This window comes from Arachis ipaensis, chromosome B4 (assembly GCF_059453495.1).
Source record: "Arachis ipaensis isolate K30076 ecotype BB chromosome B4, ASM5945349v1, whole genome shotgun sequence".
NCBI lineage: Eukaryota > Viridiplantae > Streptophyta > Magnoliopsida > Fabales > Fabaceae > Arachis > Arachis ipaensis.
Window position 1 is genome coordinate 18,103,575 of NC_142439.1, and position 72,089 is coordinate 18,175,663.

General features: G+C 34.4%; 3 protein-coding genes, 1 non-coding gene and 1 pseudogene across 9 annotated transcripts; 1 reads left to right on the forward strand and 4 right to left on the reverse strand.

The window, feature by feature from the left end:
* Positions 1-1,452: 1,452 nt before the first annotated feature.
* LOC107636175 (uncharacterized) lies at positions 1,453-2,999 on the reverse strand (annotated as a pseudogene).
* Positions 3,000-5,367: 2,368 nt separating this feature from the next.
* On the reverse strand, positions 5,368-14,736 carry LOC107639035 (uncharacterized). 6 transcript variants are annotated; one of them, XM_016342448.3, is made up of 6 exons: positions 14,313-14,736; positions 10,284-10,367; positions 10,067-10,168; positions 6,234-6,304; positions 6,064-6,126; positions 5,368-5,953 (listed from the first exon to the last, which is right to left on the reverse strand). In XM_016342448.3, exons 2-6 carry the CDS (start codon positions 10,345-10,347, stop codon positions 5,675-5,677), a joined length of 579 nt encoding a protein of 192 aa, XP_016197934.1. In that variant the 5' UTR covers positions 10,348-10,367; positions 14,313-14,736; the 3' UTR covers positions 5,368-5,674. The 6 variants fall into 6 exon arrangements, with proteins under 6 accessions (XP_016197934.1, XP_020976561.1, XP_016197933.1 ...); XM_021120902.2 differs by having other exon boundaries at positions 10,284-10,354; positions 14,313-14,714; XM_016342447.3 differs by lacking the exon at positions 14,313-14,736 and adding an exon at positions 11,329-11,934.
* A 5,139-nt stretch (positions 14,737-19,875) lies between these two features.
* LOC107639036 (uncharacterized) lies at positions 19,876-24,603 on the reverse strand. The gene is made up of 3 exons (XM_016342449.3): positions 24,067-24,603; positions 23,792-23,897; positions 19,876-20,184 (listed from the first exon to the last, which is right to left on the reverse strand). The coding sequence occupies exons 1-3, from the start codon at positions 24,247-24,249 to the stop codon at positions 20,102-20,104; spliced, it is 372 nt and encodes a 123-aa protein (XP_016197935.1). The 5' UTR covers positions 24,250-24,603; the 3' UTR covers positions 19,876-20,101.
* Positions 24,604-44,033: 19,430 nt separating this feature from the next.
* LOC107636177 (protein FAR1-RELATED SEQUENCE 5-like) lies at positions 44,034-47,334 on the reverse strand. The gene is made up of 5 exons (XM_016339701.2): positions 47,227-47,334; positions 46,500-46,583; positions 45,683-46,428; positions 45,196-45,596; positions 44,034-44,962 (listed from the first exon to the last, which is right to left on the reverse strand). Exons 1-5 carry the CDS (start codon positions 47,332-47,334, stop codon positions 44,034-44,036), a joined length of 2,268 nt encoding a protein of 755 aa, XP_016195187.2.
* Positions 47,335-48,462: 1,128 nt separating this feature from the next.
* LOC148566817 (small nucleolar RNA snoR8a) lies at positions 48,463-48,556 on the forward strand. The gene has a single exon (XR_015882753.1). It is a non-coding gene; the product is annotated as a small nucleolar RNA snoR8a (small nucleolar RNA).
* Positions 48,557-72,089: the final 23,533 nt, after the last annotated feature.

A 72,089-nucleotide genomic window follows, 5' to 3' on the forward strand; every position in this document is an offset into this window, starting at 1 on the left:
ATCACAAAACATAAATAAGTCTCTTTATGCTTGATGTTGAACACTCCAGTTATTGAGCACTCTAAATATTATATTTGTCTTACTTTAATTTTTTCCCAAATAATTTTACTATGTTAACCACTCATATCATTCTAATTTCATATACTTAACTCATTTATTCTGTTTTTATTACCATACATTTATATCTATGTGATCCACTTCACCCAATTATTATTGTTTGTTATAGTCACACTTTTTCATTCCTTTTTTGCCTTAAAACCATTGATCCCAATATTTTGCACCAAATACTTCATTGCATAAACTTTATTTAATTTCTTAGATTCCATTGCTCCCAATTCATACTTTTCTTTCCATTTAGCTACTTTACTATATCCTTGTTATCAATAAAGATCACAATATCCTCTTTTTTGGCCAATAATTCATCCAATAGAAATTGAACCACTAATTCCATATTTATAATAATAGTTTAACTCTCAGATTTTTTAACAAGATTCTCCTCCATAAAACACTTTATTATACCATGAAAATCTTCAATGTATCCACCAACAACAACATTATTATAGGTAGGAACTTATATTTTAGAGTAAAGTATTCTTTTTGTCCTCAACGTTTGGGGTAAATTCTATTTGTGTCCCTAACGTTTATATCGTCCTATTTGTATCCCTAACGTTTGTAAAAGTGATTCAATGTTATCCTGCCGTCAATTACACATCATGAGGGCTTTAGTTTGAGTTTTAAAAATCTCTTCTTCAAATTATAATACAAATGTCTGTGATAGAATCGATGATCTACTCCGAAAAATAGCTGATCAAAAGTTGAAAATAATTCCTACAACATTTACATAATTCACTTTTCTAGGGACATAATTGAATCTAAACACAAATAGTGGGTATAATATTAAAATCGAACACATCCAAGTGAGATCTAATTGAGAATGAATACATTTAAGTGAGAATAATTGAAAAATATAATCTGATTTGTTAGTATAATTGGTAGTAGGATAACATTGAATCACTTTTATAAACGTTAAAGATACAAATAGGACGATTTAAACGTTAGGGATACAAATAGAATTTACCCCAAAAGTTGGGGATAAAAACGATACTTTACTCTAAATTTAATTAATAGTATTAAATTAGGATGTAGTGTATTTTTATTTGATTAGTGGTTGTTCATGTTGTTTAAAATGGTCATTGTTTACCTAGCACTCATGAAAAATTAATGCCATACCTAACATGAATGAAAAAAAAAATAAAATCTTTGTTTATGTAGCATGCATGGCACACATGCATGTCAATTGTCAAGTAGATCATTAGATGGACAAGCTCAAAAACAGGGGAGCAAGTCAATGGCAAAATCCTTCAATTTAAGTCTATCACCAAAAGGAAAAAGAAAAGAAAACTATCATCTTATCATTTCCACCCTGCTATTTACAAACCCATATGCCATCAACCAAGAAAGTAATCTGTCAGAGCATTATTACTGATTATTCAGAATCCATGACCAGTAGGCAGCTTCCCTCAACTTCACGTTCTTTCCGCTGTTTATAATAATCTAAACCCAGAACTACCATCATTATGATTATCAATATAATAATCCTAAACCCGAAAATACATACTAACAATAATAAAAAAAAACATACTTAGAACGAAATATTCTTTGATCACCGGAAAAAGAGGGAAGAAAAACCATATATACAGTTGCAAAAATGAGCCAAGATCATCAAGAAGGGCCGACACTCTTACTGTCTTCACTCTCTGACAGTTGTTGTAGTTGCTGCTGCTCCTGTTGTTGTAATACTTGTAGTTCTAGTTGTTGTTAGTTGTAATAGTTGTAGTTCTAGTTGTTGTTGTTGCAATACTTGTAGTTGCTGTTGTTGTTGTAATACTTGTAGTTCTAGTTGCTGTTGTTGTTGTAGGGTTAAAGGTAGTGCTTGGTGCTCTGATGGGAGCAGCAACTGGCCCTCAAGAGGGTAGTGATGTTGAGTTGCAAGGATGTAATTTCCCCCTACTCCATGCTGTGGTGGTTGTTGCAATTGTGGATGATAACTTCCACCACTATCAAATGTCCCCAAACCCATACAAGGTGCCATCTCACCTCCTTGACCGCCTGAAGGTGCACCCATGTGGCCAAACACTCCACTTCCACTGACATTACCGCCGTAGGGTGCCGCAGTCGCAACAGGTTCAATCCCAGCAGCAGCATTGTGTCTTAGATACTCCTGTTGCTGTTCTCGGAATGCCACAGCAGCAGCAAGTTGTTGGGCCTCCAACAACTCTTGCAGCCATGGGTCCGGCTGCGGGACAGCACCACCACCACCCAATGACCTATTATGCTGCATAGCTGACTTAAAAAAAGGTTCATCATCTGGGCCGTTCGATAGGCCCAAATGGGCTGAAGACCGTTCGATAGGCCCAAATGGGCTGAAGAGTGTACAACATTTGGATCGTAGGATGGGTCTAAATGGGCTGAATACTGTACAACATTGGAGCCGCAGGGAGGGCCTAAATGGACGGGAGGTGAAGTCAGAGGCTTTTCCTGAGGGTTGAATGGACCTTGAATGGCTGGCGGGTTGATGTAGGCACTAAGTTCTCTCTTGGCGTTTTCGAGGACGGCACGTCTCTGGCGGAGGAGCTGCTGGAGGATGGAGACTTGGAAGGTGCAGCCATAGACCGGGTTGCGGAGGCGTGCCTTCGCCTGGAACGCAAGGGACTTCACCGCATCCTCGCGCTGGGATGGATGTAGCTCGTTGAGGATCTTGCCGACGTTGCTGGCGCCGAAGACGCGGTGGACGCATTCGAAGCGCTCTGGGTCGTTCGCTGGGAAGTACGGTGCGAAAATGCACTCCGGTGTGCACTTCCGACGAAGGAACTTGCATGCCGCGCATGATGTAGGCGTCGATGACATTCTTCTTTCTTTTTTATCCTTTTCTGCGTACTATTCAATTCGATTCTGTTACTATGATTATTTTGTTTCTTGAAATAAAGAATATGATTTGAAATTCAAATGACCTAAATTGATGAACAAAGTTATCGATCAAATCTCATAATTACACGAGTTTGTTGAGAATATCGTCAGGTTAAAACTTAAAAATGATAGTTTTTTACCATTAAAAGCTTAGCACCTCGAGGTGGTCGGAGGAGGCGCCGACGGCAAGGTGCAGGCAATGGGAAGGTTGGCGGGTGCGGCAGCAAACACGGAGACTCTGAGACTGAAAGCGTTACTGGGAGAGGGTGGTTGGAATTGCAACAATAAGAATTCAATCCCCCTGCACAGTGCACACCCTAGTCTTTTTCATAAGAATTCACTCAAGATTCAAGAATGATCTTCTCTTTTAAAGGTTTGAAATAAATAAAAATAAATATTCATTTCAGAATTTTAAATTTTATATTTGTTTTCTTGTAAATAAATCAAATAAGAAGTAATTTGATTTTTAAATGATTTTTACAATAATTATATTTAATATTTGAAATATTAAAATATTTTTATTTATAAATAAATATTCAATAAAAATTGTTTTTTAGAGTAATAGATTTGTAAAAAAATTCACTGATTTAAAAGTAATTTCAAATCAAAAATTAAATTCACATCTATTAATATATTATAATTATTTTATATTATAGGATTGAATTTTAAATAAAAATAAAGTTTTTAACGAAATAAAATTCTTTTTTTTATTCTAAAAAACTTTTTAAACATGCTAAAACTATATATATTTTCTTCGAAGTGACATTCGAAATAGAAAAAATAAAAAATTTGCTTCGTACTAAATTTATTCCATTATATAAAAATCAAATTTTTTTATTTAATTATAAAACTAATGTGGCATATTTTTAACAGTATTTTTTATTTATTTTTTTAATTTATTAAATATAATTTATTATGATAGATTAATTATATCAATTAATTGATTTAATTAGATATTTAAGTCACAAAATTTAATATTATGTATAATTGTATATCATTTAATTAAATATAATAAATACAAATTAATTTAGTTAAAGATTTATTATTTTATAATCTTATATATATATATAAATAAAAATAATTTTTTATTACTTTAAAATTATAAAAATAATTTTTTATTACTTTAAATATTTTAACTTTTTTTTTTACGTATAATTTTATTTTGTATTAACTTTATTTTTTTAATAATAAAATATATTGACGTTATTTTTATTATATAATTGTTTATTTTTTTTATGTATTTTAATGAGTAAAGTATTCTTTTTGTCCCCAACGTTTGGGGTAAATCCTATTTGTATGCCTAACGTTTATATCGTCCTATTTGTATCCCTAATGTTTGTAAAAGTGATTCAATGTTATCCTGCCGTCAATTACACATCATGAGGGCTTTAGTTTGAGTTTTAAAAATCTCTTCTTCAAGTTATAATACAAATGTCTGTGATAGAATCGATGATCCACTCCGAAAAATAGCTGATCAAAAGTTGAAAATAATTCCTACAACATTTACATAATTCACTTTTCTAGGGACATAATTGAATCTAAACACAAATAGTGGGTATAATATTAAAATCGAACACATCCAAGTGAGATCTAATTGAGAATGAATACATTCAAGTGAGAATAATTGAAAAATATAATCTGATTTGTTAGTATAATTGGTAGTAGGATAACATTGAATCACTTTTATAAACGTTAAAGATACAAATAGGACGATTTAAACGTTAGGGACACAAATAGAATTTACCCCAAAAGTTGGGGTATATTTTACATACCCACTAAGATTACTCTCCTATTAACTTTTTTCATCCGTGCTAATTTTAATTCGAGAATGGATCCTCTCAAATTTTTTTTTCAATTATTTGATAAAGTATGATATCTCATCTTACACTTTTTTTTTAATAAAATAAAAAAAAACATATAAAAAAAATTTTAAAAGATAAAAATTACACTTTACCAAATAATTAAAAAAATTTTAAAAATCCATTCATCCTTAATCCATCATCTTTCTTCTCTCTTACTACACCCCCATTAATTTACAAATGTGTTCACATACTGTCAAGTGTCAACTACTATTAGAAATTATTTAAAAAAAATTGTTTAAACATATACAATGAATGTTGTAGTCAACAAACTCCTATAATATTACCATTGCGAATAAATGGAAGAAATAAGTAAAAATAATCCAATTAAAAACAAAAATAAAAAAATTTAACTCAAAAAATTTAAAATATCCGAATTAAAGTTTTATATCTATACAAAAACCAAATTTTTTCTTTATTAAATTATAAAAAAAATATTTTAAAAAATACATCATTCATTAATAATATTAAAGCTTTCATGGTAACTTTAAATTTCGATGGAAATCATGGAAAATGGCTCTAAAAGTTAAAAACACTGAAATTTAGCAAGAGCATATAGAACTCATAAAAACAAATTAATAAGTATTGCTACACCGAAATCCTCTGCCATTAAGGGCATAAATACATGCATAGCTCATTGAGGAGTTACCACTAAATTAACTCATATGGAGGCTGCTATTGTTTGATCTCAAACATAAGCCAAAATCAAACAATATATTCCTACCCTAGATGTAAAAGATGCATTTTGATTCTTGCTGATATCATCTTAGTAAGTACATACAACAATTTACGCCAACTCATGCATCTAGTTCTCATAACCCGTTACCAGTTATCACACACCATCGAGTTCATGAGAGCTCAACTATCCTTGCTCGTTTTTTGGAATTATGATTTCCCTTCCGTTTTTCATCATCAAGAGATGAAAGCTTTCTACCATCATTTCCAGCATCACCACTTCTAATTCCATCATCCTCGTTATCATCTTCAGCACTGCTTTCATCTGAATCTGTGTCTGTGTCTTTGCCATCAGCGGCCAATGAAATCGCAGGCTGACAACTGGAAATTGCTGATTCAGCAGCAGCCACAGCCTCAGGTGTATTAAGATCCGCAACACCAAGCATCAAATCCTTAAAAAGAAAAAGATTGAGCAAAAAAACCAATGCAATAATCAACTATTTGCAGGTCAGTAGCACGAATCATACATAGAAGATATGACATGGATTGAACAATGAATTACCATTTCAATAACTTTGGATTCATTTCCAGTGAGCTCTTCAATATTGTAATTCTCAGGATGATCCTATAAATTTTCAAAACAAAGCAACAAGAAAATAGATAGGAGAACGAAGGGAGAAAATGGTTGTGAAACAAAAAAAATATGGCTTCAATCAGAACTCAAATTTGAACCTTCGCATCAAGTTCCAGCCGCTTATTTGCTTCTGACATCACTCCTAAGAAATCTTTAACCTTCCCTAAAACTGCATCAATACAAAATTAAAAAAAAAAAAAAGGTCATGGTAGGTTAAAAATATTGCAGCTCAATTTTGTGATTCCATCTTAGGGCTATGCTCTACTCAAAGTACTAGTTCAGTGATTACAACTATAATATTCACTTGTACTAAGTATTAACTAGGTAGATTCATTTGAACACCAAATTCAGCAGTGAAATATTGTCAAAAAGAAAATTATTATCATGTATATCAACAATAAAAGCATTCAGTTATCTTCTACTGATAACATCAACAACTACTTAATTAAGAACAAGGGACTAACCCCATACTAAAAATGTAGAACAGTAAAACAACAAAACATGTGAACAAGCAGAGAAAATCTAATCAAGCAAATCACACAGACCAATGAAACAGATTTTGCCATCAAATATTTACGTTCTTATTTCATTGCCATCACTACAAATATAAGATCACAAACTTTGATTTCCCAGCCTAAACTAGTTCACTTCTAAGTTATAACAATAGCTTGGAATATGCAGACAATCCTTTTGGCATTGCACTTGAAAGTGCCAACTAAGAACTCAAATCAAACTAAAATTAAGAATAAGACCACATCAAAGTCAGACACTGATACGAAACGAAGGATAAACAAAAAGATACACACTGAAATTGAATAAAAAAATAAATTGAAATTAAAATAGAAAACAAAAGAATAGGTTGAAATTGAATACAAAGGGAATTACGCTACTTTTTATCCAATTTTTTGATGCAACAACAAAAGGATTCTCTCAACTTAACTTGTCAACACCATAATTTGGGAATTGAATCGAAGGGAATCACTCCATCTTCTATCCAATTTTCCGATGCAACAAGAGAGTAACTCACTTGACCTCACTTGTCCATGTCATGGTTTCAAAACCAAAAAAGTGGTTTTTCACACCTCTAATTTCTCAGTGACGACTACAATAGTTTAGGAAATATTAACAACCTCATATTAGGTTAAAATAAAGAAAACCCTATGCCCACTGACATAAAACCCAATCTACTAACTAAATAAATAAAATTAAAGTACATGAAATTAAATTAAACATTCTAATATTTAAAAAATATAAACTAATAACTACTAAATAATACTTAAACTATTCATGACACAAACTTTTGAAGCACGTAGCAGACACTTATGGGCAACTCTGGCACTTGCAGAGAATAACTATATCCCTATTGAGATCCAAATCCAACTGCAATGCTCATTAACTTATTCACAATTATAAAGTATCATGATTCATCTCACTAGCAGGCAATGTAATTGGGGGTTATGAATGCCATATGCATCAACATGATTGTAAAACTTATAAAAGCAAATCATATCATATTGAGTCCAATTAAGCAATTTGAATGAATAATAAAATATGCTGAGACACTAGAAGCAAACAAGAGTAATGTGTTGAAATATGAAGAGAGATATCATTGTTAGATAGTGGTTAGTAATTTGGACGGTGCATTTATGGAGAGTAGTTGAGAAGGTACTCTAGATTTATCACTCTCCTCTATATATGTTGGCCTTTTCCCTTGTAACGATACATAACAATTCACACAATCAGTAATAATCTCTCTCTTTTCTCTAATTACTCTAATATTTCCAGCTGAGTAACCATGAATCTTAATATAACATCAAAGACATGGTATCCTCCTTGAAAACTGTTGCAGCACTGCTGCCGTCCACCATTGTCAAATCTGGCCAAAGACCACACCCTTGGCTTCTCCTTGTCCAGCAATGCCCAACCTCTCCAACCTTGTCAACAGTGTTGCTCTTTGACAAGCCACGTGTTGCCACATTCAACATATCTCTGACAAACAAGTCAACGACTTCACTTCCACTAGTGCCTGAGGGCACATCAACCACTGTATTCTGCTGCCAACTCCTGCAGCTACTGACACCTCAATGCTCACCTCTTTGTGCTATCTTTGCATATGTGTTTATCTCCTTGATCAAGCCGCTAGTCCACTACAGTATCAAACTTGATTTATCCCTAATGGGTGCCATGACTATTTGAGTATTGATCTCCTGCTTCTAATAGTGCAAGTCTGACCCCTTTGTTGTCTGTGTAACCTCCTCCAGCATCTCCCTATTCTTACTTTTGGTATCTAGTCCTCTTGGCACAATGGTTGCGTTTGTTTATAGGCACGGAACATTGAAGATACAGAGATACAAACTATGTTTGATAGATAAAACATAGACAGAGACAATGTGTGTAGGAACACTAAATTAGTGTATTTTGCGTCCTTTCTGTCAAGGACACAAAAACACTAACAAGAGACAATTTATTTTTCATTTTTTCTTTCAATATTTCTACCAAATTTTCAAAATTATGTTTTTCATCATATTTTTCTTCCTAAATTTTTGTATGGAAAAAATAAGAGTACATTAGACTTTTATATTTTGTTCTAGTTTATCACCAAACAAAATACAAGAACATTAATCTTTGTGACTCTGTCCATTGTGTCTTATTCTCAATGTTCTGTCTTATCTTGTTCTGTTCTCAGAACCAAACGCAGCCAAAGTGATGAATATTGGGTTGTGTTTTCCTTCCAACCTCCCATTGTGAACCATACCCACGGTAATATTTGTCATTCACAGTCTTTGCCAGTTATATGCTATTTATGGCCTCTTTGAAAGACAATGACTGCTCAACCAAGTCGCTTTCCTAGGTTCTTTACCTCCTTACCGGCCCAAGCAGTTCCGGATAGTCCCAGCAAGTCCCCAACAGTCCCAGCTACCCCCTGCACAACTCCAGAAGTCGCAACAGACCCCTGCACATCTTCAGCAGTTCTTGCTGGCCCTGACATGTTTCCAGCAGATACAGATGGCCTTTCTTTAGTCTTCATATTATATTTCCACGAGTATTATTGTAAAAAGCTTAGAGCTTAGTAACTTTAGCTTGAGGGGGAGTCTTAGACAAGAAGTTTATCCTTAAATATCTCATAATATCAAATAATATCTTCTATAGGTTATTTATGTTCTAAGCTTGATAAATATTATCTATATGCTCAAGCTTGTGGGGAAGTGATGAAAGGAAAAGGAGAGGGCAAGAGTCAAAACAGAGAGGATGCGAGGATAAGAGTTTGTTAGTTCACAGCTGTCAAATAAACATGATGATAGAGCAAAGTAATAAATTTCAGAGCAATTGACACAATTAGTAATAATCTTTCTCTCATTTGTCTAGTTACTCTAATATTTCCAGCTGAATAACCAGGAATAACATAATCAAATTCAAAATCTAGAAAAGATAAAGCATTCACAATCTCAGAACAATATCATCTGATTCCATACTGCACAATGTTTCAAAAGAAAATTTCTTTAGGGTAGAATATGGACTAATCTCAACTACTAATCAAAAGGTCGCATAGATCTACCAATCATTCACTTTTACTCAATTATATGATTTACTAACAATGAAAGATAACTATTATCAAATTATTAAACAATTAAAACTACCAATAATCAAATATTTCATTGAGATCTTTAATTATTTCTACCTTCAATAATAATAATAGTAGATAATAATCATGGCTAACAATCTAAACACCCCCACTAAGAAAACTACTAATTAAATTCAAAACCCAACATGAATAATTAAATACTTAAATAAATAAATACGACAAGAATAATAACAGCCAAGTGTTATTAAACAAAAATGAACTTAATTATTAGCATAGGTCCTACTTCCACCATAAATAAATGAATAAAATTAAAAAATATAAGAACTTGGGATGAATTTGAAACAGTACGTTGGCTTTTGGGAATAGAAGTAAGAGGAGTGCCATTAGGGGGAAGTATCTTAGTTTGAGTGCATTGTTCTCTTTTGCCGTTACAAACAAGAAGTGTGGATTCTGCATAAAAGTGAAAAAAATTTAAAAAAAATCAAACTTCAACAATACGATATCTAAAGCAAAATATATATAAAATAAATAAAAATGAAAAAAGAAAAGGGAGAAAAAAATAGACCTAAGGATGAGAGGGGTGTGGCCTTGTGCTCCAAGTGAAGAAGCTCCTTGCTCCTTTCTGCCATGGAGACTCTGGCAGTTATGACTTGTGAGCAAAACAAAGGTTCATGGTGAGACAAACACAAAGAGAATAAGGAAAAGAGTAAAACCAACATGGTCCCCACCCCATCCCCCATTTTGCATAACTTCCCAGTCCCCACACCATACCCTTGACGAGTGACGGGTACCAATTCCTCGCCCAATACCCGGATCAGAGTGGATATCTATGGATTTTCAAAGAAAATTTAAAAAAAAGGGACTTAAATATTCTTCAACCATATTACAAGCATAATCTTCATTGTCGTCAAGACTTAAATCGAAATAAACATTGTCTTTATCCATAATTCAAACAAAGTTTAAATAGTAATAAGCAGAGTTTCAGAAGACAAATTGTCATACCTGAGAAATAGACAAATTCATGTCAAAAAGTACACAATCTACCCTTAACTAGTCTAATACAACATAATGCATATGCTAAAAAATAACAATCAAACTAAACCTAGCTGCCAACAGTTTATAAAAAGGTTAAGTATACTTTTTGTCCTGAAGTTTGTCAAAACTTTCAAAAATAATACTAAATTTTATTTTGTTTCAATTTTGTCTAAAAGTTTTCAATTTGCATCAAATTACCCCAACAGCTAAATTTTCAAGAAATTTATGACCAATTTAGCAATAATGTTTGACAATTAGGGGCCAGTTGCTTGTGTGAAAAGGTTACTTAAGAAATTGTTGCTGAATTAATCCTAAATTTCTTAAAAGATTAGCTTCCTGGTACATTTCATGCAAATCAAAAACTAGTAGGAGAAAATTGAAATAAAATAAAAGTTAAGGATATTTTCAACCTTTTGACATACTTCAAGACAAAAATATACTTGACCCTTAAAAAAACATCTAACCTAAACCAAAATCACTGCTAAACTTGTATCAAAAAGACCCAACCTAAACCTAAAATCACATTATATCATCAAAAAAAAGAAAAAAGAGCAGAGGTAATGACAACGGCCTACCTGCTGGCTGCAGATGGACCGTAAATTGGCCACGGAAAGGGAGGGGCAACGCAGTGGGACCGTGACGGACTGACGGCGACAGAGGGAGGCACGGCTAGTCGGCAAGACGCAGAGGCTCAGAGGAAGAGGCGAGGCCACAAACCGAGTGGTGAGAGGCGATGTCGAGGGACAGTGGAGACGAGGCAGTGGCGGCGAGGCAGAGACGCAGAGTGAGTGTGAGTGGATGAGAGAGTAAGGTTGCGAGAACTGAACCGGTCAAGTGACGGGTTCAAAGGTTTGTCCAACAGTGGCAAAAAGACGCTGGCGGCAGCGACGCGGGCAAGCGGGAAGAGACGCTTGCAGCAGCCAAAGGGGGAGAGACGGGAGCCGCGACGCAAGAGGTGAACGGCGTAGGAGATGTGGAGAACAGAGAAACAATGCCGGCGGGGGTGCCTCTGCTGGAGTTGGAAGAGAGAAAAGGGGAAGGAAGGGGAGAAGAGGAAGGCGGCGGCAGCGGGGGTTAATGATTTAGGGTGATTTTTAACCTTTAAACATGTAAGCTTGAAAAGACAAGTTGTTCTCTCACGATTCAAAATTGGTGAATTTTAAGGTACCTCTTATTCTGGTATCTAAATTGTTGAAGTTACTTTTATAAATAAAAAATAAAATGTATAAAATAAAGATAAAATATTTAAAATTTATTAAATATTATGTTTGTTTGGGTCTCATTATTTTGATAAAAAAATATTATTTTAATAAAAAAAGTTTTTTTTTATTTTTTAGTATACTTGACAAATTTCTAGTAATAAAAAAAAATTAGAAAAATAAAAAAAATATCTTTTTTGAGAAATTGTAATTTACATTTTTTTTAAAAAAGATCTTTTTTTCTTAAAAAATTGTTATACCCAAACATAATTGATAGATAAAAAAAATCTTTTTGCATCATTTTGGGGATGGGACCTTGGAGGCTTTTCTCATTTATATAATGATTTTTTTTCTCGTAGATTTCCCTTCTTTTCTAATGCGTTTCGGATATAAAAATCATTTATTGCTCTATGGATACCTAGGTTAAATTGAATCCATGAACTCAATCCGGCTATTCCTTTTTTTATTCTTCCAAATCAAATCCCCTAAGTCATGAATGGTTAATTGTCTTATGACTCATAAATTTACTCATAAATCTGATAGAAATTTTTTTTTAACAACTTTTCAAGAGAAAAATGATACCTTTTCTCATTCGCGCTACCAGCGGAGCCCGGGCACACTCCGTTCCTTTGATCAAAGAATAATATTCTTTGAATATTTTTGTGAAATTGAAAAAATAAATAAAAAAAATGTTTTCAAAATTCTTCTAATTTTTATGTCTAGGAAACTGGCTTATTTAGTACTTTCTATTTTTTATTACTTTTCTATTTGAAATGAGATACCCAAACATAAAATTATTTTTACTTTTTCATAAGATCTTTTAAAAAAGATAACCCGAAAGAAGCTCACCTAAACAAGCCCATTATCTATTTACTTTTGTTAGTAAGTTAGACATAATGTTATAGACAACATAACATTTACCTTTAAAATTATTTAATCGGTCAATTCAATTAAAATAGGTTCAGAAAATCGGACCGGTCATCAAATCGCTTTAGTTACTGGTTCACTGGTTTATTGGTCTAACCAGTCCAACCGGTGGTTCAACCGAATAAATCGTTTTAGAATAGAATAATAAATAAATTATAAAGTGCTTTATACAGGTAAGCTTATTAGAAATATGCAAAACTCTAAAAACATGAGAAAGTACCAGTTGAAAGCTTCTAATTACAATTGTTACCAAATATATATGTCCTTTATGTAAGGTTAAATTTGAATGGAAAAGCATCTTATGTGCAATACATCATAGAGGTCACATTCAATAATTTTATTGACTTGAAGCTCATTAAAAAAACAAATAAAAATTAAAACTCCTTGATTCTTTGGCAACCAAATGATTGAAAAGATAAGTGAACATAGACCAAATGTGCAGGGGTTGAGCACTTTCAGAAATTAGCAATACTCAACATCTAAAACAGAGAGAACAATTGTACAAAAATAGATATTAACAGTTTATAATTTGTGGGAATTAACTTAATATTCTATAGTTTCTTTCTTCTCCTTTTAGTTTCTTTTTTTCAATGGAAACAAGATTTAACAACAAAAATTCAATAATAAAAATTCCATCATTCATTTTAATCAATTCAAAACAAGATACAACTTAGCTAAATTTAACTAAAAAATTTAATAAATAAATTCAGTTCAATACAACAGAGAAGACTTAATCATTCAGATAAAAGCTCATGCTTTAGTATCATTTTAACATAAATTAACAAAGAATTATCAAAGTTTAAGCATAATTTTTTTCAATACAGCATAAAAAAACAATCAAACAGAGTACAGCCCAGCAGTAGCAGCAGAGTTAATCATTCAACAATAGCATTAACCATGTTCTTAACCTAAAGCAGGAGCCAAACACAATGAAAATTAACAGCATGTTCTTAACCACAACACAAGACCATATCTGCCTACAGCATTCAGCCATTCAACACAACACAATTCTGCCTACAATCAGATAACCCCAATCATAAACATCATTACCAAATTAAATAAAAAATCAACCAAAAATCACCTTGCAGATCAAAAACTCAATCTCTTGAACTCAATAATTACATCAGTTATCCAACTAAATAATTTCATCACAGTTATCATAAACTGATTTCAAAGCCTAGAAGCAGTAAGCAAAACCAATCAACAAAGCACTGACTGAGTATTCTGTTCTGATTCTGTGACTGGGAAGCAACAAATTCAAGTTACAGCAACAAATTCAACAAATTCAACAAATCCAAGTAAAGTCCCGATTTACAGCAACATTTAGATTAGCAACAAGGCAAATTTGATTAGCAATTCAGCAACATGCAAAAATACAGGGAGAAGGGAAATCTGAAAAGAGAGAACAGGGAAGCGATGGTGCAGGGACTCACCAACGATCGACGGCGAGTCGGAGACCACCCCACGGAAGGCGACGAAGCAAGAGACAACCCCACGAGTTGCTTCTGCCGCCGGCGACGAGACAGACGAACCACGAGATGCCAGTGACTGAGACGAGACTCGAGTGAGGCTGGGAGGCAGAATCGAGCAGAGACAACCACGGACGACGAGCAGCAACCAACACGCACAGCTCGAGCACTCACTGGCGGAGGGAGGCGCGAGCAGCCGAGCACAGAGGAGAACGGCGAGATGCGAGCACCCGACGTGGAGGATCCGGCGAGAGGCCCGAGAGCACGAAGACGGAAGTACTTGAGTGCGATGGACGGCGGCAGCAGTCTCTCACTCCGACAGACGGCGACAACTATTGGTGGAGACTAGGGTTTGCTTTCTTGGGTGGAGGCTAGGGTTTGATGAAGGAAGGAGTTGGAGAAGGGGGGAATGGGGGATAACGCGCAACTTTTTCCCTTTCAAGGAAGGAAACGAGGTCGTTTTCTGTGAACCGGCCTGGTTCCGGTCAACCGACCTGCCAGTAACCGGCCGGTTCAGCGGTTTCTTAAGCAATTTTTTATTTTACGGTTTTGCACGTTGGATCGGATCGTTTTCTTTGTCAGTTTCCGGTTGAATCGGTTCGATCGACCGGTCCAATCTGATTTTTAAAACATTTAATATTTTTGACGAATATGAGAGGAAGTAACTTCTGTGCTTTCAAAGTACATACAAAGGTCTTTTATTTAGTCACAAAAAAAAAGTCTTTTATTTAAATAAAATAAAAAATTATAATCTTCAACCATTCACAAAAATAAAATAGTTGCTTCAACGTGAAAGATATACAATTTTGCAACACCCTAATGTTTTTGTAATTAAATTTTTCGTGTGAGATGGTTGAAAATAGAGCATAGTTGTTAGAATTCAAGTGGTGATAAAATATTTAAATCCATCAAATTATTGGGTCATTAAATTATTGGTTCAATTGGTGATTGAACCAGTTAACCCAATCCAATATAAATAAAAAATATAAAATAATCAAAAATTTAAAATTAAAATTTAAAATACATATCTTTATCATTAACATTTTAAGAATAATTAAATTATTTTAAATTAATATAAAACAGAAAAATAAATATTTTATTATTTTTACTCTATCATAAATATTTTTATTTTATTTTTATATTAAAATAATTATTATTTTTAAATTTTAATAATTTATTAATTAGTTTATATCTATTATATACTACAAATATTTATTAAAAAAATAATATTAATAGATATTATATAATTATAAAAAAATAAATAAATTTATAATTAAAATTAAAATAAATTAAATAAAAATAAATTATTTGATAAAAAATATCTATATATATTATAATTTGTATATATATTATCAAAAAGCATGATAGCATAATGATTGTAGATGGTGCTTCTTTCTTTGAGAGGAGGGAGGAAATTCATTACTTTGTAACAAGGGCACTCAAGTTCCAGATTTAGCTTAAACTAATAATAAATGAGAACTTTTACTTTAATGTTCCGTGTAAATATCCCGCGTAAGGAAATATTATTTGAAGATTGTTCATCCTAACTTACTCAAAAAAATAAAATACTTTATTCTATAAACTTTATTTAATTTCTTAGATTCTATTGCTCCCAAGACGTATTTTTCTTTTTATTTAGCCCCTTTACTATACTTTTATTAATAAAGATCACAATATCCTCTTTTTTGCCTGATTATTCTTCCAATAGAAATTGAATCACTAATTCCATATTTGTAATAATAGCTTTACTTTCAGATTTTTCAAAAAGATTTTTTTTCATAAAACATTTTATTATACTATAGAAATCTTCAATATATTTACCAACAATAACATTATTATAGGTAGGAACCTATATTTTACATACTCACTAAGACTACTCCCCTATTAACTTTCTCCATCCTTACTAATTTTAATTCAAAAATAAATTTCCTCAATTTTTTTCAATTGTTTAGTAAAGTATAATCTCTCATCTTACACTCTTTAAATAAGATAAAAAAAATGTAAAAACAAATATTAAAAAATGAAAAATATACTTTATCAAATAATTAAAAAAATTAAAAAGTTCCATTCCTCCTTAATCCATCATCTTTTTTCTCTTTTACTACACCCCCATTAATTTACAAATGCCTTCACATACTGTCAACTACTATTAGAATGAGTTAATATTATTTCATTGTTAATTTTATCAAAAATTACTAAAAAAAATGTTTAAACATACGCAATGAATGTTGTAGTCAACAAACTACTATAATATTACCATTGTGAATAAATTGAAGAAATCAGTAAAAAAATCAAATTAAAAATAAAAATAAAAAAATTAACTCATAAAAAATTTAAAATATCCGAATTAAAGTTTTATATTTATAAAATAAACCAAATTTTTTCTCTACTAAATTATAGAAAAAATATTTTAAAAAATACATCATTCATTAATATTTTTGAGGAATATGAGAGGAAGTACATAGAAAGGATCTTTTATTTAAATAAAATAAAAAATTATAATCTTCAACAACTCACAGAAATAAAATAGTTACTTCAATGTGAAAGATATACAATTTTGCAACACAGCGGTGATCGAATCAGTTAAGTTATTTGGTCATTAGATTATTGTTTTAACGGGTGAATCACTGATTAAATTAATTATATAATATTAATAGATATTTTATAATTTTGTTTTTTACTGAAGATAAAGAGATTTAAACCCGCAACTTTTAGACGAGTATGAAGAGTGTCATTTGAAGTTTTGAACTATAATTCATTAGCAATAGATATTATATAATTATAAAAAAATAAGTAAATTTATAACTAAAATTAACTCATAAAAATAAAAATAAAAAAATTAACTCATAAAAAATTTAAAATATCCGAATTAAAGTTTTATATTTATAAAAAACCAAATTTTTTCTCTACTAAATTATAGAAAAAATATTTTAAAAAATACATCATTCATTAATATTTTTGAGGAATATGAGAGAAAATACATAGAAAGGATCTTTTATTTAAATAAAATAAAAAATTATAATCTTCAACAACTCACAAAAATAAAATAGTTGCTTCAACGTGGAAGATATACAATTTTGCAACACAGATCAGTTAAGTTATTTGGTCATTAGATTATTGTTTTAACGGGCGAATCACTGATTAAATTAATTATATAATATTAATAGATATTTTATAATTTTATTTTTTACTAAAGATAAAGAGATTTAAACCGGTAACTTTTAGACGAGTATGAAGAGTGTCATTTGAAGTTTTGAACTATAATTTATTAGCAATAGATATTATATAATTATAAAAAATAAATAAATTTATAACTAAAATTAAAATAAATTAAATAAAAATAAACTATTTGATGAAAGATATCTATATGTATTATAATTTGTATATATATTATTAAGAAGCATGATAGCATAGTGATGGTAGATGGTGCTTCTTTCTTTGAGAGGAGGGGTGAAATTCATTACTTTGTAACAAGGGCACTCAAGTTTCAGAATTACCTTAAACTAATAATAAATGAGAACATTTAATGTTCTGTGTAAATACACCGTGTAAGTTGAAGATTGTTCAACCCAACTTACTAAAAAAATAAAATACATATTGCATGAACCTATTATAAAATGAGTGTTTTTTTTTTTTCTTGCAAAAGATAATTACTCATTTTGCCAAAGCCACATGAAATGTGTTTCATTTAAACACATTCAGTTTTCAACACCCTCGTACAAAATACTCTTTAATCACAGACGCATTAATGTTGTGAAATTGTATTTGTTGTGTTTTTAAGCAACTATTTTCACTTTTGCATATGGTTGAAAATAATAATTATTTTATTTTATTTAGAAAAAATACTATAAATTTATATACCTAAATATAACGGTTAACGGTTAGGTGCCTTCAAGATTCCATTAATCTTTCATTTCGGGAGTCTTTTGGTTATCCAAAAATGTTGCAGCGGATTGAAAAGTTGGAATCTCCATCATAAGTTTAGAGAAGCAAATTCTTTTGCAGATAAAGTGGTTTTACATGAACATGATTTAAAATATAATTGTCAATTTGTCATATATTTCCTCTTGCCTCCTTATATTTTTCTTAAGTTCTTTGCAGATTGAGTTAGAACCATGTTTCACAGAATAGTGATCGTGTAATCTGTTTTTTCTTAGACATTTTTGCCCTTTGTTTTTAAAAATAAATATATTTTATTTTCTACGAGTCTACATTAATTTTACCGTTACATATAGTCTAAAATATCATTTTGATTCTCAAAATAATCAAGGTTTTACAAAATAATCATTAAAAGACAGAATAACATTTTGATTTTCCAAAAATAATCTCAATTTGACAAAATACACCAAATATAAATAAATTTAAAGGACTTTAAAAAAAGAAAATAATTTTATCATCTAATTTTGATGATTTTACGCTTAGTTGATATTTTTGACGATTTTTACATGAATGACAAAAAATTGAAAACACATTCTAGAAATCAATTTTTTTTCTAAAATTTTTGTATGTACCTCGTAAATAATTTTCTAATTATTCCAACAAAAAATTAAATCAAATATATAAGTCGTGACACATAAAAGAAAGTAATACTTTCTCAAATAAGAATTATCTTTAAAAATACCAAAATATTTTTTTTATCAGGGACCATTTTATCAAAAATTGAAATTTTTGTTTGTCAAAATTATAGTTTACTGACCGTATGTATTATGAAAAAATGAAAGAGAAACCACAACCATTGGACTTTACTATCAATACCTATCTTTGTTAAAAATTTAATTTGACACTAACATATATAAGCTATTAGTGCTTTGTTTATTTATTTATTTGGTTTATCAGTATTTACTGTGGACAACTGTGAACCAGTAACTAATTTCGTTACCATTTGGATCTCCAATTAAAATTACACACTTAGTTTGGTTGGACAATTGGCTGCAAAATTCTCTCAATTTGCAAAATTGAAAGACCAACACATAACCACTTGATTAAGAAGTTTAATGAGATAATTAGATAAAGCAACTACTAAACCACCCCACCACATTTATTATGTGTTTTATTCATCACCTTCTGTCCTCACATTGTCCATGTAAATTATCAACAAACAAAATCATTTAAAAAGGATTAAGAAAAAAATTATAAAAGATGTGAGTGCAAGAGGGAGTGAGGACTCAGATGAGTAAGGCAAAATGAGCATCAAATCCGGTAACAGAAAAACCGCCAGCAGCAGTTAAGCTGGGCAGTCGTAACACCTGGATCTGCCGCTACATGGTTTCTTCATTGTACCTCTGCTTCCTACATGGCGGACATAGACACTGATTCAAATGTGCTTGTTTTGAATTGGTGTCTATGTCCGCGAAGATTACAGCACTCTAGCAATAAAATTAAGGAGAAACTCTTGCATAGTCCTAAATACACATTTTTTGTTGTCTTCAAAACATAAAAAGTTTTCATAAGTGTTAAAGACGAAAACGAAAATAAAGATTTTTGAGAATAGAAACCAAGAACTTATATAAGGAAGCACATTAAAAAGTAAAAGTAAACAGACTAAGAATTTTAGATTGATATCCAAATCTGAGAAGCAGTTCACATGGCATCATCATGAAATATACAAGCACACGAATGTCCTGCAAAGAGTTTGCGGGTCAGCGAGACTTAATACACATGAGCAGGGCTTTAATTTAGCCGCGCCATAATCACAAAGACAAATTTCCCATTGTTTTCTCTAAACTCCTTTTTTATCACCATCACAATGCAGCTTAGCCGGACTTAAAGAGCAAAACTGCTTTCTGGTCTAAGTAGAAGTAAAGGAAGTGGTTTGTTTCATGAGTCACATATGAACCTGTCACAAGGAGAAGAAAAAAATGGTGCATGAATAATGAACTTACACTAGAAACCAATAATGTCTGACAAAACGAACAAGCAATTTTATCTACAGTTGAATTAATTGTCTTAAATTCATGTGAAAAAAAAAAGGATAAGTGTTTCTATAAGCATATTATGATTTCGCTCCATTTGGTAACTATTTCGCCATAAAATATCATGACTTTGAGAAAGTAGCGACAAAGAAAATATCTCCCCACCATATCACGGTGCTTTTGTGATATGGCAATCTCCAAACAGACATAAGAAATTGTAACATACAAAACAGATCAAAGTGCATCTATAACCCCGGAATTTGTATTTTGTCATCAAGAATAAGACGTGGTGTTAAAAGCTAACAGAATAAAATAAGATCAGGAATGGTGCCATTAAGGAAATTCTAAATCAATCATGTCACTTTGACGGGAAAGGAACCAATCTGGATTATTCTTGAATCCTGTGAAGTTGAAGTGCTTCAACATGAAAATAACGCTAATCCCTCCATTTTCCACTACTATTTCCTACCTCAATAAAAAACATCTAAAAAAAAGGTTGTTTTTCTATTGCAACATCATGTACAAAAGAAAAAACAAGCTTAATAAAAAAAACAGATCATTAACTCCTGGAGTTTCATTTCATTTTCACTCCCCCATGATTCAAATTCTACTTAAAAAGAAAAAAAAGTATAGAGACTTAATTACCATAGTTTTGCAACCACTTGCTTTCTAAACCCTGAAACTAGATCTTAAACCAAGCTTTGGCATTGCAAATCCTTTTGATTTTTCCTTGCAAAAGCCAATTCCCGGTGCTTTTTAAGGCCTATCTAGGATGTTCAAAAGTAATAAGCAACCAAATCAATACAAGCTAAAGCTAATGAGATTCCTTCATTTTCATGCGTAAAGTATGTTGAGTTAAGATTCATGAACAAATACATATGACTGTCATTTCGTCTTTGCAGAATTCAAAATACCGAGTGTCCTTAAGGCTGTTCACATGAAAAACTGTGTTCCACCATACTAGAGTGAGTAAAAGAAACAAACAAACACAATTTTCTGTTCCAACCTTGTATTTCAGCCATCCAGACATCAGTATACTATCTGGTTAAAGAGAAACAGGCAGAAAGCGTCTCAAGATAAATTAATCCTAAGGAATACGAGAATATCTACGACATTGACACTGCAAGTTGTATGTATGCCAACTTAATGAGGTAATATTAACACCAAAGGAATATCTGGAGAAACTCATGATTTAATGAGGGAATATGCTGATAAACACCAAAGGAAGGATACTTTCGAGGTGGAATATTAACCCCAAAAATTGAAATCCTGGACTCAGAAACCCAGAGAATCTCAGTCAGATGACCTTATCAAATCAGCAAGAAGATTGGAAAAGTTGCTTAGAAGCTGCACCTAACTAGTATTAGCAGCACTCAATAGTCAATATCAGCCTAGGCGATTCCTAAATCATTCTAATCACAGCATGAACTAAAGCTAAGCATGCAGCAGCATGAGCTGTGATATAGGCTTGATAAAAGTTGTAACAATGAACAGAACTGTTTGCTGAACTCAAAAGTCAGGAAATCTTATGCATAATCTAAACCACTTATTCTCAGATATAATGAAACTTGCAATGCGTCGATTAAATTCAGTTCTTAACCATAAAGATGATTTTAACTGATACAAGAGGAGAAATGCTGGCACATATTGAGGCAGCTTATATGCAACTGTGTGTACACTACTTTAATAAAAGAGTAAGGGATTCAGAATCGAATTCCTCTCTTATAAACCAAGAGCACTTATATCTAAGTATATTATAATTCGTCTAAAAGATCAGTACTCAAGCTTGTCCAGCTGTGCAATCTTTGAGAACTTTGAATACTAAAGTATTCAAATATTTGTCTCTGTCAGAATCCATTTGCAAGGTATGGTACTCGAGTCCAACATCAGAAGTATGGTGCTCTCTCAAAGTTCTTATCAGTCTCAAAGTTCTTACAAGTCTAATTAACTTCTATCAAACTATGTGCAGTAAAAGAATGTGCGCAAGCAAAGCCAAGCTACTTTGCCAAGTTTAAGGCTCAAGGAAAATAAGAGATATAGCTCCATAAGTCCACTAACCAAAACAGATAGGAGAACCCATCGTATATACAATTGAAAATTTAACCAGCCAGATTATCAAATTGAGCAGCTAATCATTCTAATATAAACATAAAATTTATAGGAGAGAAATGAAAAACACACCATTTTTTGTAATTATTAGTGAAAATATATCAACTAAAAATGGAAACAATTGAATCAAACCACATCTAAAAGTAAATACCTATACATACCACACCATTATGTTATTTCCCTACAACAGTACAACGTTCAATAATTGAAGGCCTTTTATAACAGTACAAGCAGTGGCTTTCCAAATGGACCATTGACAATTTGATATATATCCACACAAAAATCAAAGAAAGACAACTATTGTGGGGACAAGGAAATAAGAAAAAGACCCCCTACATGTATCATAGAATCACAAAACCACGGCTGGACCTTTGATTTGCAACATAACCATCTTCTCTAATTCAATCCCCATCTCCAACTAAATAAAACTTAAGAGTATGGTCATTAACTCATTAATAATCTACACAATAATTTGCATATCCACGTCCTTTGTGAATACATTTCATTTATTAAGCAGATTCCATCTAACATATCCATTTATGAAATTCACGTAAGAGTTTCCAAGGTATTGGTATCAATTTCGGGGGATCTAAAATACAGAACTCCAGCATTGAATAACTACTTATGCAGCATTTGTCCCAGTATATAAATATAGAGGTTCAAAGAAGTTGATATTGCATACTACCATTTTCTCCTCCAAACGACAAAGATGAAAAAATATCATCTTCACTGCGGTATACTGAGTACAATCAAAGAATTGGGCTTGCAAAACAGAATACTGCTGAAATGCCTGTCACCACATTACATAAGTTCTGGCGGGTCATCAACACCTATTAAACTAGGAGGGATCACTTGTATTCAAACTGCACATAACTCGGAACCATTTTTCCCAAGTAGGACCACAAGGTACTCTCACACTTATAAGTTTGGCAATTTGAACTGCTCATAACTCCTCAATGACTACTAGGGAACAAGGGTTATACAGTCTTCTAGCAAGAGTTGTCTCTCTATGATTTGAACTCACCTCTTCCTCCTAGGTGGTCCAGGTTAATTGCCACTTGCCACCTTAACCAACTCTGTTGAGAAGTTTATCACATATGTAAGATAATGTACACATGACAAGCTAATGTGCAACTACTACATGAAGAAAGGATCTTCTCCTACTATCCAACTCAGGCATTTTCCCCCTGGAGGAGAGAAAGATACTGAAACCAAAATGCACCCCAAACAAAAACTACGTTTCCAACATATAACTAGTACGTTGCTACCATTAACTAAAGCAGAAGCATTAGCAGCAGCAATTCAATTTACAATAACCTTAAGCTTGGATCTAAACATTTCCTCTAGAAGAGAAAGTAGCAAAAACAAGGGTGCACAACAACAAATCTAAGCAAAACCCCAACTTGTGAACAAAAGCCATACCGAAATTGCGACCAACTATGCAATGCCAAGTGGGTCCATGCCTCTTATCGAACTCCTTCTTTATCTGCTCTGCAACATCTTTCTCCACATTGTACTTCTCAAACGCCTGAAGAAGAAGAAGATCCATCATCATCATCCATTCACAAAAAGTTCAAGACTTTACCACACAGCATGATAAAAATAACAAAACCCAGAAACAGAATCCAAAACAACACACAAAAAAACAAAAACCCCAAATAAAAAATTTGAAGAGAGAGAAAAAAAGAGGAACTAACGTTGACGGCGATATCAACAGCCTCCTTTTGCATGTCGGGCAACATATCTGCACTCTTGATGATGACCTTTTTGGGTGGCGGCGCCGGCGCCGGAAGCGCTGGGGGCGAGGGCTTCCGGTCGTCGGGAATAGGTCTCTGCATAAGAGCTCCAGTAATGTTCTTCTTGGCGTCTTCACTGCTCATTTTTTTTTCTTTTTTTTTTTCCCAATAAAACAACAAAAATTCTTCCCCCTCTCTCTTAAGGCTTTGGATTGGGAATGTTTTGTTGTGATAGATTTTAGGTGGGAAGTGAGGGAAGATTGAAAGCGATAAGCCCGCTGCCCGCGTGTGTTGTGTTGTGTAGAGAAGAGAAAGAGAAGCTTCAAGAGAGAGAGAGAAAGAGTTTAAACTAAACTAATAAGCAAAAAGGAAAAAGGAAAAGGTGAGAAATGGAGGAAGAATAATAAAAAGGGGGAATTGCAAGACCATATATGTTGAGGAATTATGCCAAATCTGGGTACAGCTCTATGCTACTTGCCACAACCCATAATGCACTCGAATATAATCCAAGGTAATTTTAAAATAAATAGACAAAATTATACATGAATGAGTTTTTTTTTTTTTTTTGTGACTACATGAATGAGTTTGCGGTGAACAAAAGTATACATTAAAGTTCATAAATAAAAAGATACACTAAAAAATTAATGTTGATGGATAAAAATACATTTTAGGACTTACAAATATATTAATAACATGATATTTTTATTTATCAAAAACGATTTTTCAAATATATTTTAATATTTATTATTTTTTTATGTGTATTTTTGTCCATCCTAAATTTTTCATATATATATTTTTGTCTATTTGCTCCCAATTTTATATATATATATATGCTAAATTTGATTGTTTTAATGATTAATTATTTTATTGAAAAACATACAAAATAATATGTATAAATATATAAATATTATGATTAATTTAGTGACTAATTTTGAATTAACTATTAAGGATCAGTTTAGATTGATTTTTGAAAAATCTACTTATTTTTTCATTTTTTTTAAAAAAATATTTTGTAACATACAAAAATTATTTTACATTTAGATAGACTTTTAAAAAAATTAAGTATTAAAAACGTCTTTTATTTTTGTTTTTTTTTTAAAGCAAGTATTGCTAGTTTTTAGGAAACGCAAATAATTTATTTTTTTTTAATAAAGGTATTTTTTAAAAGACTTATCTAAATAAGTTTTAAATTGAATAAAAGGATTTTATTAAAGAAAGCACTTTTTTCACAAAAAAAAAATCCAAACTAGCACTAAATCCCGAAAGATTTGTACAATGACAAAAAGAACTCTAAAAAATGTTAATGATAATATAGTCTTTAAAAGATTTTAAAAATTAACAAAAATTACCAGATATCAATTGCTCCTATTTTCATTAACAAAAAATGCAGAAGTGATTAACTAAGAAAATGACGTGACAAAAAAAAAAAAAAAACCCTAGCAGAGAAAGAGTACGTACTCCGTACTCAAAGAGAATGAGAGAAGGAGAAAGCGGGGGCGAGCGGTTGAGGGTGAAACACGGCGAGGAAGATGGCCATGCCATCGGAAGAGATAAGGGGGAGAGCGTGGGTGGGTGTGTATCCGGTGTTAAGGAGGGTTCTTCTCGAGAGGGGTTAGAAAAGCCATCCAAGGTCTCTTTTAGAGATAAAGTCATTGGTGCAGAAAAGTCTAAAGCCTTTGCATTAGTAGGGTCTTTATCTGGGGATGGTATCGCGACGGTGACAGGTAAGCAGGGTGATTCTCGTCCACCAAGTGTCAGTTTTACCAAGGAGGCAAAGAGCTGTCTAGCTGAACCTTATAAGGAAGCCATCGTGATCAAGGTGTTGGATAAGTATTATGGCTACACGGCTCTCATGCATAAGTTTCGGATAGTATGGCGCATCAAAGGAGGGTTTGATTTGTTGGATGTGGGATTTGGATATTTTTTGGTTAAATTTGATATTGCTGGGGATCGTGAGAAAGTCATTCTTAGTGGCCCGTGGTTGATAGACAGTCACTATGTTGCAGTAAAGCCATGGGATGTGGATTTTAGGCCATGCGAAAAATTCTTTGGATCAACGCTGGTATGGATTCGAGTCTCGGGACTTCCAATTTGGTGCTACCAGGAACAAGCAATGCTGCGAATTGCTTCTGCAATTGGAATTCCGGTGAAAGTAGATTTGGCTACTAAGCTCGCAGAAAGAGGAAAATATGCCCGAGCTTGTATTCAAATTAATCTTGAGTTGCCTGTAATCAAACATATTATAGTGGAGGGTGTGACTTATGAAGTGGAGTACGAGAGTTTACAGTTGATTTGTGCTACTTGTGCACGGTATGGGCATGATAAATCGTTGTGCATGGAGAAGGAGTCCTTGGAAGGAAACATAAATTCCTTTGGTGATGGAAAAAATAATGAAGCCCCAACACTAGTGCCACACAACAATCATGAGATTCAAAAAGAGGCTGAATCAGAAGCTCGTGATTTGGGTGAGAAATTAGGAGTTGTTAAAGGAAAGGATGTGGTTACGGAATCATTGGCTCCTCACGTGCCTGATGGTCTTGTTAATGAGGCATGCATGGATGATGGAGAGGGCTGGCAACAAGTGCTGCGTAAGAAAAAATTTACAATGGGCCAGTCATCAGGTTTGAAGGACCAAGATGGAAAGCAGCACAAGTTTGGTTCGAGAAAGGTTCCAAGGCCCAATTTGCATGGTGATGGAGGCAAATCAACTGGCATTAGGATGGGGAAGCAAGAAAAACATGAAATTGCGCCATCTCCATCGCGCAGAACTCCTGCACGTCGTGGAATTTCTCTACGGAAGCGTCCTCGGCCTTCCTCCTTGCAGAACTCGCCAGTTGATAAAAATGGTGGCACAACGGAGGAAACCTTAGTAGATGGAAGCATGGCAAGTGCAGTGTCAGGGGGTCCAAAGGTGGCAATTATTGAGGATCAGAGTGTGCCAGTACCGCAGGACAAACCACCTATTGAGGTTGGTGATTCTGTTTAGAGTTTATGTTCTTATTTATTCTGTCCCTATTATTTATGGATAGTTTAAATATGATTGTTTGGAATATTAGGGGTGCTTCTAATAAGTTAGCCCGGGTGCATTGTAAGGAACTTGTTAGGAAATTTAGACCTGTTTTCTTTATTGTGGTTGAAACTCACTCCCCTTTTCAGCATTTAAAATTATTTTGGAAAAGGTTGGGGTATCACTCTGTTGGTATAGTAGAGGCACAGGGGCATAAGGGAGGTATTTGGTTTCTATCCTCTATGAAGGGTGTTTGTTGTAAGTTCATTGATGCTTTTGATCAGGGTGTTACTGTTGAGGTTCACTTTGATAATTTAATTTGGAGGTGTAGTGGTATTTATGGCAGTCCTCAATTTAATAAAAGGGTTCTCCTTTGGGATTATCTTGTTGCACAATCCATGGTTTTTCAAGGACCTTGGATTGTTCTTGGTGATTTTAATGAAGTCAAATTTTCTCATGAATCTAAGGGCTGTCAATTTCTCATCAAAGAGCAGACATGTTTGCTACTTCATTAGGGGATAGTGGTTTGTTTGATCTGAAGACTATCGGGAGGCAGTTTTCTTGGTACAGGAGGGTGAAAAATTATGTTGACATGGCAAAAAAGTTTGATCGAGTCTGTATAAATAGTAGTTGGTTATCTATCTTTCCAGAGGCTTATGCAGAAGTTTTAAATAGGCTTCAGTCTGATCATTGCCCTATTCTGGTGCGTTGTAAAGGTCGTCCTCAGCCTAAAGGGAATCGACCTTTCCGATTTGTTGCTGCTTAGGCTACTCATCCTGGGTATAAAGATATTGTGAACCAGTCATGGTGGTCTGGTAATAGAGGAATTCATAGCAAGCTTTCAGAAGTACAGAAGAATTCACTAGAGTTTAACTCGAAGGTATTTGGTAACATTTTTGTTAAGAAATGTGAATTAGAGCATCAGATTAATTATTTACAAAAGCGTTTGGAAGTGGTGGATAGTATTTATTTGCGTCAGAAAGAGCAACAGTTGCTTGATGATTATAATAATACTCTAGTGCAAGAAGAGCTCCTATGGTTCCAAAAGTCCAGAGAGCAGTGGGTAAGGTTCGGGGATAGGAATACAAGATTCTTTCATATTCAAACTCTTGCGCGAAGGAAGCATAATAAGATTCATGGTCTTTTTCTCAAGGATGGAGTGTGGGAAACTGATCCAGAAGTTCTGAGTCAAGAAGCAGAGTCTTTCTTTAAAAGCTTATTCTGTCATTTGGATGATGTTGATTTGGGTTGCCTTGGTGATGTGCCTCTTCCTTCTCTGAATGAGGAAGCTTGCAATAATCTTACGGCACCAGTTACTATGGAGGAAGTCAAAACAGCTGTTTTTCACATGAACTCTTTTAAAGCTCCAGGTCCGGATGGGTTTCAAGCTTTCATCTTCAAAGAATATTGGGAGATCATTGGTCTTGATATTTGGAAGATGGTTAAGCAGGCATTCTCCGGTGTTACTCTTGATCCGAGAATGTTGGAGACTTTACTGGTTCTCATTCCAAAGGTTGAATCACCGGTATCTATGAAAGATTTCAGGCCGATTAGTCTCTGCAATGTAGTTTACAAGATCATTACGAAGGTCCTTGTTAATAGGCTTCGTCCTCATCTTGCGGAGATTGTTGGCCCGCTTCAAGGAGGATTTATTCCAGGACGAGGAACTCCTGACAACATCATTATTACTCAAGAAGTCCTCCACTTTATGAAGAAGACTAAATCAAAGAAAGGCACACTGGCCTTTAAGATTGATCTGGAGAAAGCTTATGACAGAGTTGACTGGAGGTTTTTAGCTCATACCCTTAAGAGCTTTGGTTTTCCTATTCCTACACTTAATTTGATTATGAATTGTGTCACTGCTTCTTCCTTATCTATTCTTTGGAATGGGAGTCGTCTGAATGGCTTTACTCCTAGCCGAGGTCTTAGACAAGGAGACCCTATGTCACCCTATCTTTTTGTGTTGTGTATGGAGCGACTGGCATGCTTTATTAGTCATCAGGTTGATTTGGGCTTGTGGGAGCCGGTTGCTATTTCTAGAGGGGGACCAAGAATATCCCATTTAATGTTTGCGGATGACTTGCTTCTATTCTGTAAAGCTACAAAGAGACAAGTGCAAAATGTGATGTTGGTTTTAGAGACTTTTTGCAAAGCATCTGGGATGAAGATTAATGTGGAGAAGTCTAAAGCGCTTTGCTCTAAGAATGTCTCTGCAACAAGGAAAGAGGTTTTCACTGGGGTATCCTCTATCAGATTTGTCCAGGATTTGGGCAAGTATCTTGGAGTTACCCTTAGCCATTCTAGAGTGACTCGTTCAGCTTTCAATGGTGTCCTGGATAAGATTCGGAGTAGGCTAGCAAGCTGGAAAGGGAGTTTACTCAATCGGGCTGGTAGACTCTGCTTGGTTAATTCTGTTGCCGCTGCTATTCCCACGTACCAGATGCAGGTCTCTATTTTTCCCAAAGGAATCATTAGTAAATTGGAGTCTATGATGAGGAATTTTCTTTGGAAAGGACAAGTTGATGGAAGAGGATTGAATCTTGTTAGTTGGAAGGTACTGGTTACTCCAAAAAAATATGGAGGTTTGGGGATTAGAGATCCTTATTGTGTAAATATTGCTCTTCTTGGGAAGCTAGTTTGGACTTTTTTCCAGCAGCCAAACAAGCTATGGGTCCAATTATTGGATGCCAAATACCGATCATCTCTATATGACTGTTTTAGTTATCCTAAGAACAAGGACTCTCCCATTTGGAGGTGTCTTTGCAAGGCTTGGAAAGTGTTGAAGGATGGGTTTGCTTGGTGTATTGGAGATTTGAACCAGAATTTTTGGTTTTCTAGCTGGAGGAGAGAAGGACGGTTATCTAATGAGATGGATTATGTCCACATTTCTGATTCGAATCTCCGGATACAGGATATTTGGTCGGTTGGTAGGTGGCATTTGGATACTCTTTATTCTCCTTTATCTCAAAATCTGAAAGATAATATTCTCTCTTACAATCCAGATGAACAAGCAGGTCCGGAAGTGGGTTGGTATTGGAGTGGGTCTGCTGCCAAAATCTATGACTCACGCAATGGTTACTTGTGGTTGTATAAGCAGCTGTTTGGTTGGGAGGAGAGGGAGAATTGGCTTTGGCTTTGGCGTCAGTTTGTTCCGGAAAAGCATAAGTTTTTGGCTTGGTTGTGTCTTAAGGAGGCTCTTCCTACTGCAAGTTTTCGCTTTAGAAGAGGGATGTCGTCATCGGATAGGTGTCCAAGATGTCTTTCTAGCCAGGAATCGGTTATACATTGTATTCGGGATTGTCCAAAAGCTCAGTTTGTCTGGCAAAGGTTGGATATTCCTTGTCATCCTTTGGATTTGAAGAACTGGTTCTTGTATCATAGCAGAGAGCACCCGTTCAAGTTCTTTTCGGGACTTTGGTGGATATGGCGAGCAAGGAATAACGACATCTTTAATCCCCATGAAACTTGGCCTCCGGAAAAAGTCATTTGTCTGTCATTAAATTCAGAAAAGGAGCTTAGAAATATTTTTGAATTACAACGTATGTCCCTTCCCTCTACTCTAAATGGTTTTTGGAATCCCCCATCCATTGGTACTTTTAAGATTAATTGTGATGCTAGTTATTTTGGTTCGGGTGATAGTGTTGGTTTTGCTTGTGTTATTAGAGATTGTAATGGGAGCTGGCAAATGGGGTGTTTGGGAATGATTGAGAGTAATAGTATTCTTCAAGGAGAATTGTTTGCTATTTGGAGAGGATATCTCTTAGCTTGGGATGTGGGTCAACGAGATGTTATTTGTGAGACGGATTGTGTGGAAGCATTTAATCTTGTTACTCAAGATGGTTTTGGGTTTATTGATCCACTGGTGCTCAAAATAAGAGATATCATGCATTGGAATTGGCGTGTTGACTTTCGTTTGATTATGAGAGATGCAAACACGGTGGCAGATACTATGGCAAAGATGGCGATGAAGTTACAACTTTCGCATGTGGAGCTTCTTTCACCTTGGGAGGAGTTTAAGAGTAGTCTTAAACGGGACTGTCCCTCTATTTAAGCAGTTCCTTATTTTGTTTCTTTTGTTTTTCTTTGTTTAATTTATTTCAGTCACCAAAAAAAAAGAAAATGACGTGACACTAACAATTTCCTCTTTCCTCTGTCTCTCTCTTTATCTTTTCTTTCCCTCTCATCAATTTTCAATTGCCTATTCCATTTTTCGACATCCTTACCATCACATTCTTCTTCGTTCTTCTTTCGACCAGTGATTCACTCTCTCTCTCTTTTATCGTAATACTCAACTCTCTTTCCCCCTTACTTCAGCCGTGTGCAATGGTACCTCTCTCTCTCTAGATTTGGCGGTGTTAGCAATGGTGATCTTGTTCACTAATGATATCTTCTTCTTTCTCTAGCAACGTCGGCATCGCCTTCCTCTTCTACTGGCACTAGCATGCTCTCTCTCTCTTTCTTCTACTTTTTTTATTTAAAAAATATATGTTGAATTCTCTCTCTCCTTTTTGTCTTCTTCTTTATTTTCACTTTTTTTCTATTTTTTTTGTTATTGAATTGTGTGAACATTGTTGTCATTGAATTGTGTGAATGGTGAATTATAGAATATATATATATATATATATATATATATATAGAGAGAGAGAGAGAGAGAGAGAGAGAGAGAGAGAGAGATGTTGAAGATGAGTGGAGAAAAGAGAGTTGAAGGTGATTTGATGATGAAGTTAGTAATAGTGAGGGAGAGGAGGACATAGAGATAGAAGGTGGTAATTTAGTATTATGTCATATACTCCGTTAGCCTCTTTAGTATTTCTGGTTATTTTTATTTAATTTTAAAATCTTTTAAGAATTATTTTATGGTTAATATATTTTTCAAAATCTTTATTATTAGCGTCTAAATCTTTCAAGTATTAATTTAATAGCTAACTCAATTGATTTTTATGTTTAATATATATATATATATATATATTAAAATACATTTTATAGGGTAAAAAACCTAAATAAATCAATGCCAACTTAAATTTACGCAAATCACCCAAACAAAAAAAAGTTATGTGCATGTCTCTAATGGACATTTCTATGTAAATCGAAATAGCTATACTCGATTTAGCATCGTTAGTAGTAAATCGAAGCAGACATATTCGATTTAGTAAGGAGACATGCAAATCGAATCACCCTTATTCGATTTATGCATGCATGGTTAGGATTCCTAGTAAATCGAATAAGTTCAATTCGATTTATCATGCATGTAATGTAATGAATAAATCGACACAAGGCAAGTCGATTTACTATGTATTCAGCAAGATATATAAATAAATGTAAGTTAATTCGATTTACTAAGGTACAAATGTATATAAATAGCTGTTGAATATGAATTCCTCATCATAGTGACATGCAATGGCTAATGATGAGAGTGTTTTAGTTTTGGAGCACTATAGAGGATCGATTAAGAAAAAAATGTGTTCCGAAATTAAATTTACTAATAAAGATTCACTTAGTGCTTTCCTAAAACCCGGGAACTGCCAAAAGATCCATGACTGGAGGAGCTACAGTGGTCCTACCAACTTAACCACGTGCTTGTTGGCCACACGACATAGGCACCTGTATAACCACAACAGAGCGGCAAATCCCCAGCTATATCTGCCCATGTCCTCTAACCTCGCTACATACGGCAGCCACCTGATATGCATGCGGGTACCAGACTTGTCACCAAAAATCTGCGTCTATAATAGCATCATGATGTACGCTCTCACGTACCTCCTCATTATCTCCTCATCTGTGCCCTCGGAAAGGTCACTCAATGTCTCCTGCATCCAAGTGCACTTCACAGTGAATTTGTCGACACAGTCCGGTAGCGGCAACACACCTAACAACTCCTCGAACCAAGCCCATGCCGGACGGCTGTCGTCAATGTACCGCTCAAAATCCGTTAGACATCCGCTGACATACTATCCGTCGATCGGGAGCCCTAGTTGGTAGGCTACATCCTATAGCGTAATCGTGCACTCACCGAATGGTAGATAAAATGTATGAGTCTTCGGGCGCCATCTCTCCACAAATGCACTTACTAATGGCTCATCCAACCTAAACTAGTAGTCGTTGAGCCTCGCGAGATGGGTCAGGCTAGCCATCTGCAGGTACGGCATGATCCTATCATCTAATGGCATACCATGCTGCCTCTAGGGGTGGCAAACGGGACTAAACCCGTCGGGTCGGCCTACGTAACTCGCCAAAAAAGGCCGGTTGGGCTGGAAAATTGGGACCGCCAAATAGCAAAAGCCCGCCTAACCCACATCGCTTAAACCGCAGGCTTTGGCGGGCTTTGGCGGGGCAGGGCGGGCTTTCCCCCTGGGCTTAGTATTTTTTTGGGAAGGGGTATTTTTACTTTTTTTTTTTGCCAAAATCCAACTTTCCCCAACCTAACTTATAAGAGAATGAAGATGAAAATTGAGTATTTTGGATTATGTTTATTTTGTTTTAGAGACAATATTTATAATTATGTTTTGGATTACGTTTATTTTGCTTTGGGAACAATATTTATAATTATGTTTTGGATGAAAACTTGGTTTATAATTATGTTTATTAGATATTTATAATTACAAAGACTTTAATGTTTGTGAATATAAAAATTATAATTTGTTTTATACTTTTAAAAATTTTAATAGTTAAAAGTAAAAAATAGAAGAGATTTTTTTATGCCTTTATATATATTATTTAATAGTTAAAAGTAAAAAAAAAAAACAAAGAGGATATTTGGCGGGATTACCCCGCCGACCCGCCAACCCGCCGTTAGGCGGGGCGGGGCGGGCTTCCCCGCTTGCCACCCCTAACTGCCTCCTCATGCTTGTGATACAGCGGTAGGGCTGCATGACATTGAAAAAATTCTCTTAGAATCATAACACTTTACAAAACAACAATCACCTAAAATTGATAATTTTAATCGAAAAATACTTTAACCAGAATTTTATTAAACTCTAACAGAACATAGTTAACTTACTATTTATGGCATAAAGCTAAACCCTTTATTATATACCTCTAATCTAATTGTAGTGCATCGTTAATCTAACAATTGATAATTCAATTTTTTAAATAAATTAAATCATTCTAGACTCTTCGCTAATCTTCTGCTGCCTACATAATCCAAAACTTGGCATTCAAATGAACTTAAATTCAGTTAAAATAAATTAAACTACACAAAATTTTGAACCTCGTTAAACTTATAACAATAAAAAATTACGAACTCTAACCAAACCTATTAAATTTATTCGTCAACATACTTAATTTCCCCTTATCCAATATGTTTTTGTGATTTAAATACTCTAATCCACTACTATCCTTATATCAATACTCTAACCACTATTCAAGATTTAAAGATTCAAATAATTATAATATTCAAGTTCTAAACAGTTTAATATCACTAAGCAGCTTCTAATACACTACTACCCCTAAATCAATACTCTAACTGCTACTTGAAGTTTAGACATTCTAATAATCAAGTTCTAAGCGATTTAATATCACTAACAATTATTTATTTCTTACAGAAAATAAAAACTTTAAATTTATTTATTAACCTCTTCATGCACGCTACCAGCGATATGTGCGACTCCATCCAACCAGTAGATTCGATTCGCGTCGTCTTCCATTTCGATAGCCTGTATACTTTCTCTGGATTTTCGGATTTGGTGGGGTATGGTTTGGTGAAATGTACTTCGAATGAAGTGAATTCGAATTATATATATAGCGGGTATGCATGTAATTCGAATGAGGCTATTTTGATTTATAGTGAAATACCAAGTTATATAAATCGAATCAAGGCTTTTCGAATTACTATGGGCACAAACCTTGGGCTAATTTGAACTACCATAATTCAATTTACTATAGATGACATGAAACCGTGTGCATTGCTTAGTAAATCTATTAGTTCTGATTCGATTTTGTGGGAGCATAGCTAAATCAACATGACTCAATTCGCACTACAAAAAAAAGGCTATATTGTAGGAGTTTGTTAACGAAAGTTTTAAAAAAATTCTACAAATTTAATTTTAAAAACAAAAACTTATCTTATTTTTTTAAGAGTTTTATTAACAACAGTTTTTATTTCAAATAGTAGAATTTTTAAAATTCCCTCAAATTAAAAACATTTCCCCAAACAATTTGGCAAGGGCAAAAACCATTCTTCTTGCGAAACTCATTTCCTCTGCTCACACCCTTTTCTGCTCCTACTATTTTCTGCTCCTAATCTTGTCATATTCTAACTGCTTCTTCATTCTTCATTATTCGCATTTCTTTATTGATTGCTACTGCTGTCTGAGGTTGTCCCGCGCCACTATAACTCACGTTTGTGTTCCTGCTGTTGTTCATGTTCCGATTAATGCAGCTGTTTACGTTTATGTTGCTCCTGCTGTTCGGGTTCCATTGCTGATGCCGTTCGAGCTCATAGTTGCAGGTGTTCTTCTATGCAAAAGTATGTATGTGATAGCATATAGAGATGAAAACTTTTAGGATTTATAAACTAATTATCCTTTTTTTATTATTTTTTTGTGTCACAATATTATGAATTGTTCTCTCTAAATTTAAGTTTAATTTTGTGTTTCTGTAATTTGTAATTCAATTTCTATGGATTACTTATATTCCAATTTTTTGTGTCTACTATTTGCATATAATGTGCACATGTTATGAAAGAAAAAAAGAAGAAGACACTTATATTTATTTAACAATGCTAGGGAACCAACTCTATATAAGCCAAGAATCAGCCAAGTGCAGTTGGGCTTGGAATCGGAAGCCCAATTGGCTTCAGCATCCAGAAAATTAACCTAGGGTAAACCAAATTAACCCTCCCCAAAAACCCTACCTATCCTTTCACTGTTTTACCAGAAGTTTGAAAAACATCTTCACACGCGCCACGCAACCGGAAACATCGCAGAACCCTCTCTTCCCACTCTTCTCCCCGCGGCCGCGACGCCGCGCTGAAGCCTCAACCCGCCTCGCGCCTCCACGCCTCCGGGAACTCTGCTGCTGCATGCGGGTTTCATCGGTGCATCTGAAGCCTACTGTTGCAGCCGCGCCTTCCGCCGGTGTTCCTCAAGTGCTCCATCGCAGAATCTTCCTTTCGTCTCACCAATTGTCAGGTATGGTAGATGTTTCCTCTGATTTCTTATGCATTTTTGAAAACAGAAATTGGACGGGATTTTGGTGTAGTGGTTCCGATAAATTTTATTTGAAGAGATGTTTCTTCTCATGTTGTAATGCTCAGGTAATATAATTTTGGTGCACCACTAGTCCCTGTCAACAATATCAGCTGCATGTTTTCCTGTTATACGGAATTTTGATCACATGTAATTATTTTTTTTTGTTTTGATCCCTAATTGAGTTTGGGTCTGTTCTGATTAGATGAAACCCAATCGAAAAAAGTTTGATTTTCTGATTAAGGATTATTAGGAGGATTTAGACGAAATCTGTTGCAGTTTGTAAGTTACCATGAAAATAAAATTAGAACTTTGATGATAATCCAAAGAAGCTGATGAGGACCATGTGAATAGTGCCTTTTCATTTTTGAAATTGTTACTGTTTGACCCTTGTTGGGTGTATGTTGTTCGTTACCCAGTGGAAAAGTTATTTAAATACCATGTCTTTCTTTATACATTTTTTATTGCTGAAGGGTGTTTCTTCGTTGGAGCTTTGTGCTATGGGTTTATTTGAACTATATATGTTTCCTCAGACCCCATATATTAAAAGGTATCATTATAGTTAAACATTATGCATAGAGAAACAAATTTGTGTATGTTTTCATGCTCCTACACTAAATAGTGTTCTGTGTTTCTCTTCCTATATTCCCCATTTAATGCATGATATATACACAAATAAAATTATACTTCTTATATATTGTATATATGTCTATCTTTTTAAAAATAAGATGGATCCCATTCAGATGTAATTTTTTTAAAAATGATAAATATTATGAAGCAAGAAAAGTAGCGTTCTTCAGATGATATAATATGGGCCTAAAGAAAAATAGAGGTAATAGTTAATTAAAAAGATAATATAACAAGAAGGAAATGGTTTTTTTGAGAGCACAGCTATGCCAAAAAAGCATATAACTAGCGAGAAAATTTGATTTTTTGGCTAAAATTTCTTGGTGGTTTTACAACATCTCTTGGTGTTTATTAGTTACCTAGAACGTAGAATTTGAAATGGTTGATTATTGTTCTGTAATCTATGCTTAGCTTCACGAACTATGCTTGTAGTCAATGTGATTTACTTTTGCTATGCTGTTGGATGTTGCTGAATTGCTATAACTAGCGAATGGATGATTCTGTAGTTAGAATTACTACCTCTAATGTTGGTTTAATATGGTGTTAATTGATGTGGGTTTCATGAAGCATCATCAACCATGTTTAATTGATAACTCTTTTGATGTTGCCTATGATGTTTGTTGACAGTATCCGTTAAAGGATTAGGGGCTGTTTCTTGTGAGACCGTAGCAGGATTGATTTGCAGAAAAGCCAACCAACATGGGAAAAAAGGTAAAATGATGTTTACCATTTGCAGATTACAATTCCATATTATCTCAGGTGTGAATTACAGTTTGTTTAACAATTCACAGAAATTGTTAGAGTCCCGATGCTCGCCCAGCTACATACATGACATGATGAGAATGCTATCTAAAAACAACTCCGTTGAGAAGCTTGCGGAGATTGAGGAGATCGGATTCGGATTCTTGAGGCTTGTTCCGAATTGGTCTGTAAAGCAAGCCATCATGGTTCACCTGGCTGAGTCGTATCAGGTAAAGTAGAGAACTTTTATACTCGACATTGGCAACATCCGCCTCAATGCCGAGTTAATCGGGAAGGTCTTCGGCCTTCCGTCTTGAGGTAAGTTCCGATATCTTAATTACCTAGTCTTGCATAGGCATGCTGGCATAAATATCTTTGGGATTAGGAAATATTACCATACAGTAACACATGAACATGTTGTAGGGGATCTATTTCCAGCTCTCGATGACAGTAATCTATGCCACGTGGCCATTCAAAAAAGATTCCACAGACGGACAACAACCAAACTTCGGGATTTAGTTTACAGTTGTCCAATGGCCACGGAATCAGATAGGATGGAGTTTAGGAGATACTTCCTACTGGTGGTGATGAAAATGTTCTTGTGCCCCACCACTCAACAGGTTATTTCTCCATGGCATATCTACCTCGTGTTAGATGTTTCTGATCCGCGGAGATTCAACTGGCCGTTGGAAACTTTGAAGTGGTTTAACAAGGCAGTCAAGAAGTATAAGCTGAAAGGGAACAAAACGTGTGAAGGCTGCATGTTCGTCGTGCTAGTATGACGCAATGACCATTACTAAATTCAGTATGCCATTTTTTTATGAACAAAATAAATTGTATAAGAGTAATTTCCTTTACATTAGTTTGGAGAGTTCAGGCTCTAGTACTGTTATTTGTATGAGATTTACTGATATGTTGCTGATTTACTTGAATCTTTGTTCACTAATTGTAGATGGTTCGGTGTATCATTTCATCTGAATGTTTCCTGTCATTAGTTTTGTGTCGCTTGCTATATTCCAATTGACTGCCAGCCTTATAGAATCTTGAACCATATCTGATGCTAACTGTTCAACTTAATAGTAGATTCAACTTGGTTTTCCTTCATGTATAATATGACTTGTGCCCGTCCTCTGTGTAGATCCTCTATTTTCAGCATTTGCAATATGGTCTGCTCGACAACTGTCTTGAGCGTGAGCCATAGCTCGATGCGTGGACCTCGGAGAGGCTAGAAAAGAAGGCCCAATATATTCTAGCCGAGGTACTCATTTTTCTCGTAATCGGTTAATTAATGAAATTATGAAAGTCAAAGCTACCTGTCAGATGACTCAAGATGTTTTTTATGTTTTCCTTTTTTTGTTGTCTCTAAGTATGGTCTTTGTTTGTCAAATGTGCTTTGTAGATGTCGCTGAAGCCGTGTGTTTGAGATTTTTTTTTGTTTTTATCTTGCTATTTCTGGTTTCTCTTTTGGTGGTGCCTTGGGGTTTGATTAAGATCATTGATTCTCTTCGTTTCTTAAATCAGGGGCGTCTTCTGACTAGACAGGGTGAAGTTGAAGACACAAAGGGCCGGTCACCGCAAGCTGCAAGGAGGAAAACGGGAAAAAAAGCACCACAGAACTGTGGGCGAAAGAATTCGGTGCCGCCAAGGGTAAACATGATGCTTTAGCATGTTAACAAATTTACTTCGCTATTGTTCATTTGTTTCATGATATTACTTCAAACAGGGGAGCTCAGTTGGTAGAGAGAGTAAGCAGGTATCAAAGGAAAGACGACCAAGTGGACGCACAACAGCTACTCCTCCAACTAGAGGAAGTTCACGGCGCGCCGAAGGATCAAAAACTAGCCCGAGAGTGAGTATATGTTTATTGTTGCCTAGGGTTTAAACCAACGACTAGCTTTGCATAAGTTTATTAGGTTCGTTTCAAAGTACTTAGATGTTTCTTTAACCAACATAATCGTTATGCTTAAAACAGCCTAGCAGGAGAGCTGCGCAAAAGAAGGGAGGGGCTAAAAAGGACCGATCACGTAGGTCCAGCCCAAAACAATCAAAGGAAAAGGACCTCCCAATTAGCACAGATGATGATGAGGAGAATGAGCCTCTTGCCAAGAGGATGTGCCGACTGTATAACCAGGGAGTTGACCAAGAAAAACCAAGTGCCGAACCAGCAGAAGGAAACCTCAATCAGGATAAGGGTACCCATGAAACACCTGTCTCTGTAGTTCCCGATGCAGGAACACTCTCCGTTGCGCAAGTGAAATATGAAGAATGAGAGTTCGACGGGCAAGTCTCCTAATAAAAAAACATTTCATTTTGTGGTTTATTTTGCTTGTTATTGAATAAGGGATTGTATCTGTATACAACTGCCATTTCTCTATCATTGGTTGAGTTTCTTGCAGTAATCCCAATTTTTTATCGAACCGAGACCCCGAGAGTGAACGAATATGGCAATACTTTGAGCAAATGCAGAACACAAAGCCACTGCAGACCGTGATGCCAGTCACTCCGTATTGTATAACTCCTAGCCCACCAAGTAAGAAAATCTCACCGGGCAATACTCGGACGGAACAGAACTATACCGAATGTACTCCTATAAAGGTGCATCCACTTCTAAAAGGGCGAAAGCTGGACGAGGATGATGAGGAGCGAGTGGGAAGATGGGCGGCCAATGGATCGTTGGAGCAAAGTCAGGTTGTGGCGTCCTACGAAGGAAGGCAGCATCTATCATTGGTCCGAGAGGACATCTGCTCACTGCTGCCCCAGCACTGGGTCACCAGCAACGTAAGTATAACACACTAACACATTGTTAGAATGAATATGTTTCTTAATATATATTGTGCCTTAAACAGGTGACCCTAACGCAATTCAAATATTCTTATGCAGATCATTTAGTGGATGTGTTCAACCTTTAATGACTCAGAATCGTTGCGATTTAAGGCTGACTTTTACTGTATTCTGCCAGGAATTTTGATATGCACGAATTTGCAGGTTCTTATCGATAATGATGTGAGATCTGAATCTAAATAGTGCTGTTTTTAACAGGAAACTGTGTTTCAAAAGAGGAACTTGGATTCCTTCAGGGAGGTTCCCACCGTTAGTTATGTGGGGCTGGTCCTAACTTCGGTGATGATACTAGATTTTTTGATAAGATAGCAACTTCCATGTGAAAATGGGTAAGTTAATGCGCTAGTTGAAGAAAACTGTATGGTTTTTGTATGTGCTAATGCTTGAATGTTGGTGTTTTGGTTTAAGTGCTTATAACCCCGGTTTATTAGTTGGATGTTCCTTGTGATAGGCAATAGGATGTTCCCGTTAATTGTCAATTGGATGGTTCTGAATATGGTTTTTAGTTTTCATGTCTCAGGCATTTGAATTTGCGTGTTCTTAATTGAGATGTCATAGGATTTCATTTCATTGGATGTACCGCAACACGTTAAATGTTTCTGAAATTTCGCGCCTATATCTATTTGGTGACTAACTTGATCATGTAAATGCTTTGATATTTCTGTTTCCATCATAATGGTTAATCCCAGTCTGTATCGATCGTCATTGGTGGTTGTATGCCTTTGAGATTGCTCAGAAAAGGCTGTGGGTGCTGGATAGTATGAATACAGGAGAGCATAACAATGAAAGATTAAAAATACATGCTTATGCGGTAGGTATACGACAACCAATTAGTTCACCATTAGAGTTAGTAATTTTAACTGTATGATTGCTAACGTGTTGCTGATTTTTAGGGGAGAATCATTGAAGACATGGCAAAAGTCAGTATGCCCGCATATGAGCACACCGAGAACGGCCTACTTTGTTTCTATCCTAGCGTCCCACAACAGCAGAACGGGTCAGTTAAAAATACACCTAACAATAGTCTTAATAGCACTTCACTTGATAATGATATCATGGTTGGAAATAATATTCTGTGTTTGTACATATAGCTGTGATTGTGGTGTATTCGTCATCAAATTCATGTAGTTTTGGAGTTTAGATAAACCCTTGCAACATTGGGACAAGGTGAATTTAAATATGTTATAACAATTAAGTTGAACCCCTTTCTAGTCAATTTCTTTCTTGTTTTTAATATTACCTTCCAACACGTAATTGCCGTGCAGGACGTTGTACAGGAGTTTCAGAAGGAGATCATACTAGACATAGTGTTGGGTCCTCATAATTCAGAAATTGGCAAGGCGCTGGAGGCACTGGACAGCAATCATGTGCGCCGAAACCAGCCAAGAAAAAAGATTAAGGCTGTGAGATCACCTTTCATAGCACCGAGCACGAAGAGCATGCTGCAGCATGCGAGGTTACCCACTAGAAAGCCAGCCAAGGGGTGGAGACAGTGGAAGAAGATAGATGCCTAGGTTAGAGAAAATCAATATACATGCCTTAGTCTATCTATGGCCTCTTTGTGATAGAGTTATAGGCGTTCATATCGCCTTTTGCCGACTTAGATTCGTTTCTTGTGGCTCTAATAAATCCTGTTGCAGCTGCAGGTTTATGATTTCATGTTGCGGATTTTGTCAAGTTGATGGTGACAATCAAGACAAAACCTCTGCATGGATGGTGCTCATACTAGGCAGTAGGATATTTTTTTCCTTTGTAAATTGGATGGTTCTGAATTTATTTTTTGATCTATCATATTTTTAGCATTTGAAAATGTATATACTTCATTAAGAAGTGAGTGGTTCATGTTTTGTTAAATACTCCTCAGCAGGTTTCATATGTTAGGTATTTCAGGATTCTCAAGCAATGAGTTTTCAATTTGTGGATATCACTAGTTCTTTAAGAAATGCATTGCATAGTTATACTGTTTGGTCAACTCTGATCGGTGTATATAACCCTTTTGTTCATGCCTATGCTTAAGTGGCATTTCTTTCCATTCACTAGCGTGGTGTTGACTAAACAGAGGCGTTATTTATTTTTTATCACTATTTTCTATTGCTGCAATTGTGACGTTGATGGAAGTTTAAGCCTTGCATGGCCTTCGGTCGTAAACAGTCTACACGGCCGGTTCGTTTAACGGTGGCTCCGGTAACTTTAACCTTAATTTTAATTAGATGTTGCTACTTGTAGGCACTAGGATATTTCTTTTCCTTGGAAATTGGATGGTTCTGAATCTATTTTCTCATCTATCATATCTTAGGCATTTGAACTTGTGTGTACTTCATTGAGAAGTGTATGGATCGTGCCTTGTTAGATACTCCTCAACAGGTTTCATATGTTAGGTATTTCAGGATCCTCAAGCAATTAGTGTTCAATGTGTGGATGTCACTAGTTCATTAAGAAATGCATTGCATATTTGTACTATTTCATCAACTCTGATCGGTGTATATAACCCTTTTGTTCAGCCTATGCTTAAGTGGCAGTTCTTTCCATTCACTAGCTTGGTGTTGACTAAACGGAGGCGTTATTTATTTTTTATCACTGTTTTGTATTATTGAAATTGTGACGTTTATGGAAGTTTAAGCCTTGCATGGCCTTCGGTCATAAACAGTCTACACGGCCGGTTCGTTTAACGGTGGCTCCGGTCACTTTAACCTTGATTTTAATTGGATGTTGCTAATGGTAGGCACTAGGATGTTTCTTTTCCTTGTAAATTGGATGGTTCTGAATTTGTTTTCTCATCTATCATATCTTAGGTATTTGAACTTGTGTGTACTTCATTGAGAAGTGTGTGGATCGTGTCTTGTTAGATACTCCTCAGCAGGTTTCATATGTTAGGTATTTCAGGATCCTCAAGTATTTAGTGTTCAATGTGTGGATGTTGCTACTGGTAGGCACACATATGTTTCTTTTCCTTGTAAATTGGATGGTTTTGTATATGGTTTCTATGTTTCATGTGTTACGTATTAACGAATGCGTGCATTTCATTGAGATATGAATGGCCTTTATTTTTTTAAAAATAATCTTCAGCAGTTTTCGGGCCGGATTTAATACATTTTTTTTCGAACAAATAAGTGACAAAACAGTCGTAAATTTGATTCTTTTAATGAATACTTCATAACAGGATAAATGAAAGTGACAAAATAGAAAAAGGAAGAGTTTATTCAGTTATGTCTAAAGAACTAAGAAATCTAGCTAAGAATGCCAAATTACTCATGCCAATAAACCTAACTATATATGCCTAAAGGAGTTCAACAGGTCCATGAACCCGCCACCATCTGATGAATTCCATGTAGTAGAATTCTCAAATCTGTTTTTTACAGAACCATCACGATCATTATCTATGTAAAGGTCAACAACATCCTACAAGATCCACAACACAAAGAGAACAACATATATGAATCAGGAACACCGTTCCATATGAAAAATTTAACATATAAGTCACTTCTAACACATACCGGTTGTGATTTCCTCTTCCTTCTTTCCATTGACTACTTAATTAACTTGTCCAACTCTGCTCCAAGTCTTTTACCCTTCGGCTGTCCTTTGGTTTTAACCCTTGAAGGTCCCTGTATGTCATGTAAAATAACACCGCCTGTGCTCTGTGTGGGCATCGTATTCTGAGTCCCATCAAGAGTAGTGGAACGCATGCTGGCACGGTAATCAGTCAGCCTGGACTTTGCATCTGAAAGGGCAGCTCGCAAGATGGCTGCTTCCTCATCACAAGCAACAAAATCCTGAGCAACGTTATAGAACTCCGAACACAGATGCTTGAACAAATTGTGGGTTTCATTACTTCGAGCCACGTCATGGCTACTCTTAATGTAAGTGTGCTTGCGGATGACATTCTTACTCCATCGAGGAAGAACATAGCAACTCGGGACTGTGTCAACTCTATAGTATGAGCACACCGCAAGGATGTGGCAACACAATATACCAACGGATTCAAACTTGTTGCACTCGCACCGACTCTTTCGACTCAGAGGGTCAAACTCTACTATGAAAGTATGGTAGACAGGCTTCCCCCAAAATACCTTCTGCTCGTCCACTTTAATAGAAATTGTATCTCCCTTTTGTTCAGTTGATCGAACCACACAATCGGTTTTTTTTCTTACCTCCAGCTGAAGGGTCCTGAACATATTACTGGTGTATTCCTGCTGAAATTGTCGCTCAATGCATGTGCTCCCTATACATGGGATGACTCCTTTTGAGTCCACAACATCATCTTCAAGCTCCTTTTGCTCCTTGTTTCCAAGCACGTTATCGTATTCATGGACGAACTGAACCAACCCACTCTTGCAATGCAGGTATCCACCATAGAATGCGTGCATACTTTCACTCCGCTGTGTACTCCTCATGCCGGCCCAAAATTCACTCTTGAAGAATATTGGCACCCACTTACGTCGATTCGCATAAAGATCTACCCAAAGAATAAAAATAGCGTAAGAGTGTCGCTTATACCCAACATGATGACATCTTACAAAGCACCGATAAAACAAATGAAAAAAACATCCGGACACACTATGGAAAAAAACATCAGTTACATTTCTTAAAAAAAACACAAGAACGGAAACAACCGGCATAAATAAAATTAAGTGAAAAAATAGGCAACACCGAAATCAACAGACGGGATTTAATTTAACGATCACAGACTTGCTAACCATCTGTTCTGGCCTAACTCAAACTCTTTGATGAAACCAGCCCAATGTACTTCAAATGATTCACTCGAAGGAGAGTTATACACAATGTGATTCATCATTGCACTCAATTCTCCGTACCTAGCGTAGCCACCGAGCTTGAATTGTGTTTTCTTCATTATGTGCCAAATGCACCATCTGTGGATAGTATCAGGTAGGACCTTCCTTATAGCACCAGTCATCGCCTTGCACTGGTCAATGATGATACCCTTTGGCACAATTCCAACACATCTCACCCACTGCGTGAACACCAACTCGAAACTAAGGATCTCCTCGCTGACAAGTAAAGCACAGCCAAGAAGAGTAGACTTCCCATGGTGGTTTACACTGACAAAGGATGCAAACGGTAGACCATGCCTGAGAATACAGCAAAAGCAAATGTAAGGTAACATGACAAATTTAACAAATAACTGCTTCTACAATTCACCAATAATTATACAGACCTGTTTCTTCTGTAAATGGTGTCGAACGACACCACATCTCTGTAATATTCATACGAAGCCCTGCACCTTGCATCTACCCAGAGTGCGCTCCTAAATTTATTAGCATCGTCAACATCTATGGCATAAAAGAAGTTGGGATTGATCTCCTTCATTCGAACGAAATAATTCATCATCCCATTGAAGTCCGCATTGTCATCGGAGCATCGAAGATTGCTTGCAATATAATTTCTGACATCCTTTTCTGAGAAACTCAAATTCGAAGACCCACCAACTTCGTTTGCCAGTGCTAGATACGTCTTGTTGGGTCTTATGCCAGCCTCGTCGTTATCCGTAATGACGCACTTGGCATGCATGGTCAACTCCCGGTACTCATGATAGTGGATAACTTTCTCAGCCGAACAGGGGTGAGAATGCTTCAATTCTACTATAGACACAACCCAGCATTCCTTCTCCCTGTCCAGCATGACATACATCCTTGCTTTGCATCTCGTGGCTGTTATTCTGTTTGACCTAGTTGCTGCCTTAACCCGAGATTCTCGATAACCCTCTCGAGTGCAGTGAAGAGATTGATTAATTGGTATCTTTGCGTCCTTCCGTGTCTTGTCGAAGTTCGTGTTCCTAACTTTAGTTACAAACCCCAATTTCTTTGCATAATTTGTATAAAACTCCTGTGCCAAAGGCAGCGAATCAAAACTCATTCCTATGACTGGTATTTCCTCTTCACGGAGTCCACTATGATCCGACAACTGTAAAGCCAATTCAAAGAACCAAATACAAATTAAAGATAGTATTAATGTGGTTACTATAACGTGCTAACACACAATAAGGAATACTTCAAACCTCGTGTCTTAATTCCCAACTCATCATTTCTTGTCGCCATGACGTCGGTGATTTCGTCGACCTTCAATTAAAGACAATTGGGACAAAACTTTAATCAACTTATGACCATTACTATATAATGAAGCAATCCAATAAAACATATCAACAAATAGATGGAAAACCATATAGGAGTCAAGTAGACTTTATTACTATCTCAATTAACCACATCATTGCTCCAGATTTTTTCCAAAAACTAATCAATGTAAGAAACATCTAATTACCATGAATATTTAGCCTTCACAACACATATTTTAATAAAAATTCTATTAGGAATCAATGAATCATTAACAACATGTAATTGATTGCATGAATTGTGACATAGACGGACAACATATTGACATTGAAATGGATTTTGGTCTATTCCCCCAAGTTGAGCAATATAAACTACCCATAATTCTATATCCACTATTTATGTCTATCTCTATCGAAATTTCTTGTATCAATGACATTAGCTAAGTATAGCCTTCTCCACAACACAATATATTCAATTACAATAATACCTTATTAACATGTCCACTAGCAACGTTAGTGTACCACATTTTTCCAAAAAAATAAATTTAAAAAACATCTAAATACCATGGACAAGAAACATTCACAGCTCACGTTCTCATAAAACCTCATGTAATTAAAGACTAACCTATACAAGGTACAACATAGTGACATACCTTGGAACCCTCTTGATTAACAACTTCATCGTCAGTCAATTCATCATTGCCTTCATTAGCATTGATCACTGTGCTATTCGGTTCGCCTTCCCGATTTGAATGATCCATGGATACTGTTTTTACCGGAATCTTTGTGCCGCCACCGCCAGTTCTTTTTGTAGAGGAAAAGCGGCACGCAACGTGGAGAATTGGACGACGGAACGACGGATCAAATGATGTTCTTCAGCGTGACAGGTTGCAAGGCACCCGGGGACGTGTTGCACCAACGGCGGCTTCTTCGTGAATGAACTAGCTACCCGCACGGTTGAGGAGTGACGACGGCAACACAGTTTGAGTTATTGGGTGACGGTGGAGGAGGTAGGCGGCTATGCTTTTTTGGGGGAGAGAAAAGGATGACGGCGCTAGTTAGAAGGAGGGTAGTGAGACTGCATGCTCAGCGCATCTGTTCCGTGATTTTCTCCTATCAGTAGCGTATCTCACATTCATGTTTTGAATGTGGTTAACAATAATTTAAAAAATATTTTAAATTATAAATTAATAAAACTAATTCCTATTAATTAAGTTGTTTCATTGTTGACTGATTAGGAGTTGGTTCCATATACTTTTTCATATTTATTTGATATGATTAGAAATTTTATCGCTACATTCTTTCTGATTCCTCTTCCATCAGTTCTAATTATATAATCACTTTGTTACATTTGTTTTGTTGTTTGCGTGCACTTGCTACCCTCAACCACAAGAAAGGGCTCACCCCTCTCAAAGTCCTTGCGACTAGGCCATTGGCCTTCCGAAATGGAATCAAATTTTCATGGTGGAAGTTAATCCTCTACCACTGTATGTTATATGGTTGTATATTTGAAAGCAAAATATTCAATTTAATTTGCTCTAGATATTTGAAGCACTATGAAAGCTACTTTCATTATTACATGCTATGCTTTATTAATGTTCTATTTCTTCAATTTTTTGGTGCAGTATGAAATATTAAATGATTATTTATAGAATCGCAAATATTTGAATGTTCACATTCAGCTCTTAATAAATACACTCTATTAATAATCTTATTTTTTTCATAACATTTTTTATTTTTCATTTTTGTTTACCGTATATATTTATTTATTCACTCTTTCTCAAATGAAGTTCAAATTAAATAACATTTATTTTCTTGAAATGATTGATTTTATCTACTAATTTTTTTTGTTACTGAGAGAAGAAGACACTTACATTTATTTAAGGGGCTTTGTTGCGATGATTATGAAAATAATTCCTCGTTCTGAATGCTGTTGTCATGGCATGAGAGACACGTTTACACCCATAGAATAAGTAGACTACAAAATTTTGATATCGAAGCAAAATAAATGATATATTTTAACATGGTAATTTTGTGTGTTTTTTAAAATTGTGGGAGTACAAAAATCAGACCTTTGGATTTGTGTTTAAAAAAATGAAAAAAATTCAGAGTACACAAATCGGACCTTTCGATTTGTGTAAAAAATTGAAAAAACTCAGAGTACATAAATCGGACCATGCGAGTTGTTCGATTTTAAAATTTTGCTTAAAAAATCGCATGGTCCGACTTGTGGTTGGGCAAATATGAATTTCGAAAACTGGAAAACGGACCCTCCGAGTTGTTTGTTGTTGTCAATTTTTTCATGAAATGGAATATTCAACGCAACTCGGATCCTCCGAGTTGTTCCACTAACACCACATCGCTGTGAAGCACCTGTATTCCCCATGTCTGAGTCTAACACCACTTTTACTTCCATATTCAAATTAAAAAGCGGAATAAATACCAGTCTATTTATGATTTTAATTCTATGACGCATTTGCATTTTTTTTTAATGGAGCTGAAGTCTTTTTATTTGCTAAGCATTACTTTTGATGTAGTAATTGCTTTGTGTATAGACAACTCTTGAAATTGATCACACATCTTTATTGATTGCTGCTTGAAAGAATTAGAATTTTCGAAAAATTTTATTACAAGTTAATTTTAATTTATTTATTTAGTAAAAATTTTATTTTTAAAAATTATTTTATTAAAAGTAATTAAACCAAATTTTGATAATTAAACTAAAAATTTTATTTAATTTTATAATTTTTAATATTTTTATATTTAAATTATAAATATTAGTAGTTTAAAAAGAATAAAAATTTTATATAAATTAATTTAAATAATTAAGATTTTGATATTTAATATTTTAATTTTTATAAATACAAAAAATGAATTATATTATCCTATATTTTAAATTAAAAGTATTAGATTGAAAGTCAATTAGTAAATTTGATAATTAAATAATATTTTTAAAATAATTTTAAGGAGGTAAATTAGATTTTAAATTAAATACTATATACCTTAATTTTATTAAAATTTACTAAACTCTAATTTACTCAAAATCTCTAATTTTACAATTTTTCCAAATTAAACACTAATCCTAAAATCAAACACACAAAATCCTAACCCAACCTAACCTACCCACCGCCACATACCACTCAACCCCCCAGTCCCAAACACAACATAGCAGTGGCTGTTAGGGGTGGCAACGGAGCGGGTAGGGGTGGGTTTTTGTTCTACCCGATCCCGTCCCGTCCTACAAAAAACCCGCATCAAACCCGCCCCACCCCTACTTGCGGGTAGTAAAATGTTAAACCCTAACCCGCCCCGTCCCTATAATTATTAAATCCAACAAATAAAATTAAATTTTAAAAATTATATAATCATCATTTACATACATAACATAAATTAAAGTAAAAATTTAAATATGATATAATATTATTAATCATTTTACTAATTATTTTATATATGTTACATATATTATATATTAAAAATATATATATTTATATATATTATATATACCGGGACGAGTAGGGGCAGATTTAACCTAAACCCGCCCCGCCCCACCCCGCCCGTTAAAACCCGTCCCGGTGCGGGGGCGGGTAATTACCTGCCCCGAACGAGTAGGGGCGGGGTGGGTACCCGCAAGTTCGGGTAGTGTTGCCACCCCTAGTGGCTGTGAACAAAAGAAAAAGAGAAAGAGATTTGGGACACAGTAAAAGAGAAGAGAGAGAGATCGGAGGGAGGAGAGTGAGAAAGCCACCGCTAGCTGGAGGCCGCTGCACCCGCCACCTGTGCCGTTCGTCCTCACCGCTGCCTGCTGCGCCGTCGTGGAAGAAAGATGTGACGGAGAGAGAGAGGGTCCGCAGAGGGTCGCCCCGTTCGCACCGTCAGCTTCGCGCAGAGCAACCATGGCCGTCGAGGGTCCATCCACGCCATTGCTGAAGCTTGAACGCTACTGCAACCACCGCGTGTCATCGTCTTTAGATCCGCCGTCATTGGAGCGGAGCTCGGCCGTCCTCACTGCGGGAGTTTGCCGCCGGAAGAGGGGAGGTGACGGTGGTGAAAGTTGCCGCCACTGTTCTGCCCTGCTCACTGAATGGTGTCGAAAAATCGCGGCTGCAGCCGCTAAAGGACACCCTTGTAGTTGCCAAACCCCATCCCACTCCAATTTGGGTTCCAGCTCTGGTTCGTTTATGCCAGGTTTTGTTCTCTCGAGTGTCGGAGCTGCCATCTTCTTGGTAAGCTTTTTTTGTTTTCGAAATCTTTGAAATCAGTATTCCGATATAAGTTGTTAGAGATTCTGAGCTGTTGGTATCGTAGGGTTAAGTTCCGATGATTTCATGTCAAAATTAAGGTTGCTGCTGAACCATCAGAGCTTCCAGCCGCTATCGGAGCTGCTGTCCGGTCAATTTGGAAGCTGCTACTGTGTCGTTCTATTCTGTTTATCGTGGTGAGATTATTCGGTTCCGTTCTTGTTTATCGCAATACTCTATTATCAATTATGTTCTAATATCACTCAATATCCATTCCGCGTTAATTCTAAATTATGTCAGATATGTGGTTGTTGCCGTGATCTTTGCAGTTCCTTGGGAATTTCTGCGATTGTTTCCGATTAACATGAGAATAAGGATTTAATGGGTTTAATTATGCAACTTGCGACTAGTCGAGGTAGGGGCCTTTTCAGAAAACCATACTTTATAAATTGGAATTATTATATATGGATATTTATGTGAGAAATGTACTTTTAGTGATTATATAAGTCTTATGTGTTGTTTGGCTGTCTGGATAGATATGAATGCTTGTTTGATTGGATTATTGTTTGGTTTTATGAAACGGACAGTTCTTGAAGTGTTTCTTTAAAGTTGTTTCTTTAAAGTTTTGAAATCGGATTTGAGTTTGAATTGGTTTTCTTGAAATATGAAAATGGTATGCACTTTTGGATTCAGCTTGATTTTGAACTGATTTGGTTTTAAACCCGTTAAAGATGGTTGTGGAATGGTTTGGTTGGGACCCGGAAAGGGTGGCAAAGTCCAAGTTTTAGGGGAGGTGCTGCCAAAATTCCTATAAAATCTGAGACTTTATTGAAATGTCCTTTGGAAAATTATGAGTTTAAGATTTTTATTATTTCATTTAAATTGTTTAAGAAAGTTATGAATTATGTTTTGAAATGAAGTATTGAAAAGAGAACTATGATTTAGCCTAGTTTCTTAAGAAAAGTATTCTATCTCTTTTGGGAGCGAATCATTTAGAAGAAACTTATATTTAAGGCTATTTTAAATATGAAAAATGGTTTATGTTTTTGGAAAATTGGCTTGAGGATTTTCAATTGGAGGAGTTTTAGTGACTTGAAAAGAACTTGAATTTCGATTGACAAGTCTCATTTTACAAGGTCTTAGGAAAAGTTTGAAGTATTCTTTAAATTCTGAGTTTGGCAAAACTAAAACAATTTCTGAGCAGTTGGAATCGCTCTGGATTTAATCATAGAATTGGAGTTGGTTTTGGTTTAAGTAAAAGAGATGGTTTCTTTGAAAATTTGTTTGGAGTAATTGATACATGACTTGGTTAGACTTAAATCCTCTTTTTATTTATTCAAATAAGGAAATTAAGGTTTTAAAGATTTTAATCAATTTGAGAAAATGTGTTAGGTTACTCTCCTCTAAAGTCTTGAGACTCTGCTGAGGAATTTTTATTACTACATCCTGTTTTAGGATGAATGATTTTGAATTTTTTAGAAAAGACTTTTAACTTGGTGTAATTTTTGAAATGTTTTGGGAAGATGTTGTGGACGGTGACTATGTTTTAAAAAGAGGAATTTACGTTTGAGGAAAAGTGGTTTGTGAGTTTGAAATGATTTGAGAAATGAGGATTTTAAAGTTAAGACTGAGATGGATTGATTTTGGTTTTCAAGTAAAGAGATTTGAGAAAATGTGACTTATGGCTTGAATGATGATTGGTTTGATATGAATTTTTAATGAAGTGCGAAAATGATGATGAATAAATGAATATGTGGCTTTTGCACTTCTTTCTTCTGAGATACGAGTTTCCGTGGGTAAAGTACCGTAGCTTGCCACCACGTGTTCCAGGTTGAGATTCGATACTCTGTTGACCCTACGATGTAAGGGTGACCGGACACGTAAAAATTCTCGGGAATGGTACTCCCATTGAGCAATTTGATACATATATGAGAAAAAGCTATGCATAGACTCATGGAGATGCGCGTCGGGGGACAGTCCAAGGGTTTAGCAAACCGGACTTGTCGGTTTGGCTTGATAACCGACAGATGAGACTCATCAGCCATAGAGCAGGCATTCATCATATGCATCTATATGACAGTGTTTGGGTGTGCATATTGTACTTGGTTTGCCTATGTGAATAATTCTGTCTAATTGCTAATTGCTCTACTTGATGTAACTGCCTGATTGTGTTTGAACATCTCTACTTATGTTTGCGACTGAAATTGGTTGAATTTTGTGGTGAATTGGATGTGGGTTGATTTGTTTAGGCCTAGGGCCAAGGATGATTATGAGATAGGTCGAAGGCTATGTTTGGTTATGTTTTTGTTTTTAAGTATGAAAAACTAAATTGGTTCAGCATAGACTTAATAAACCTATGCTTGGAACAAGTTGGTCATTCATGCTGTTTAGGAAAAACCTTTTGAAAGGCTTTTGAATTTTTGAAGAAATAACAGTTTTCTCTTTCAGAAATGATTTCAGATTTTTAATGGTAAATCTTTGGGTTTTAAAGGATGCATAAGACGGTTATTAATCACTATGTTTTAAAAAGAGTTTATTTTTGCTTATCCTATTATAGTAATTCTCAAAACCCTCTACTGAGAACCCTTTTAAGGATGATTTTTTCACTTACAGCTCTTTTCTTTTCAGGTTATAGACGACGAAGTTCGGAAGAGCTTAGTTAATTCGTTTCTGTTTAAATGCTATGTTGTATTGTATTAGTTACTCTTTCCCTCGCCTTTATCCTTACAGTCTTTTTATAAGAGGGATAGGAATTTGGATTATGTAGTGTTTGTAAAATTAATTATATATATATATATATATATATCCTTTGTAAGTATTGATATTCGTATGGATTTATGTTATTTATTAAAAAGTCTTTTGAGCGGTTATACGGTTTAAGTTTTAAACAGGCTCATATTTTAGTATTAAATATTATAAAAGTCGTCGTAATTCTTGTGCTATCAGAGTGGCACAGCCGAAAGCGTGAAACTTTGATGGTTTGGGTGTTACACTATTGCTGATCGCGATTGTGTCGCTGCTACTCGCGTTCATGTGGTTGTTGTTGTTCATGTTCTTGTTGCTGCTGCTGCTATTCGCGTACGTATTGTTGCTATTGCATAGTTGAGTTCCATTGTTGCTAATGTTGTTCGCATACATGTTGCTGCGGTATAGTTGAGTTCCATTGTTGCTGCTATTCATGTTAGTAGTTGCAACTATTCTTCTATGCAAAGGTATGTATATGATAGCGTATAAAGATTGGAACTGTTAGAGTTTATAAACCAATTATCCCCTTTTTGATTGCTATTTTGCTTCACATTATTATAAGTTTCTGTCTTTAAATTCTAGTTTAATTTTTTGTTTCTGAAATTTGTAGTTCCATTTTCATGAGTAACTCATATTTCAATTTACCTGCCTCTATTATTTGCATGTGATGTGCATATATTATGAATTTCGCTTTCTGAATTGAACTTGAAATGAAATCAAACAAAACAAATAGCATTCTTTGCTACAGTTATTAGGATCAGAATTTTAATTGAAACACATTTAAGCAGATAAAAAAAATAACAAGTACACTTGAGGATGGAGTTTTTTGGAGTGACATAAAAGAATATAAAATCTATATAACATTATCTTCTTCAAAATTAGGACCACCAAGTGACACACGAAAATGGAATCTAATTTCTTGCAAAGTTTCATAAAGAATAAACACTCATGGTGAGGTTTTATTTTGTTCACTATATTAGAGAGTTGAGGCTGAGATACACACTCTTATAATTGAGATGTGTGTACTATATCCGTGCATGTTTGTGGTAGGTGTTGTTTGATGGGAACTGAAGTATGAGAGGTTGTGTTTTCTAAAATAAAAGGTTCAGTGATGAAACAATACGTGCTTAGTGAGCACTAGTGTTATTGGAATCTTTTGAAAAATGAAATGGCATTATATGTTCATAGAATTTCACATCCCTAGACCAAATATATCTTTTGACTCTATATCATACATGATGAAGCTTTTGATCCCTTCTTTGTATCCTAAGAAAGCACACTTTATTATTCCGTAATCAAATTTCTTTTTATTTGCTTTAATAGTAGCTGCTAAGAACCCAAATATTTTAAAAAATATATTTCTGACAAATTTTTATGTAAATTTTGTATGGAGAATTATTTTTTAGGATGTTGTTTGGTATTATATTTATGATTTGAACTGCATAAGCTGCTGCATAATGGCATATGCATTTTGGCAGATTAGTATGGAATATTATGGCTCTTGTGACTGCTAGTGTATATTGTTGTTTTCTCTCAACAAATCCATTTTTTGAAGGGTTTCAACACATGCCGTTTAGTGCAAGATACCCTTTGAGATTACAGCAAAAAAATTATTTAGTTTAAATTTCATGCCATTGTCTATCCTCATTTCAAAATTCTCTTGCCAAACTATTTCTAAATCATTTGAACTATGTTTTTTCTTAAAATTATAGCCTTTAATTTTTGTTGAAGTCAAATTTTACCATGCTGAATCACAAGTTAGCTGAGCCATAACTACTTTTATATATAGTAACTTCATGACTAATTAGGTTAGGACACTTGGCATAGCAACTAAATGTCTTTTCTTTGAAAATTATTTTTGCAGTGTCAGAATAGTTGATTTGTCATATTTGTTGTTTCTGTTTTACTAATACATTCAGTTCTAATCCAACTTATTCCATTAAATTCTGTTACAAGGTAATTCTCTGGCTCAATAAAGTAGTTACGTATTTTTTATTTCAAATAAAGTAATTATATTCGTTATTCTCTAGGTATTTTATATTTGAGATTTTATTTTTGATTGATGCTTATCATCTCTTCTAAGTTCTAGATTTTTTTATTTCTAGTTTTCGTTTATTTAATTAAATGACAGTGGCGAAACTTTAAAAATATTTTAAGGGAGCCAACACTTTAACATAAAAAAAATACATAAGGAAGTTTACATAAAAAAATTTATAAAATATAATTCTTTTTAGAGTTTCTCACTGAGATGATAACAAATGGATAGAACGTAAAGATAAATATTTTAAAATACTTTAAAATAGTACTCTTTAAGTGGTGAATGGTTTGAAATCAATAATTAAATCAGAGCTAAAGCTTTTATAGCTAGAATGATAGATTTAAAAAATTATAATATTTATTGAAAAATTTAATATATTTTTAAGTAAAAATTTAATTAAAAAACTAATCGAGTATAAAATAATACAAAATTAATTACGTATAAAAAAATTATTCAATTTGTTAAAGATGATATGGAAAAACATAATTACTTCGAATTTTGTTTGAAATATTAAAACTTCATAAGTTGTAGTTTGTAAAAATTCTTTATTAGTCTACACCAATAAAACAACACCAATACTTAAATAATATTTTAATATTTTTGTGTAAAAATATTTGAATAAAATCAATAAGACATAAAATACCATTAGAAACATAATAACTATGTACAACTTTTTGTTTGTATAATATCTTTAATAAGAAATGTCTTCCTTCCTCACAACTTACGTCATAGGTATATGTTTTTTGTTACTTATGGAATTTCTATGAACAAGAGTTACATTTTATTATTTGATATATCAATTGTATAGATAATTTTTTTTTTCACTTTTATGATGGATATTCTAGATTCTAGAACTATTTTTCTAGAATATGTTACAACTTTGTTTACTTTTTGGATGAATAAATTAGTTACAAATAGTCAGAACTTGGATTGAAAAGCCTCGAACAACAAAGGAATACAAGGATGGCTGGTGCACGGAATTACAATCACACCTTTGCAACTCCGCACAACTAACCAGCAAGTGCACTGGGTCGTCCAAGTAATACCTTACGTGAGTAAGGGTCGATCCCACGGAGATTGCCGGCTTGAAGCAAGCTATGGTTATCTTGTAACTCTTAGTCAGGAGATTAGTGATAAAAATGATTTTGTTTATGAAAAGTAAATAACATGAAATGAATGATACTTGTGATTCAGTAATGAGGAACAGGTTGAGGTTCCGGAGATGCTCTGTCTTCTAAATCTCTGCTTTCCTACTGTCTTCTTCTCCAAACACGCATGGCTTCCTTCCATGGCAAGTTGTATGTTGGTAGATCACCGTTGTCAATGGCTACCATCCGTCCTCTCAATGAAAATGGTCTAGGTACGGTTTCTGTACGGCTAATCAACTGTCGGATCTATCGTCTCGGATGAAAAATACCAGGCACAGCTACCGCACGGCTAATCATCTGTCGGTTCTCACTTGTGTCGGAATAGGATCTCCTATCCTTTTGCACACTGTCACTGCGCCCAACATTTGTGAGTTTGAACCTCGTCATAGTCATCTCATCCCAGACCCTACTCGGAATACCACAGACAAGATTTAGACTTTCTGGATCTCAGGAATGCTGCCAATTGGTTCTAGCCTCTACCATGAAGGTTCTAATCTCACGGATTTGAATGCTCTGTTGTCAGGAGAGGCAAGTCAAATCCATGGATCAGAGACCCAAGAGATACGCACTCAAGCTGTCGCCCAATGACTACGTTGAGCTCAGATAGAACGGGAGTGGTTGTCAAGAACGCGTTCATAAAGTTGAGAATGATGATGAGTATCACGGATCATCGTATTCTTTATATTGAAGTACGAGTGAGTATCTTAGAACAGAATCAAGCGTGATCGAAAGAAAAACAATAGTAATTGTATTAATCCATTGAGACACAGCAGAGCTCCTCACCCCCACCTATGGGGTTTAGAGACTCATGCCGTAGAAGATACAATATGAGATGTAAAATGTCATCAGTTACAAAATGAATCTCTAAAAGTAGTTTTTACACTCAACTAGTAACTTAGGTTTATATAAAATAAGTAACTAAGTGCAGATAGTGCAGAAATCTACTTCCAGGGCCTACTTGGTGTGTGCTTGGGCTGAGCATTGAGCTTTAAACGTGCATAGGTCTTTTCTAGGGTTAAACGCCAGCTTGGATGCCAGTTTGGGCGTTTAACTCCAGTTTTGGTGCCCGTTCCGGCGTTTTACGCCAGAAAAGGGTCTCTCACTGGCGTTTAAACGCCAGTTTGGGCCATCAAATCTCGGGCAAAGTATGAACTATTATATATTGATGGAAAGCCCAAGATGTCTACTTTCTAATGCAATTAAGAGCGTTCCAATTGGACTTTTTTAGCTCCAAAAAATCCACTTCGAGTGCAGGAGGGTCAGAATCCAACAGCATTTGCAGTCCTTTCTCAGCCTCTGAATCAGATTTTTGCTCAGGTCCCTCAATTTCAGCCAGAAAATACCTGAAATTACATAAAAACACACAAACTCATAGTAAAGTCCAAAAATTTGATTTTTGCATAAAAACTAATAAAAATATAATAAAAAGTAACTAAAACATGCTAAAAACTACCTAAAAAAATGTCAAAAAGCGTATAAAATATCCGCTCATGAATGGCATAATTGGATTCCTTGATTTTGATTTCATGAGAGCTGTTGTTTTGAATAGAATATGTTTCCCATGTCCACGATGTGTATTTGGAAAATGGCATAATAGAGACATAATTTAGGATCACTTGCTGTTAAAGGCGTTTCCTAAAAACTATGTTGCTTGGAATCGTCATGGTAAAATTCAACCTGCTGAGCCAAGTAGTATAGAAGTGCAAAAGATACCACACCAAGAGAATTCGCTAGAAACATTAATGAATGATGTATTCGACCACCATAATGATGAAGGTATAACAAGAGTGAATGATGCAGTTAATCATAATGGAGATGAAGACACCGCGGATGAAACATTACATGAGCCATCTATTGATAATGGTAGTGAGTTCAATGAATTTGTAAGAGACGGAAATGAAAAGTTGCACGAGGACAGTAAATTCACAAAGTTGGAGTTTATACTCAAATTGTATCACATAAAGGTCTTGTGTAGAGTAAGTGATAAGACCATGACTATGATTTTGAATTTGTTAAGAGATACATTTGATCAAATACAATTGCCTTCTAGTTTTTATAAGGCCAAGCAAGTAATTTGCAAACTTGGTGGTGCGCGAAACTGGCTCCGTAATATTCGCACAGATAAATCGGCAAGTGCACCGGGTCGTTCAAGTAATACCTCAGGTGAGTGAGGGTCGATCCCATGGAGATTGTTGGTTTGAACAAGTAATGGTTATCTTGCAGATCTTAGTCAGACAGATAGAAAATACAGTTTGTCATGAAAAACGCATAAAACAGATAAATAAATAAAACGTTACTAGATAGGTGTGAACTCAGTGATGAGAGAACGGTTGAGGCTTCGGAGATGCTTCTTCCTTCTGGATCAATTTTTCTCACCATCTACTCCAATTTCTGATTGATTCATTCTATGGCAGGCTGTAAATGATTAATGCTGGGTCAGCAGTCATTAATCTCCTCTGCTTCAGATCAAACGCTGGGCCAGCGGTCATCCAATCTGAACGAGAGTGAAGCTCTAGCAGTCCATTCCCTTGGTGATCCTACTAAAAACGCCACAAACAAGGTTGGATCTTCCGGATCAGAGAATGCTGCTCCTGGATTTTAGCCTATACCACAAAGGCCCTAATGGCCCCGCACTTTGGCTGAACTGATGTATTGAGAATTCCCCAACGAAGCCGTGGATTAGCCATCTAAGAGATGTATAATCAAGCTTGTGGTTCAGTACTATCCCATCAAGGACTTGTAAGAACCCATGTGAATAGGGATGATGGTCAAGTTACACTCCCAATTCATTAGGATGAAGAACGAAGATACATTTTAGAATAGAATCAAGCATAGGTTGAAATAGAATAGTGATATTATTAATCCATAAGAATCAGCAGAGCTCCTAACCTTAACTTAGGAGGTTAGTGACTCATACTGTAGAAAGAAACAATGTAATTCAAAAATATGGCATAAGGTCCTGAACAAGGGTGATCCTTGTTCTATATATACTAATATAATAACTAAGAATTACAGAAATAAGGTAAACTAGTCTTGTAGTGCAAAAATCCACTTCTGGGGCCCACTTGGTGAGTGTTTGCACTAAGCTTGAGTGAAATCCATGAGCTAGTACTCCCTTTTGGGCGTCCAACACCAGCTTTGGACTCCTGAATAGGCGTTGGACGCCAGCTACTCCCCCTTTGGGCATTGGACGCCAGGAATAGGGCTGGTGGCTGGCGTTAAATGCCAGTTTTGGGCCTTCATTTCCAAAGCAAAGTATGAACTATTATATATTTCTGGAAATCACTGGATGTTAGCTTTCTATAGCCGTTGAGAGCATGGAATTTGGACTTCTGTAGCTCCAGAAATGCTCCTTCGAGTGCATGGAGGTCAGATCCTGACAGCATCTGCAATCCTTTCTCTGTTTCTGAATCAGACTTTGCCAAAACTCCTCAATTTTAGCCAGAAAATATCTGAAATCATCATAAAACACACAAAATCAAAGTAGAATCCAAAAATATGAATTTTGCACTAAAATCTATGAAAATATAATAAAACTTAAACAAAACATAGTGAAAACTATATGAAAATGATGCCAAAAAGCGTATAAAATATCCGCTCATCACTTGGCCTGGACTACACTAAGATATATGCTTGCCCCAATGATTTTATGTTATATCTGGATGAAAATCCAAATAACTTACAAGATACATGCCAGTATTGCGGTATATCTAGATGGATCCCTAAGAAAAAAAAAAAGAAGCAAGTTGTAAAAGTTTTGTGATACTTTTCAGTGAAGCCAAGGTTGCAAAGATTATATATGTGTAACAAGACGGCTTAACACATGCAATGGTATAATTCTGCATCTACAAGAGATGGATTACTAAGACATCCAAGGGACGGTGAAGCATGGAAGAATTTTAATACGACACACTCTGTTTGCCGAAGAGCCACGAAATGTTTGCTTAGGTCTTGCAACTTATAGTTTTAATTCCTTCGGAACCTTGAGTTCTACTAATAGCGTTTGGCCTGTGTTCTTGACTCCATACAATCTTCTGCCTTGGATGTGTATAGATCATACTTCTTTCATATTATCAATGATTATTCCAGGAAAGAAGTCCCCTGGTAATAAGATAGATGTGTACTTACAGTCCTTTATAGATGAATTGAAAGATTTGTGGAATGACGGTGTGAAAACCTTTGACTCGTCATCCGAAAACACATTTAGAATGCATGCAGCTCTTATGTAGATAATAAGTGATTTTTCGAGGTTAGGTATGCTATCTGGTTCGAACACACACACACTGGTATGGCTTGTCCCACTTGTAACTTTGATTTTTCCCTTATTATCTCTGTCGTAATTCTAAATGGTGCTTCATGGGTCATCGACGTTTTTTGGAAAGAAACCATAGATTTAGATTGAATCGTGTTCTTTTTTACGGAAGCATAGAGAAGCATGGTCCACCTAAGAAGTTATCAGGATTTGACATTCTTGAACAATAAAAGCATGTTAAAACAAGAGATCAGCAAAGAGCAGAGTCTCATAACGGTGGGAAAAGACCTCAATGAGAAGTAAGGCAGTAGAACAAGTGAAGTATTTTCTTTTATCTTTCGTACTAGGAAACCAATTTGTTGCGTCATAATCTAGAATTTATGCACATTGAGAAAAATATGTGTGACAACATATTGTATACTTTGGTTAATGATAAAGCAAAATCAAAGGACAATCTCAAGGTACGGAAATATTTGAAAGAAATGGGCATACGACGTGATCTCTAGCCAAGTGACAATGGATCCTATCATTTACCTTTGTTTTCACTAACACGTGATACCAAGAAGCTATTTCTTTCCACGTTAAAGAATGTTGTGCTACCATATGGTTACTCAAGTAACATTTCGAGATGTGTTGATGAGGGACAAAAAAATTTTTTGACTTGAAAACTCATGATTGCCATGTTCTTATGGAGAAATTGTTACCAATAGTAGTTCGTCATTTGCTGCCAGATCATGTTACAGCGATATTGGTTGAGTTCAGCTCATTCTTTAAGATCCTTTGTGGGAAAAGCTTAAGTATTTTTGAACTTGATAAGCTCCAAAAACGCATAGTGGTTGTCCTTTGCCTTTTGGAAATGTTATTCCCTCTTTCATTCTTTATCGTCATGGTTCACTTGACAATCCATCTAGTAATGTAAGCAAAGTTTAGAGGTCCAGTGCATTATCGATATATGTATCCAATTGAGAGGTAAAATATTTTATATGATGAATTAAAGATCGTTAGAATTATATCTCTTGTCATATGATTTTTACTTGATTTTTATTATATTATTTTAGGGAGTTAGGCCATCTAAAATCCCATGTACGGAATAGAGCACAAGTAAAAGTGTCTATAGCCGAAGGATACTTAGCTGAGGAATGTATCACCTTTCGTTCTCGCTATTTTGAGGATATATAGAGACATGGTTCAAAATACCTAGACGTGTATGTGATGACCCACTTGACAAGGAATTATCAGAATATTCTCTTTCCGATGGTGGGTAAAGCAGGGAGTTCCGGTACACTTTTTACTTTAAGTGAAAAGAAAAAACTATAAACCTATAGATATGTGTTACTAAATTGTCAAACCGTCAAAGATTATGTAAAGTGAGTAATATATGTATAATTTATACTAGTTAACGACATATTCTAAATATAATTTAATTTCTCTTGTAGTGAATTTAGGGAATACATAAAAAGAAGCTCAAAGGGAAAGAGACTGAAACCCTACAGACATAGAGAAGAGAGTATTTAAGGATTTTGTTACGTGATTTGAAAAACGAGTAAGTTAGTTAAGAATTAGAGTTTACGAAAGGCGAAAGGTTTTAAGATATAACTGTTTTAATCCTTATAACTTATCCCAATTTTAGATAATGAACTCGGATACAATATGACAATTAATTAATCAAATGAAGTGATATGAACCTGAAACTTGTTTGTTTTGAAACTTAGGGATGTTGAGTGTAACCTCACTAAAATTTAGAAGCAACGGATTAAAATTGAGATTATTATGGATTTTACAAAAACACTACTGCTTGCTATTTTTCTAAATCTTTATGTGTGCAGTAACAGACTTTCAAAATTTTGTATAAAATTCAATTCTAATCTAAATACAGTAAAACTTAATTCAAATTAATCTACTGACATCAAATTTTTAGCACGAGGCCCCTTATCAAATGCAATGAGATATAGTGTTTATAAAATTAATGGTTGTACATTTTGAACTGTTGATAATGAAGAAGGATTGAGGACACAAAATAATGGAGTATATTTAACCTCTAGCACACAATGTGTTGCAAGTCGAGTTGATAGAAATTTAAGACAAAGTGATGTACCCTATTATGGAAAGTTAGAGGATATATTTGAGCTTAGCTATTATAGGCGATTCACTATTGTTCTCTTCAAATGTAAATGGGCTGATTCGACTCGACATAGAGGATATAATAAAAGGGATCAATGAAATTTTCATTGTGTTAACTTTGATAGATCAATCCATACCGGTGAACATGACGAAGATGAGCCTTATATTCTAGCATCACAAGCATCAATGGTGTACTATGAGATAATGTCATTAACAAAGGAAGTAGTATTTTTGTTCATTTAAAACCAAGAGATTGTAGGAAATAGGTGATGAAATCGATGAAGAGCCTGCAGATGAGGACGTGCCACATCAAGAGCAAGCTCTTGATCAATTTTTCAGCAACAGTGATGAATACATGCAATTGGCAACAAACTACTTAATCGATGATGTAGTTGAAACGTAATGAGAAATCTAAGGTTTAAGCTTATTTATATATTTGTTAATTTTAAGGTTATGGTTTACTATTTGACTTGTTCATAAAGTATATCTTTGGCCTACTTTTGTGTGAAATATAACATGCTTTTTGACTTAATTTGTCTAACTTTTTGTTGTTAAATTCATCTACAGCACTGTCGAAGTGTAAACGCTTTACTAATCCACTAAGATCAGCTTCTCAATCCGAAAACGGTTTTGATCGATCTAATGACGACGTAGTACACAATTCACATATAGATATCTTACCACCTAATCATGATTCAACAATGTTAAGTAATCTGGATAGTACTACGGATCATTCCCTGCTAAATCAAGGATCCCAAAAACATACTAGGCAGTTTGGTGGACGTTAATCTTCTGAATATTGGACAGTGGAGACAATAGATACAGTCAGGCATGGACCTAAGTGTTAGAGTAGGGGGGCACTTGCCCCCACTCCCATTTCAATTTTTTTTGAAATATATATATATATATATATATATATATATATATATATATATATATATATATAATATTTTTATTTTAAATTTTAAATGACTTCATTACAAATAAATTAAGCCTAATTATTTAAAGTTTCAAATTCATTTTATTTTTTTATTATTTTCACTATTAGTTAACCTAATCAAATTTAGTATTTTTCATTATCAAATTTCAGCCGTCACTACTCTTTTATTCTCTTAATCCGTCTTCTTAATTTCATATTTTCAACCTTTTTTTTCTATTTCTTTTTTAGTGGTCATCTTCTCTTTATCAAAAGATAAATTTTAAATATTTTTTTATATAACTCTCTATGATTCTATGTATCTTTTAGTTTTATTATTTCTCTTTTTGATATTTTCAATTGTAAATTTTAATTCAAACAACTATAGTGTAGGTATTAATCTAATTTTTTATTATTTTTATAAATTTATATATTTTATTTTATTCTCAATTTAGTGATCCTTATTATTTATTTGTTTATTTTTCGTTCTATTTTATTATATGTAATTATGTTGCATATAAATTTCTAAAGTCAATTGATCAATTTACTCATTTAGAATATATATTTTTTATTTTTAGAAATAATAATGAAAAAATATTTTTCGTCTTATTTTATTATATGTAATTTTTTATTTTTTTGTATTTGAATAATTAATGTGCACTTTAATTTTATGTTTTTAAATTTAGATTAATATATCTTTTGATAGTGACGTATATTATTTTTGCCCCCTTAACATAAATTTTCTGGGTCCGTCACTGGATACGGTGCGCAATAAATTTTATTTCTCATGCTAAGTGGTTAAATAAGTGTTATCTAAATAAATGCAAATTTTCATGTTTCAATCCTTGTATGTTATACTCTTTTTGTACAATCTCTTGTATGGTAGAAGCTACTTAGGTTTTTCTTTTGCACATGATTGATGCATCTACAAAATAGAAGCTTTGCGTTAGAATGAATCATTGCATCCGAAGTATGAAAGTAGATGTTGCCTTTGTTGATGATAAATCTTGAATTACTAGGGACTTAGGCTTGAATAGTCTCCATTGTTTTCAAGTATGTATTCCTTCAAATTGATGGCTGATCCAATTAAAGTTGATAGATGAATCACCCAAGTGATTGATAAAATTTCATGGGACTTGGAGTTAATTTACACAGCTTCCTCTAGTAGTGCTGACCTGAGAAGCTAAAGATTAAGCACATGAAATAGCAACAGATAATAGAAAAATTTTATTCAAGTATACATTTCTGTCATGTGCTTTGTGGCATCAATGTGTCTGTTGATAAACATAGTTTTGTGTCTTATATATAATTGGTATTTTTTTCTCATTTTGTATTTTACATGTCTTGTTAGTTAGGGATCTGTTTGATTATCCATGTACTAAACTAAATGCCCTTTTAATGTTTTTTTTGTTGAAAGTTGAAAAATAAATGAGTGATGTTATAATAGATCTTGAAATGTTGCTATGTAATAGTATTGAATTTCAATGTGTCAAAACTTCAAATAAGAAGAGTTTTGATGACTTTGGTATTATCTGTTACTTGCATTGTAAAGACCTATTCTGCCAATATATTTATTTCTGCTACATGGTTTGTGTTGTTGAAGCTCACTAATTTTGTAAGACACTAATATATTGGATAGTTATCCCCATTTGCTAATTCAGTTTTTTTCTAATTCAAATTTAGATTAAAATAGTGTAGTGTCATCTTAGGTTTTAGTTCTTTAAAGTGTTCCATCACAATCGGTTTTCATAATTATTACTGTATCTTCAATGGCTTTAAGTTAATGTTAAATATTTCTCTAAGACATTTATTTTTTTGAGAATTTTCAAAATCCCAATGTAAAGGAGAAGCTAATCTATATGGCTTAAAGGATATTATGAAAATTTCTATATGGCTTAAGATAATATGAAGTTTTCTATATGTAGTTGTGAAGATAATGATTTGGATCTTGGATAGGTTATATTCTATGATAGTTTATTTCGGTAGATACTGTTGAGTTGCTGCAGTCAAGTTTGGACATTTCCCAACTGCTGTAGGTTCTGTTGCAAAGATTTATCACTTACTTTTAATACCTAATGAGTTAATGTTTGTAGTTAACTCCTTTATTTCTTCAAGAATGCTATTTTTGCATTATGTAGCGGGATTGGTTTATACAACATTATTGTATTTGATTTTGAATTTTATAATATCGAATCTGAACTATTTAATCTGATTTACTATTAAGTAATAAGTATTCTTAGAAAAGCAAGGAGTAAGCTAATTTTCCAAGGTAGGAAACTTACATATAATGAATTTTTTTATCAAATAGTTTATTTTTAAATTTTTAATTTAGTCTAAAACTTTTATTTAAAGGCATAGATGGAACTATTAAGACTAGAAGGCTAAAAGTCAAAGAAATAGATAACTTATTTAGAAATGAGCAAGTTATTGTAAACTTTAGGTGTACCTCGATCTAGATTTTAGAAGTGTTTTAGCAACTTGTTGAAAGTACGTACTTGAAATATTTACGTCTATCAAATTGCTATTAAAATTATATATTCTTAATGACATTTTGTTATTTATGTATGATTCTTTTCTAAAGTCAAAATTTTTTAGGGTATTGCAAAGCGATATTACAAAATGAGCCTTGCAAAAAAGTGGTCACAATATAGAATTAAGTTGTGGAATGAGTTCTATAATCCATGTATGAATAGACAAGCAATCATTAATAATGTCCCAGTCAGCATAGACAGAGATCAATGGACATCCTTTGTTCAGTATCGTTTTCTACCTTCTACAATGGTAACATGCTAAATTTTTTAACATTAATATTAATACGTAATCACTTTTTTAATCTTCATTTTTCTTTTTTGATAGGAGATGTGTAGGAGAAATAAAGAAGTTCACAATAAGCAAACAATTTTCCATACTTAAATTTCATCATTTCTCTCTCTGTTCCTTTTGTGCCAGTTTTCATCACCAGCTACTACTATTGTGTGTGAGTGAGTGAGTGAGTAATTAAGAGCTAGGGTTCTGGTTTTGTGGAAGATCTCTCTCTATAGCTCTTTCATGCCGAAAGATTCATCAATCTCGAGCTCTGACGATGATTCAGTTGTGTTCTTAGGGGCTGTTACACCCCAAGATGGTAACCGTAACCGTCTGTACGGGCGTGAAGGTGACAACAGAATATCTGCCAACCCTAACCGCCAAAACCCTAATGATAACGGTAACCGTAACATTGGAGGACATATTCTGCGTGCCAGGAGGACCGTGATCGGTAATAACTAGCGCAACCGTGACGGCAACGAATCTGAAGAGAGTACTACGGTGGCTAAGAAGGCAGCAGGTCAAGTAAGAAAGAGTGCTGATACAAGCTTTCATGTCGGCGAGAGCAGCAAAAGCCAAAAGAGGAAGACAAGGAAGAGGGTGAGGAAGAAGAAGAAAGGGAACGACGAAGTTTTGGATGAAACGATGAATAAGTTGCTACGTGCCACTTGGGAAATTGGGATTGATGAAAAAGATGAGGAAACTATTTTCTATGATCTGAAAGGGAGAGCTTATACTAATTGCATCATAGCTGCGTATGAGTGTTTGAAACAATAAATTAAGAAAAAACAAACAATGCATAACTCATTACTTTTTTATTAGTCAAATTATTATAATTCAAATTAATTTTAACAAAACAACTTAAAATTATAATTTCAATTTTATCACGTGTATGGTACGGGCAATTCTACACATATATATATATGTAGAAGATAGATGTAGAACAATTCCAATTTTGGCAAATGTACAACGACATTCATTGACCATCATTCACTCACACACAACCATGTTACAATTAATTAACAAACGTAAAAATTCAGGTGGAGTCAACTTTATGTGAAGTTATAGCTGATAATCGTTAAATAATTTAAATGATATGATTAAATTTTTATCTAACGACTCTCAGTTATCAACTTCGTGAAGTTGACAGCACCTGAGTTTCCATCATTCACAAAACAATCATATCCCACATGTATGAAACTTGATCATCATTATTATTCAGTCCCATATCATGACCACAGCAATAAGAGTAACTCCAAGAAGCACAGCTAGAAACCTAAACCAAGGTGTGTCAAACCGGTTCGCACTGTGTGGCTTGAACCCTTTGGATATCAAATGATTGATGGCAACATAGATGAAAATACCACAAGCCATGCCCATTGATATAGCGTATATCCAATCCGCAGTTGATCCTTGTGTTGTGGTGTCTATGGCAATGGCAATTCCAACCCCAATGAGACTAGAGATTGCAAAGGCTCAAAACCCATATCAAGAAAAAGACATGAAATAGTTTGAAGCATAATTCAAGTTTTTTTTTTGTATTTACTCTTATTTATCGTATGTTTTTTAACTTTATTTAATATTCTCTTACATAATTTTTAGAAACGGGACGAAAAATTAGCTGTGGAGAAATGTACATAGAAACTCGTAAGAAGAAAGATGGAGCATTTGTAATTGATGAAGCAAGGGATATAGCGGTAAGTTAAACTAATTAGTCTATTTTAGTACAAAGTGAAACTTGAGATTCCGACAAACATTAATGTTACTTTGTTGTTTTTCGTTGTGTAAATCTCAATTGTAGGAACAAATTGAACTAGTTATGACTTAAGATGAGAAAGATGGATCTGGACCATCCACAAATGATGCTATTAGCAAAGTGTTTGGAGAAGAGCATTCTGGTAGGGTGCGATGCATGGGTATGGGAGCAACACCTACTAATACTTTCAGAAATGCCAATCGTCCTAATCAGCTAGCCAGTTCTTCGACTTCAATGTCTTCTACCAATTACTCCCAAGCTGATTTTTAACGTTTAGAGTCTAAATTTGATGGGACATTGACTGCACTAAAGACTTATTTTCTTTCTAAAGAAGGAAGAATTTCTGTTGAACTTACTAGTATCTTTGATCAGCTCGGGTAAATTGCTTCCTCTTCCTGAATTTATGTTGCGCTCCTTATTTTGAATTTTATCTTAAATGATAACTGTTATATTGAGCTACTATTCTAGCATTGATAGTCTCATATATTCTAACCTCACACCTGCACATCTTATCAATTCATCGTTCAAGTTTTTGACACTTAAAAAAGTTAATGCCTTATTTTTTTAAAATTTTTTTCCTTTAAATTATTTTTATAGTGTTATAGATGTTGGCAATTGTTATGTTGAAATTTTTTGTTCTTAGTTTATTCTAGGGTAACGATTGTGAGAATGATCCTATTACACCAACTATAGGAAGAACATCATCACGCGAAAGCAATGAAAATCGTAAAGACATCGTTTAGTGTTGCTTTAAAGACTGATTGGTTGTTAACTCTTTCACACTTTTTAGGGTATTATGTTGCATTTTATTTACTAAACAAACTTATTCAAGTAGTGAACTCATTAGTGGTAGTTGTTAATTTATTGAATTTTAATATGTTTAATTTTTAGGATTAGATATATAAAGACAATGTTGATTAAGATATTATGCATTTTATTATAATATAAAGAAGTTATTATTTATTACAATGGGTTATGAATTACATTCGTATTTTAAATTATTGGGTAAAGTACTAAATTAGTCCCCTAGGTTTGGGCGTAATTCTGTTTTGGTCCTTAAGATTTAAAGTGTTTTATTTGAATCCAAAAAAGTTTTATTTAGCATCAATTTAGTCCCACAGTGAGGTCAAAATTAAATAATTAACAAAATGTCCTACATAACAACAGTACAAGAACAAAATCGATAATCTAGAGAACAAGTACAAGCTCCAGAGGCATAAAATCAACCATTGATACATCAATATATTTATTTAATATTTCTTTTATAATATAAATAAAATATTTTCTATAAAACTAAAGAAAATGATAAATAAATGTATTGATGCATCAATGGTTGATTTTGTGCCTCTAGAGCTTGTACTTATTCTCCAGATTATCGATTTTGTTCTTGAACTATTGTTATGTAGGACATTTTGTTAATTATTTAATTTTGACCTCACTGTGGGACTAAATTGATGCTAAATAAAACTTTTTTGGATTCAAATAGAACACTTTAAACCTTAAGGACCAAAACAGAATTACGCCCAAACCTAGGGGACGAATTTAGTACTTTACCCTAAATTATTTTATTAGATTTAAAATTTTTCTTATCTATTAATATCTTATAAAATGAAAAAAATTATATATATGCATAATTAAAATATTATGTCAGTTTTATTTGTGCAGTGATTTTTAAATTGAGGCGGTTTTCAACTTCCACAAATAGAAAATTAATTTTTAGTTTAAATAACTTGCAGGGGTTTAAAACCCCCTCCCCCACAACCTCAATCAAAACCGCCGCAAAACAATGTAGTTGGATGCCTTAGAAAACCGACGCCATATATAAAAAACCGCTACAAAGTGCAGGGGGCAAAAACTGCCGCAATTTAAATTTGAAATAGTGTCAGTTTTTAAAAAATCCCTGTGATTAAACCCTTTACACCCAACTCATCGTTTTATGAAACCACCGTAACGCAACTTGTGGGGGGTTAAAAACCGCCACAAAATGAAAAAAAAAACCCGCAAATTAGTGTCTTTTTTTGTAATGTCAATTTATATGTAGTACAACAGTTCTTAATAAATCGATACAATTTAATTGGATTTGCTACTATAACTTGTAATTCGAATTAGACTAATTCAATTTATATAGTTACATGCTTTGGGAGATCCACGTACCATTCTTTATTTTGGATGATTCACGTAAATTTGAGTGTCATTTGGTTTATCTAAGTGACTTACCCAACCCCATTCTATATGCAAAGTATAGAAATTAATTTTTAAAATCCATAAAAGACAAATGAAGTTAATCTTAAGGTTAATGCATATTAGTCAACACATTATTTTTTCTCGTTACTTTCGTTACATTTTAAAATTTTTAAGAGATAATTTTGTTATTTGTATCTTTTTGAATTATTTTTGTCAGTGTCAAAATTCGTCAAATACTAGTTTAGTAATTTGTTCTTTATTTTATATGCCTTAGAAAATACTTTTTTAAAATACATAAAACACCACTTTGTTGCATATGGATATAATCTAACTCATTAATATATTATTTAAAAAATATTATTTCACACATTAATGGCAAATTTATCCCCGAAAGATTGTCCGATCGTTATTTTTGTTCTTGAATAATTTTTTAATCAAATTAGTCCCATAAATATTTAACATCAATCATGTTTGTCCTTCCATTTTTGGACTAACAGTTTCTGTCAACAGTTGTACACGTGGAGCGTTAATTGACATGTGTGTTGACAAATATGTGCCCAGATGGAAGCTGATAAAATATGTTTACTATATTATGTCAAAATAGTCCTTGCCCCATTTGTTTAAACCCTAATCTTTAAATCTACAGAGACATTAACTCATCTTGTTAAGTGGTGTTGTAATGGTGCAGAGCCATTACCTAGATTTAGAAGGCATGATGCAGAGCACTGGTGGAGGACGAAGTGGTGGGTTGTCACCGCAATTGTTGGGTAGATTTGGTTCTAGCTCCTCCATGTGATGAAGGAAGATGAACATGGACAGAACCTATTTTTGTGGACCGAAAACTACAATTAAGAAATTTGGGACATTAGAAAATTCAGGAAGGTTGTTTCACACTTGTCAAAGATATCCGGTGAGTTTAAATTGATATAAACTATAGTTTCTTGAAACCCTTCACCATTAATGTGGGATTCACCTTTTGCGCTTGGAATTTACAGAAAGGCAACCACTGTAACTACTATAGTTGAACAGATGATAATAAATATGAAGTTTTTGAAGTTGCAAATGGTGGGGCAGAAGCAGAGTTTGAAGTTGAGAGTGACTATGAAGATTAGAAAGTGAAGTTAGGTTGGAGAATAGGTAGTTTGGAAGCTGAACTCAGAGTACTTAAGATCTTGATTATTTTTGTGTTTGCTGGATTAATAGTGCTTATGTTAGTGGTTGCGACACTTTGTATGTCATATATGAGAAAGTAGAAAATTTGTAAAAGTATTGGTGATGATGTTGTTTTGTTGGAACCTGTTAAAAGCATCAGT

Bases quoted from the DNA above. Each gene is read 5' to 3' on its own strand.
- LOC107639035 (XM_088484864.1), bottom strand. From the start codon at position 10,458: ATGGGGGATGGGGTGGGGACCATGTTGGTTTTACTCTTTTCCTTATTC. The intron at 6,305-10,066 runs GTACTGTTTCAA...GTATTGATGCAG, and splicing joins TTCTATTCCCAAAAGCCAAC to TTTTAGGGAAGGTTAAAGAT. The intron at 5,954-6,063 runs GTAATTCATTGT...TTTCTTTTTAAG, and splicing joins AATCCAAAGTTATTGAAATG to GATTTGATGCTTGGTGTTGC.
- LOC107639036 (XM_016342449.3), bottom strand. From the start codon at position 24,249: ATGAGCAGTGAAGACGCCAAGAAGAACATTACTGGAGCTCTTATGCAG. The intron at 23,898-24,066 runs GTTAGTTCCTCT...CTTCTTCTTCAG, and splicing joins CTGTTGATATCGCCGTCAAC to GCGTTTGAGAAGTACAATGT. The intron at 20,185-23,791 runs GTATGGCTTTTG...TCCTTGTGACAG, and splicing joins CATAGTTGGTCGCAATTTCG to GTTCATATGTGACTCATGAA.
- LOC107636177 (XM_016339701.2), bottom strand. From the start codon at position 47,334: ATGGATCATTCAAATCGGGAAGGCGAACCGAATAGCACAGTGATCAAT. The intron at 45,597-45,682 runs GTCTGTATAATT...CTGTATTCTCAG, and splicing joins ACCATTTACAGAAGAAACAG to GCATGGTCTACCGTTTGCAT. The intron at 44,963-45,195 runs GTCTGTGATCGT...TTCTTTGGGTAG, and splicing joins CCAGAACAGATGGTTAGCAA to ATCTTTATGCGAATCGACGT.